Genomic DNA, 72,089 nt, shown 5'->3' on the forward strand with positions numbered 1-72,089 from the left:
TTAGAATCCAAGTCGATCGACTTGGACATTTTTGACCAGACATTTTTGTTCACAAATCCAGCCCCTCCGGTTAGAATCCTGATTTTTTTAGGGTTGCAGTGCATGTGTGAAAGGGGCTTATGTTAAGTGTATAACCTTTGACTAATTTTGTCATGTGATTATAGGACAGTATGATGGTATCCCCCTTGGGGACAGAGGCTACCCCTGCCTGCCCTCTCTGATGACCCCCCACCCAGACCCTGAGCCTGGAGCGCAGGGCCGCTACAACCTGGCCCACTGCAGGACAAGAGCCAGGGTGGAGATGACCATCAGCATCAAGGCCCGGTTCCAGTGTCTGCGTGGGCTCAGACTCAGTCCAGAGAGGGCATGTGACATCATTGTGGCAAGTGTGGTGTAACCCAGGCTTAAAATCTAGTAACCTGTAAAAAATAGACAAATAAATTAATTAAAAATATAAATAACACTAAAAAAAAGAGGATATTAAGAAATGAATATGAATAATAGATTTAAATAATATATGAATAATACATGAAACACTATGATAGAAAAGCTGCCAAAGTATAACCAATCAGGTGTCAAGAAAAAAAGAATGACCAGTTGTATTCCGAGAATTAACCTTTTAGCTCCGCCTACTGGGTAAGTGGAAATGGAACTAGAGGGATTAATGAGAGAATTTACCAGAATGAGTGAAAAGATCGACACGAACGGGACTTACATCCAGATTTGATTCCTAGAAGGGAAAAAAGAGAGAGAAAACAAACAGATTAAATGCTTTGTTTGAAGATTTTGACCCAACTTAGTTGTGATTTAGCGACACGAAAGGATTGGTCATTTAAAATCAGCTGATGGACTTGGAATTTTGTTATGAATGTGATGTGTTGGAATTTGAATGTGTAGATGAGGTTGTAAGGTTTAACTTACTTAAGTTGTTTTAATTGGGTTTAAAACTTCATAGTACTTACCAGGAACACAAAAACTGCAGCAAACTAAGACACCTAAAAGTAGAAGAAACAAACATAGGTATTAAACAAGTATAATTAGACAAAAATCGTTCCCAAAATAACATTCCGTTACGTTGCTGAGCAAATAGGACTTTATAAAAGATTAGAGAGAATTTAACTGAAACTTAAATTAGTGAATACATTTAGAATTAATAAGTAGAACAAGGGATTCTGGTAACTGGGACCAGTTTAACCAGACTGATTTCAATTTGTTTGTTTTTTTGCACTTGGGTAAATCCTAAGTCCTAAATTCTTCTACCCGTTTCTATAAAATAAAAAGCCTATAGGAGGTCTTTGGTATAGTCCTTATAGCGCCTCTTTTGTCCGCCAGCAACCCGTTTTGCATTGCTGATGTAGGTACAATAGGTTTAATAAATTAGTCTCAATTTTAATCATTAACAATTGGTGTTTATTATAAATAACCACTAACCTTAATGAAACAAAACAGTTATATCACTCTGTTACAGCCTTAGCGGGTACTGCACTATTTATATATTACAACTACTGCTAAGTATGTAATACTCATGAAATAACTAAATTGCTGAAGGCAATGGGAGTACTTGGTTGTCAGAGGAAGGCATTCAGTGGTTATTGTGACAAACAGACAAGGCACAGTCAATTTCAAAGATACAATTTATTAAAATAATCAGCACTACTTAGCCAATTAACACTGATAGGATATAAGCGATAATCAGCAGCAGTATAATCATCAAGGCACAAATGAATAGGAGGTAGTGAGACTGTGTGTGGGTTTACTGTGTAGAATTGGATGAATATGTGAGTAGATACTGTTAGAGTGGGGGCAAGTGTGTGTGTGTGTGTGTGTGTGTGAGAACATGCGTGAGAGTGTGGGTGTGCGTGCAGCTGTGCACTACAGGCAAAAAGAGAAGTGAGGGAGAGAGTCTGTACGCAGGCGCACAGAAAAGGAGGGAGAGGAGAAAGGGAGAGTTCGTACGCAGGCGCACAGAAAAGGAAGGAGGAGCGAGGGAGAGAGACGGCGCGCAGGTGCACAGCTAGAGGTAGGTGTGGTGTATGAGTGTAATGTGTGAGTGTGAGTGCCAGGCACCAACAAGGATGGGGAATGGTTAGCAAGAGCGCGTGTAAGATAGAGGGACTAAGGATCCGTGATTCAAGAACTAGTCTTGACTAGGCTCTAAACCCAAACCTCTATTCAACCCTTAGCTATTCCTGAAATCCCGATGTTGAGGTGTGTGGTGCGACAAAGAGAGTTAGAGAGAAAACAAAGAACACATGCACAGTCTAACTAACACAGATAATAAACAGAAAAACAAAACACCCAGTCTAAGACCGAATCTAAGTGAATCACAGCGTATATATTCAAACCACAAATGAATTCAAATAAAAACACTTTCCTCACTTTAGCTAAATACAAATGAAACTAACTTTTGCCCAGATGCCAGCCTTACTTGAGATAGCTCTTGCTTGGCGATCGGAGGTGCGTCTCCTGTTATCCAATGAACAGCGCGTAGCACAGGTCCAGGGGAAACAGTCCTTTTTGTCCCAGCTCGTCAGCTGAAAATCTTCGGATTCTGCCGGTTGTCCGAGGATTTGGAAAAGGTTTTGCTTGTAGTTCGTCGACGTCTTGGAGAAATGAAAAGGGATCCGGTTGCCTTTCCTTTCTATAAAACTGCGTGGGCTGCATTATAATTACTGGTTTTAATCTAAGAGTTACAACTACGAGACAAAGGTACGTTCCAACTTTGGCCAGAAGTTTTGTACAGATGACTCACGTGGTTGCTCTTTGATTGTCCTTGCAAGATAACAGTATCACTTTAACCAGTGGTGTCCACTGCTAGAGAGAAAGAAATTTCGTTCTAGGTGTGGGTTTTAAGGGTGCAGCTGGGTCATCGCTTTTACAGCTCTGCTCTATCCAATACTGTTACACTGAAAGGCGAGGAGCTGGGTGGAGACAGTTCATGACCTTTTCCAGGTCCTTCCCCTTTAGGGATGAGCAGTGTGGGGCTGCTCAGACACAACGGAAGCTGCCGAGGAGACACACTGCTCCATCCTGCGATTTCAACGATCATCACTCCATTGCCGCCTGTGTGCATGGTTTGGCTAGGCACTCCCAGCCACATCCTTGACCTGTGCCTGCCGCCATTCCACATCGCCACAGGACCTAATGGGGTGGGGGATGGAGCAAGGGGCGTGCGCAGGGAAAGGATTAGGGTGAGGGTGAGGGTGTGGGTGCGCAGACCTCACTCGCACCATCTTGACTCTGCCAGACAGACTTCCAGCGGCATGAGCGGCTCCAGTAGGATTGTAACGACTTCGTCTCCTCCCGCATCAACTCCAACCATTCAGCGATCGGGATTGCCAGTTTACTAATCATCGGCCTGTCCTTTCATCATTCTCCACACCTGTGTTCACTTTGTTTTCTCTGATTCCCCACTCTTTATAAACCTCAGTGTTTCCCAAAATCGTCGCGAAGTCTACACTTTACCATGTGTATTCTGAGTGCTCTGTATTTACCTAGTATTTGTAGTCTTGTTCCAAGTGTGATTCTGAGTCTTAGTCCTGATTTATATTCCAGTTTAAGTTTGCCGTTTGCTTTTCTGTTTGTTTTCTACGTATTTTTGGAAATTGTTGGAATCAGTTGTGTGTTTCAGTTTTGTATTCGCCTGGTTCTAATTAAAATACAAACTCTGCACTTGTGTCCGGTTTTCTGGTGACTTTGTGACAAGGTGTCGGGCGTGGAGGTGGACCCAAGCGCAAGACACGGTGATGGTGGTGACAAAAAAGGAGGACTTTACTTACAAAATGTAGATAAATAAACAGGAACAAAGACCAGTAACAAAAAGGTGCAGCCTAACAGAGTGTAACCAAACACAAACATCAATAGACAAAGGACAGGTCAAACACAAGAGCTTAAATACAAGAGGAGAACTAAACAGGGGAAACATGATTGGTAGAAATTAACTAGGCTGAAATGAGGTTAATAAATAGAATAAACAGAATCAGGTGAAAGGCGGAGACACACACGGAACAGGGGTACAAGACAATTCAAAACAAAAGTCCAAAATGAGGTGCAGGCTGTGACACAAGGATGAACATTTACATGCAAGTTCCATTATTTTAGTTTAAGGTTAAAAAAGATGGAGATAAAAGAAATATCAAATCACCCAACTAAAACTTCACTGCCTAATTTCAGACCGAAGGATGATGTCTTACATGTCTGCAAGACTTCAGTCATTTTTATTACATTATCAGCCATGTGTTTTAACTGTATTATGTTATTCAAGATTGTACATCATTCAGTTTTATTATGTTTTAAGAAAAAGTGTATGCACTTTTGCAGTTTACTGCATTATCAGTTGTTCTTATTATTGATACCAATTGTGCAACCTGTAAAATGGCACAGCATATCGTAACATTGTTGCTGACCCCTCATAGCTAGCATAGTTTACCCATGTGGATACTTCCAGAAGGGTAATACAACACAGTGGAAAGCATGTGCTCTGTCACAGAGTTTAAAATGTTCCTGGCATCCACGGCACAACAACCAAATAGGTTGGTACAGCTTCAGGACCCTGATGCTGTGCAACAAAATGGTGTGCATGTTACGCTACTAAAAATGGAAAAAAAAAACAAACAAAAAAAAAAAACAGCAAAAAAGACAGAACATACTATGGCTCTCAATTCAAAAGTGTAATAAATGAGATGCAGGCAGTGCACTCCCCCTACATGAAGACTTCGTCTGACCAACATAATTAATCACCCATTTTACAATTAGACCAAAATAATAGATAAACAAAATCCCTATCAGAAACCAAGCAAAAATATGATGATATATCCACATATGATTTGAAATGTATATTTTCACACAAACCATTTTTTATTCCATTACGTGATCTAACAGAATGGTTTAAGGATAATGAGAATGAGCTGACTTGGGCGCCCTGTGCAGTGACCAGTTGCTGACCTTTAGACGAAGAGAAAAATATCGTTCTCTTCATCCAACCCACACCAATTTTGTGATGCATCAGCAAGGATCTTGGAATCTTTCCAACACCTTGCCCCAATATTTCCATGTGCCCAAAAATGAAGGGTTCTCTGGATGTAGGGGGTAACTGTGTACAAGACAACTGTAAATAATAAACTGGTCATTGTGTCTGTAAAGAGGCTCTGGTGAGATGACGAATGTCTTATTAAACTGACAAGACAGGCTAAAATACCTCTACACTTTTTCAATATGGTGAAAATTGAAACTCTGACAAGGTGTCTAGAGGCCTGTACTCTTGTGAGATATGTTGTTCCTTATAACCACAGGATATTGCTTGTTACTACAGCATATTTCAATGAAGAGCTGCAATTTAATTGTTTAATTGACTGACAATTTGCCAAACAAAGTGTTTTGCTTTTTTTTTTTTTTTTGTGATGAATTTTATCTGGTAATCACTAACGAAATTATTATCTAGATTTATTCTCAATGACTTAAGGTATGTTATGTGAACTGTCTGATATGGAACTAAATGCAATGCTCTGCATACAAATAAACTACACTTTGTCACCTCTGAACTTTAACTCGAACCTGTTCACTTTTTTAAACCTCGCAGCAGAAATAGTATGGCCCTGTAAAAGTAAAGTGTTTTTAGAATTGAGCTGGTCAGAACTCCTGCCTCTGTAGTAGGTGAAGTGGAGGCCTTTAGAATTAAGGCAACCAGAATTCTTCTTAGGCTTAAGTAAATGTATATGAGAGGAGCTGGGCGTAAGGAAGGAGGAGCAATCAGATTCATCTTCACCCTGAGTAATTGGAGGATTGAGGAGGATAGTGTAAGGAGGAGGTTGTCCTAGCTGTGTCCTTTTTCATCTAAAATGGGCCGTGTCATAAACACCACTAGCCATACACGCCCAGACAGGACTTTCTTCTTCTCTGGGTGACTTAAATTCCCAAATCCACTGTATACCTGAGACAGACACAGTGTTTTAATCACTGTAGCATAAATGGAGTTCACAATGGAAAAAGAATATCAGACAATCAACTACTGTTTTCCAATGCTGAACACTTCTTGCAAAAAGGAATTTCGATCAAAATCTGAACATATTTTCCTGTACATCTTTTTTTCATTATTGTCAATGTTCACAGTATTTGTGAACCTTCTAGTGATTCTCTCCATCTGTCACTTCAAGCAACTCCAAACTCCAACAAACTATTTCATCCTTTCTCTTGCTGTGGCAGATCTTTTTGTTGGGATTTTTGTGATTCCGGTTGAAAGCATAAAGTTTGTGGAGTCATGCTGGTATTTTGGGCCAGTTTTTTGTTTTATGTTTCAGCTAATTGTTTACACTGTTATCTCAGCCTCTCTTAGCATTTTGGTGTTTATTGCCGTGGATCGTTATGTTGCTGTATGTTACCCATTGCTTTACTCCTCAGTGGTAACTGTTGGCAAAAGTACGTTTTGCATTTGTCTAAGCTGGTCATGCTCTCTCATATATAATCTGATACTTCTTTATAGCAATAACCACAGCAAGCATGAACAGGAGACAGTTTGCAAAGGACAGTGTGTACTTTTCATTAGTTTTACATGGGGAGTTATTGATGTATTTTTTTCCTTTGTTTGTCCTTGTTCCGTTATGATAACTCTATATTTGAAAATATGTCAAGTGGTGAGATACCAGGTCCAAGTCATTAACTCTGTAAACACAGACAACAGATCTGGCATTGTGGTCAAAACTTCAAAGAGATCTGAACGAAAAGCAGCTAAAACATTGGGTGTTGTGGTTGCAGTTTACCTGCTTTGCTGGATACCTTATTACATTAGTCTACTAACTGAAGATAGCATTTCATCTTCATCTATCATTACATCTTTTTTTCATGGGTTCTGTATACAAATTCCTTTGTAAACCCTCTCATCTATGCTATATATTATCCTTGGTTTAAAACATCAGTGAAACTCATACTACAATTAAAAGTCTTTGAAAAATCATCTGCATTTTTAAATCTGCACTCAGAAAATGTTTAATGCAGCAATTAGGTCAATATCCTAATAGAATGCACTCTTAGTTAAATGGCCAAGTTTGTACTGGGAAAACACACTTCCAAAAATATATGCAAATTGAAAAACCAAAGTAGCAATATTAGTAAAATTGAGATGCAGTACATTCATAAATTCTATAAAGCTTTCTTGACAAGTCACTGTTCAAATTATAACAACCAAACAAGTGCTAAATGGAAGGTGATTTCTGGACCTGTAATACACATCTCAGTTGAAGTATATGCCTTCACCTTTACTGAAGAGGATCTCAATGATCAGAAATAAGGTCAGTTTTACACCATTAGTCGCTTTGCTCATGTCCATAACTTAAGTTAGAAAATACAGAAATTCAGAGAGTAATACACAACAATACAGTGAAAAGCACTTATCAACAAGTTCTGTTATAAAAAAAAACCAAAAAATCCTTGCTTGACAGTTTCAATTTCTTTAGAACTATGTACATTAATTGTGATGACAATAAATAAATATTGCTGATTTGTTGTTACAAATGGACGGTCTTATCTCTTTGAAATGTGAGTTTTACGAGACAAATAATCTAAAATTACACAATAATACTCAGTCATAAATTATTATGTCACTTCACATTGATATAAATATTTCTAATTAACCAGATGATATCTAGGCCTACTACATGAAACATGGCATGACATAGGCATGTCTTATTATCCCTGTGCAAAAAAAAAAACAGACTGTGGTCATGCCACTCTTATAGTGCTAGTTTATGTTAAATTTAATAGAGTTTTTCATTTTTCATTGTTCTGATTATCCATAATGATCTGAATATTTTCAAAACTGCCACAAGAATGTTTTCTCTTCTGTGACTTATGAAATGTTGATGCACTGTAAGGGTGAATTCCGTGATTTAAGCAATACAATTATGCATAATCATATTGGAAACTTTTTATGAGTTCATGAGTTCATTTTCCTGTGCCTAGTTCACAATATTTTTCCACTGCTGAGGCTTTTACATATGTTGAACTCTCAACTAACGATCAAAAACCTTGATGGTGTAAAACATGGTACTCAGCCTGAACACTAGGTGAATTTGTGATTCCCTGTCCTCAAGTCAACAGACTGAAATTCATTATATTATATTTATTCATACCAAATAGCAGCTGGAGGATATTTAAAACCTGCAGAGCACTAGAACATTCTAACATCTTAATAATAATAATAATAATAATAATAATAATAATAGTAATAATAATAATAATAATAATAATAATAATAATAATAATAATATTGTTGTTCTTGTTGTTGTTATTATTATTATTATTATTATTACTAGTAGTAGTAGTAGTAGTAGTAGTATTACACTGTGAGTGAGAATCTGAGATAGATAATAAGAATATAATAAATAATTTAGCAAAGTTCCCAATGCTTCTCAGTACAACAGAAAACATGCAATTCAAACTTCTAATGTGAAGTCTTCTGTAAGCAAGACACATTTTTCTAAAATGTAACTAAAAAATGCAAATTTCCTTATGATTAAACAATGCCAATAAATACTGCTTGTATGTGACTGAGAAAAAAGACATGAATTATGTGTAATGTGTTTCGTTCTTTCTTTTTTTTTTTCTTTTTTTTTTTGCATGACCCTACTTTTTTCTCCATCTTATGATTTCAAAACATGATTTGAAGTTATCATGACTGAGATAGAATGACTTATTACTGCATTCAGGTATTACTTCATTTTACTGAAATGTTTTTTTTCTTTTTTTTTTCTTTTGTGATTAATTAAATTTACATTGTAAATAAATTGCTGTATGATGATGATGAATCAAATATTCTTAGTGTTATAATATGTTTGGCTGATATTTTGAACCAGGGATAAAATAATGCGTAAATAAGTGGATTCATACATGAATATGATTGAATAAAATAGCCACAGAATAAATAAGAGAATATAACCATATAACAAAAATATAGATTATCACCCTTTTGATGATCACTTTCGTGGAATACAGTAAAGGAACACTCACAGCAATATATCGGTCTATAGATGTCTATGTGATACCCACACATCTATTAAGAAGATGCCGGTAATAGGCCATTGGCTCACTGGCACACTGTCACAGATACATCAGTGCTTGATGTTTAGCTGACATCCTGCTGCTGTAGAAGATGTACTTCCCTGACAACACACACATATGTGTGAGATGTCATTGTGATGCTTGCAAAACCCATTGGAAAAGCACTTATGTTATGCTGTTGGTTCACTGGAAGAATGTCACTGAGACATTCCATCCCTGCTGTTTATTTGTTGTTTGCGCAACACAGCTATGGTATTTATTCTACATTTTGTTAACATGTCAAGTAATTGTGTTCAAAAGAATTCTTTATGTTTTATTTGTTTTATTCAGTAAACTAAAATGATGTGTCTTTTACAACATTCAATTAGCATTAATGAACCTACAAATAGTGGTGGTTTCTATTGTTGGCTTTTCTTGTGATTTTACAAGTAAACGAACCGGACCAAAAGCGCGCTTGGAGAAAAGCTTTATTTGGTGGTGATGGAATCTGGCAGCAGGTATGCCTGCAAAACTTAGCTCAGAGAACTGTTACCATGATCAGCCTTTTACATCGTGAAACAAATGGCAACAGACAATAAGTTTACAATGTTGCTTAAGGAATATCAGAATCTTGGTGTTAATGCCAAAGGCCCCTCTTGTCTGTGGTGGTTGCCATTTGCCCATTACTAGTTATATTTTGCCTTAATCAATTGCTCTTGGCTCCAACTATAACGTGACACCAGAGGTGTGAAGCTTTCTTTGTAACTATGATAATAAGACCGTCAGGTTCAGCAGTTCTCTTATTCTGAACCATGTCTGTTCAGATGTTACTCTAATCTTACACTATACGAACATTTCATTCAAAAACATTTATACTTGCGACTGTGTAGCTTATGCTCCTGAACTCCCCTCCATCCACAGCTTGATTTGTAATGATAAATAAAGACAAGGGCAAATAATTATTTTGGAAAAATTGTATCTAAAAAACTACTTAATAGAAATGTACACTGCTTCATTTATGGCTACTGCAATGAATGAACAAGATATGGCCAATTCCCTTATACTTCTATGCCCTCTAGCTTCCACAACCATGTCATACCATAGGGTATTTCCCGACTTAACAAAGCAAAACTCTACTGTCACATCAGAGTTTGAAAAAAAAAATCAGCTGTATAATCCCAACATAGTATTGCATTTTATTGAACAACAGGATTAAATATGCTTGGTCAGTGCAGCAGAAAAGAGAAAACACACACACACACACACAAGCCCACCACTGCAGAGACTCAGTTTAATTCCCTTTTCAACGATGTGCTGCTGTTTGACGATGCAGGGGAGACTCACTCTGAACACAGGTGATCATTCCACCATGGTTAAAACATGTGTGTTTCAGTCTTCATGCTGTTTCAAAGATTCGCAGTGGGCAAAATAGGGTGGAAGTTCCTAAAGGAGACATCCATGAGTGAGAATCTGAGATAAATAATAATAATAATATAATAAAACGTAACTAAATAATGCAAATTTCATTATGAGATCATTAAACAATGCCAATAAATACTGGTTGTTAGTGACTGAGAAAAAAGACATGAATTATGTGTAGTGTGTTTTTCTTTTTTTTCCTTTTTTTTTTTTTGCATGACCCTACTTTTTTCTCCATCTTATGATTTCAAAACATCATTTGATGTCATCGTGAGTGAAACAGAATGACTTATTACTGCATTCAGGTATTACTTCATTTTACTGAAAAATTTTCTTTTACTGAAAAGTTTTTTTTTTTTTTTTTAATTTTTTGATTAATTAAATTTACATTGTAAATAAACTGCAGTATGATGATGATGAATCAAATATTCTTAGTGTTATAATATGTTTGGTTGAGATTTTGAACCAGGGGTAAAATAATGCATAAATAAGTGGATTCATACATGAATTCATGTACATCAACCACAGCAGAAATGTCATGACAACCGACTCAGATGTGACACTGCCCATAGAAAGACCATTTATGTAATATGGTATCCAACAAAGTAGATAAACAAAAACGACAATACCTAATGTTTTTGCTGCTTTTCTTTCAGACTTCAGTAGGGTTAAACCTTTCCCCCCTACAGAGACCCCAGTTGTTATGGAGTTAATTACCTGGGCCTGATATTTTGCTACACAGTATATTCTCAAATATAAAGATATTACAACTGTACAGGGGGAAATTAATGAAAGGATAAGGTCAACAATAGCCCAAGTGAAGTTTGAGACAAACAGACACTCTCCATAACAGGTATTACGTGTCTCTGGGTAAAACATATGATTGGATAAAACAGCCACAGAATAAATAAGAGAATATAACCATATAACAGAAATACAGATTATCACCCTTTTAATGGTCACTTTTGTGGAATACAGTAAAGGATCACTCACAGCAATATATCGGTCTATAGATATAAAGATCAAATTTCCAAGAGAGCCTGACACCACCGTAGTTACAACAAGTGGAAAAATGGAACAAAATATCTCTCCAAAATACCAGCAGGTTTCAATTAGTCTGATGCCCTCTACTGGCATAACGAACAATCCAACGATCATATCTGCCACAGCCAGGGAGAGGACAAGCATATTGGTTGGAGTGTGGAGCTGCTTAAAGTGAGAGACAGATATTATCACAAGCAGATTCAAAAAAACTGTCAGAGCCGACAATGAAAAGAAAATAATGTACATAAAAATATATTCAGATCCGGATCTCACATCCTTAGTGCATGATGTATTATGCGATGGATAACAATATGCCACGTCCTGAGATTCCATTTTAATTCAATGGGGAGGAAAGTCTGTTTTGAGAATCCCTGTATACTCTTAAGAATCCTGTTTCTGTGGCTCACCACTGTTGCTGTTTTCATTAACCTGTCTGCAGGAAATTCACTGAATAACATCTCCTTATAAGTACACTGAGAGACTCAAGTCCTCCACCGTCATCATGACGTGGTAAATGTATCCATTGAGAGCAGATCTCACAATTCAGCACGGCACTGTAATAGAGGAAGGCAGGTATTGTTTGTTAAGGACAACAGATTTGGCTGTTGTGTGGTACAGCCGCTTTGCTACAGGGATGACTTGGGCCTTCACATCCCAGATGTTTTGAACTTCAAGTTGCAGAGCTTGGATTTTTATTATTTCTATTATTACTAGTAGCAGCAGTAGTAGTAGTAATGCACAAACATCAAACATGTGATTTTAAACGGGAACAGTGAGACCTCGCTGTAACCCCACCACAACATCTAAACAGTATTAGAGAAATAGCAGGAGAATGTTGTTGAAGATCAAATTTTAGTTCTGGAAATCAACCCAAAATCTCACAATACCATATACCCAGACAGCACATATATGCCTTTGAGATGTCTATGTGATACCTACACATCTGTTAAGAAGATGCCTGTAATAGGCTGTTGGTTCACTGACACACTGTTACAGAGACATCAGTGCCTGATGTTTAGCTGACATCCTGCTGCTGTAGAAGATGTACTTCCCTGACAACACACACATATGTGTGAGATGTCATTGTGATGCTTGCAAAACCCATTGGAAAAGCACTTATGTTATGCTGTTGGTTCACTGGAAGAATGTCACTGAGGCATTCCATCCCTGCTGTTTATTTGTTGTTCGCGCAACACAGATATGGTATTTATTCTACATTTTGTTAACATGTCTAGTAGTTGTGTTCACAATAATTCTTTGTTCTATTTGTTTTATTCAGTAAACTAAAATGATGTGTCTTTTACTACATGCAATTAGCATTAATGAACCTACAAATAGTGACGGTTTCTATTGTTGGCTTTTCTTGTGATTTTACAAGTAAACGAACCGGACCAAAAGCGTGCTTGTAGAAAAGCTTTATTTGGTACGTGATGGAATCTGCCAGCAGGTCTGCCTGTGAAACTTAGCTCAGAGAACTGTTACCATGATCAGCCTTTTATGCCGTGAAACAAATGGCAATATTTGGTGGTGGAACCCGGCAGCAAGTCTGCTTGCGCCGAAGCTTAACTCAGCGAACTGTTACCGTGATCGGCCTTTTATACCATGAGACAGACAATAGGTTTACAATGTTGCTTAAGGAAAAACAGAATCTTGGTGTTAATGCTAAAGGCCCCTTTTGTCTGTGGTGGTTGCCATTTGCCCATTACTAGTTATATTTTGCCTTAATCAATTGCTCTTGGCACCAACTGTAACGTGACACCAGAGGTGTGAAGCTTTCTTTGTAACTATGATAATAAGACCATCAGGTTCAACAGTTCTCTTATTCTGAACCATGTCTGTTCAGATGTAACTATTGCTAAAAAGGGCCGTTTGTGACTGTACTTTTTCCTTGTAGTGGCCTCTTTACATTTAGCCTGCCCACTCATTTGCCCTTGGCCAATCAGAACATCGCACATTATGTGCTGTTTTGTAAGATAATTAGTCTGATTGTTTTGCTGGGGAGTGGTATTGTGAAAAGGAATATACGAGTTGCCAAAGTTTGCCGATCGTTTGGCCGTGGGATTTGCCCCTTTTTCAGTGTTGTGTGCGTCCATTTAAATGTAAGTATGTGAATTTACTCTGTACATTTCAAGTTTAGCATTGTCCATCACCTTTATTTGCTCGATAGGCACAGTTTGCTACGATGTCTGCTAGTCATCAACATGTGTTCATTTCAGTACGTAATGTTAACTTGTTCTTAAATGTGCAGTTTCTGGATGTATGTTTGTGTGTACGATATTGGAAATGCATCACATTGCAGATTTAAATGTATGTTGCAATCTGCCGTGACTAGTTTGCCAACCAAAGTTTCAGCTATGAAGCAGCTAAAATTGTTTATATGGTAATAGGCGTATGTAAAGAGCATGCACTAAACTGAAGTGTCCGGTGATCACCTTAAATGGTGATCCTGCAGAATAATGCAATAATGCAGGACGAAGGCAGTCAAGAGCCAAAGTCAAACCGCCCAGTCCCTGTCCCATGGCCAAAGTTTCCATTGATCCCAGAGCGGAGATGTCTTCAGTCTTCACCTAAAGGCTATGAAGCAGGATTAGTGCACCAGCTGAGAGATACCGCTTTGTCAGCTGGGACAGTTCCAAGCATGCCTCATCAGCCAACATTTAGTAATCCTTCCCCTAGAAGGTATTCCACCTCCTATAGTGCTCCAGCTCACCATTTAGAGTCCTCAACCCCAGCCCGTGAGCGATATGATCATCACCGTAGAGTACCAAAGGCTTATCCCTCACCAGATCGCTACCACCCACCACACCAGAGGCCCCTCTCAGAGGCTCAAGAGAAAACATACCGAGGGCCCACTCCTACAATCCCCAGCTTGACTTCTTCAGACCTGAGGGAGTTAGCAAGGTTGAGGATTACCCTGGAGAATATTCTTCCAGAAGATGCCACAGAACGGTTCAAATTCCACATTCTCACTGACCATATGCACTTTGAGGAGGACCTGCTTGTGGCAGATTCCTACACTAGCTCCAGGTACCCCTACACAGACACCATGGCTGCTCTCACTAAAATGCATGGACAGCCCCACCAGCTTGTCCTGCAGCACATTACTGAGCTCATGAATGGCCAAGACATTATAAGTGGGGATATAAAAGCCTTCCACATGTTTGCATTACGAGTGCGCTCCCTTGTAAGCATGCTAGAACAGCTGGGAAGAAAGGGCAGTGTCGAGTTGGAGCGTGGGTCTCATGTAGCCAGATTACTTGGGAAGCAACCCCATGACCTCAAGTCCAGCTTCAAGAGGTACATCCATCCACTGAGAGTGCCAATCCCCACACTCCTTGATCTTGCCGACTGGTTGGAGTATGAGCTCCAGATTCAAGGGGACAGCACCGGGTTCTCTAGCCTCACCAGACGTGAACCATCAGCCCGAAGAAAGGAGAGCTGCAGAAGTTCTAAACCAGCTGGTTAAATGACCACTGTTCCTCTGGGCACAGAGAAGGGAGCCCAGGTGAAAACTCCTCCACCAGAGATGCCCCACAAACCCAGTGAGTGCAAGAGAGAGAAGGGAAAGACTTACTGTCCCGACTGTGATAACAACAACCACTTCTTAAATAGCTGTGCCAACTTCAAGCAGCTAAACAAGGAACAGAAGGAGAGGTGGATTAGAGACAACAATAGATGCTGGCGCTGTCGGCGTGGTCATCAGGCGGCCAGGTGCACCTTGAAAGCCCTCTGCCCCAATTGCAACCGGAAACAGCGCAGCAGCTGGGCCTCAAAGGGAAGCCAGAGGACTTACTCCTTCGTACTGTCAGAAAGACTTGCAGGTTCTTCATGGAGCAGTTGTGTCCCTCACCATATCCCCTGTTGCTGAACCAAAGAAAGCATTCTGAATCCACAGTGCCTTTACAGCTGAATCCCTGGGTTTAGCAGAACACATGCACCCAGTTAAGCTACTGCAACGGCAGTACAGACATCTCACTGGCCTGCCACTGCAGTACCTAGATAAAGTCCAACCCGTTCTGCTGATTGGTTCTGATTGCCCACATCTCATTACCCTCATAGAGCCTGTTCGACTGAGCCCCACCGGTGGCCCTGCAGCAGTGAGGACCCGCTTGGGTTGGACTCTTCAAGGGCCTGTGTGTGAACTCAGGGATAGGCTCACCCCCCAGCGCACTATTCACATGCTCCTCACCCCTGCTGACCTCCATGCCCACATGGAGAAGCTCTGGAAGATGGATGTGCTTCCCTACCGCAGCGAGAAAGTTGCGGTCAGGTCAAAGCAAGATCAGGAAGCTATCCAGCTTCTCCAAGAGAAGACAGTGAGAGTTAAGATAGATGAAGTGGAACGCTATGCCATTCCGCTCCTCAGAGCCAAGTACATGCCCCAGCTCTGGGCCCCAAAGGTGGCTGTACTACCACAACTGAGAGGGAATGAAAGAAGGCTAGAGAAGAGCCCAGAACAAGAAGCTGCTTGCCAAGTGGAGATCACCAAATTAGTGCAGTCTGGTTGTTGTGGAGCAGGACCCAGATGAGGCAGACCAATCAGATGAAGCATGGTATATACCACATCACATGGTTCAGCATAATGGAAAGAACAGTGTGGTGTTTAACTGCTCCTTTTCATTCAAAAGCCACATTCTGAATGATCTTCTGCAACCTGGTCCCACTCTAGGCCCCTCACTACTTGCAGTCCCTCTCCGCTTCAGGGAACATTCCACGGCCATCAGTAGCGAAATTCGTGGCATGTTCCATCAAGTACGACTGCTTCCAGAGGACAGACGTCTGCTTAAGTTCTTCTGGAGAGACCTAAAACGATATGCCCCACCCAATGTCTATGAGTGGCAAGTTCTACCCTTTGGAAGCACATGCAGCCCATGCTGTGCAACCTTTGCACTGCAAAGGCATGTATTTGATCGCAGTAAGCCAGGGGAGGGTGTCAGAGACTCTTTTGAGAGATCCTTTTACGTAGACAACTGTCTACAGAGTCTCACCTCCAGCGAGCTGGCAAAGAACTTGGTGGACAAGCCCTGCAGTCTGTTAGCTGCTAGTGGCTTTGAACTGCGACAGTGGGCCAGTAATGATCCTGCAGTGATTAGCCACCTTCCTCCACATACCAGATCAGACAGTAGCGAACTCTGGCTCAGCTATGGCGAGCAAAATGCTCAGGAATCCACCCTTGGGCTGCACTGGAACTGCCACTCTGACATTCTGTCATATAGGCATCGCCCCGTGGACAATGAAACAACAACTCTGCGCACCATTTACAAAGTTTTGGCCAGCCAATATGATCCCCTTGGCTATGTTATTCCATACACAACCAGAGCAAAGATCCTAGCACAGTGCTTATGGGATAAAAAGAGAGAGTGGGATGACCCTCATTTGCTGCAAGATCTGCTCATCGCCTGGCACGCATGGGAGAGCGAACTCAAGAACCTCCCGATGATCTCACTGTCCAGGTGTTATACCACCCCAGAGTTGGACCACCCTAGCAGTATGAGGGATATTCACATATTCTGCGATGCCTCTGTAGGGGTTGTCAGGCCCGTATACCATATTACCCAAAATTCCCTGCTTGACCGCATGGGTAATCTGTACCCATCTTCTCAGATTTCACTGTAACGGTATTGGATACAGCAATGGAGCCAGATACCAGATACAGTGATGACGCAATTTTCGCCATAAAACCGCGGAAAATTCCAAACTCTTTCTCTTTCCAGCTCTTCAATTCTACAACTCCCTAGCAGCAGCTCGCTTTAGCAGCAGCTTGCTAGCAGCGGGTGTCTCTAGCGGGTGTTCTTGCCTGCATACAGAGACTCCGTTATTCCCTGGTATTTGATCTCTCGGGCAAGTGATCCTATCGGGATAAAGAGACACCGTTTCTCTGCCGAAGAAAAGAACAAAGTAACAACGAAGTGAGATATTTGTACAGCCAAAGTTTAATGTACTTTCTCTCACGCAGTTGCAACTTTAACTTCTACCGGCTAGTTACACTGTAACGCACACAGTATTCGACCGAAGAAAAGGCGACCGGATCCCTTTTATTTCTTTAAACGTCGACGAACTAAATCAAAAACCCTTCAAGATCATCGGACGAGCCACCGAGCCCCGAAGATCTTCAAGTGACAAGGAAAGGAACTTCTCCCTGGAGCTGCAAATCGCCCTGCTCATCAGGCCACCAAAGAGCCTCTTCGGTCACCACGCAATGAGCTATTTAAAGTAAGGCTGGCATCTGGGCACACTTTAGTCCTGAGATTATATGCAGTTAACGTGAAGGAAGTGTTGCTATTTGAATTCTTTTATGATTTGAATGTACACACTGTATTTCATGTACGATGCGGTTTTTAGCCATTTCCTATTTTCTTTTGGTCACAACTAATGAAGGATAGATCTGGCATGTGTTCTCTCTCTCTCTAACTCCCTTTTCCTGATTGCACACCTCCAACATTGGGATTGCAGCATGACTTAAGGGTTGGTTAGAGTTGTTGAGTTTAGGGCCTACTTGCTTGAGACTAGCTCTCAAGTTAGAGATTCTTTGTTCTCTCGCACACATGCGCTTCTCGTTGGCCATCCCACTCTAGTTGGTGCCTAGCACACACGCGCGCGCACTACATCCTCATACCACACATACCTCTTGCCTGTGCATAGCCTCTCTCCCTCGCACCTCCTCCTCTTTTCTGTGCGCCTGCACACAGCCTCTCTCCAAAGAACTCCTTTCTCTCTCTTCAGTGCGCAGCTGGGCACACACCCAAATACACGCACGCGCTCTCTCTCTCTCTCTCTCTCTCTCTCTCTCACACACACACACACACACACACACACTCACTCATCTCTGGTCTAACACTCATTCAGTCCTACACTGAATGCCTGTACATAAACTCATCACCAGTTTATTACCATTTACGCCTTGATCATTCTATTTGCTGCTGATTATTGATTGTACCATATCAGTATTAGTTTGCCAAGTAGTATTGATTATGTTAATTAGTATCTATGAAATAAACTGTTGTCCTGTCTGTTTCTGCCACAGTATTCACTGAATGCCAACCTCTGCCATCAAAGCACTCCCAATTACCTTCATCAACCTGGTTGTTCATGAGTGTTATGGATTTAGTAGTGTAATTGTAATACATTAGTACTACAATACTCTCTAAGACTGTAGCACAGTGTTACAGCTAGCTTATCCCATTAATCTTAGTTGTTTAATTAATAAAATATTGAACACCCAAATTAATGGTTAATAAATTTTATGAGACTGATTTATTAATCCTATCACACCTACATCTTTTGGTGTCCCTGTGTTAGGACTGTAATTGTACCTACACCTCAGAACAAGCCCATGGTGCAGTCGCCTACTTAAGAAGTGAGAACTCCCAAGGCAAGGTAGAAATAGCTTTCTTGAATGCCAGGTCCCGTGTCGCCCCCAAGAAGCACCAGTCAGTGCCCCGCCTAGAATTGTGTGCAGCTCTCACTGGAGCTCAGTTGGCAAGGATAGTCAGAACAGAGTTAACCCTCCTCATCCGTTCTGTTGCTTTGTGGACTGATTCAACCACTGTACTCACTTGGCTGCTTTCAGATTCCTGCAGATTTAAAGTGTTTGTGGGAACACGGGTGGCGGAGATTCAGGACCTGACAGAACACTTGGACACTCTGACATTTGGAAGTATGTGCCATCAAGCCACACCCCCACAGATGATATTACACGAGGGAAGTGTCTCTGTAGCCTGGCAGGAAGAAACAGATGGAGTTAGGGGCCCCAATTCCTCAAGCTACCTCCAGCACAGTGGCCGGAACCGCCATGCCTAGCTCTGAATGAGCAAGACAATGAGGTGAGGAAACCTATCCTCTGTAATCTAGTGACCTCAGTCTCTCCCTTGCCTGATCTGCAGCAGTATCACTCTCTGAGTGCATACCTTGAGGCTACTGTGCAGCAGCTTCACAGGGCGGCGGAGCCCTCAGACCGCCCCACTGCAAGTGAATACGCAGAGACTGAGCTAGAGGTAATTCGTCAGGCACAGAAGGACTGAGGTGAGCCATCTAAAGGCAGGGAAGCCAGTGTCACCAACAGTCGTCTAATCTGTCTTGCCCCAGAATTTGACAGGACAACTCAGCTCATCAGAGTTAGTGGCCGTCTCCGATGGAGTGGTCTTCGGGAGCAAGACATCATCCACCTGATTGTCCTTGACCCTCAACACCCGCTCACTAAGATGATTATCAAGGATTATGATGACAAGTTGCATCATCCAGGTCCAGAGCAGGACTTTGGTGAGGTACGACGGAAGTACTGGGTGCTGCAAGGACATGAGGCCATTCGTCACCATCAACGAAAGCGTGTTGACCGCAGGAAATGGCGAGGACGTCCTAATCCACCACACATGCCTGACCTTCCCCCAGCTAGACCACAAGTCTACAAACCAGCCTTTTATTCTACCGGCGTCGACTGTTTTGGCCCCTATCTCATCAAAGTGGGGCGCCGAAATGAAAAGAGATGGGGAATCCTGTTCAAGTGCATGACTTCCAGAGCAGTTCACATTGACCTCCTCACTAGCCTAGACTCAGACTCTTTCTTAACGGCTCTGAGGCGCTTCATTGCTCGGTGTGGGAAGCCTCATGAGATCCTTTGTGACTAGGGCGCCAACTTCCGAGGGGGAGAGAAAGAGCTTCAGGAGGCCTTTGCTGCTCTTCAGCCTAATCTTCTAGCTCAACTTGCTAGTCAGCAAATCAGGTTCAGCTTCAACCCCCCAAAACAGCCCTTCGGGTCACATTGGGGGCTCAAACTGTCATGGAGGAAGTGCTGAGAACTGTCCTCATTGAGATCGAAGGTATTCTCAACTCTAAGCCCCTTGGCTACACCTCCTCAGACATAGCAGACCCTGACCCTGTCTGACGGATCAACCTTCTGTCACGCATGGACTGTTTGCAGGCACGAACTGTTCATACACATTCACCGTACAAACATACACATTCACCACAACGCGGACTGAGTTCAAGTTGAATATTTATTCATTGTTGTTATTGTGATTTTGTTGTGTGTGTGTGATGTCCAATGTCTTCATTTATTGATCTGTAAATAACAGAGAAGAAAGACTGATGTTAGCATTCTATAGCATTCTGTAACATTTCCGATTAAGTTGGCCAACGAATCCATTCGCATATTTCACTATCCTCAAAATTACCGTTAAAAATGCTACGTTAGGCTATGTTGTCTATGTGTAAATGTTGATTGATTGTTAATTGTAAGAGCTGTCGCTTTCCTGTGCGATGCTTCCCGGAGGTGAGGTTTGCTGCAGTGACGTCAAAGAAACCAGTACGTCACAGCCTCAGGTATTTTAAAAGAAAAGTCCCGTGAACTTCACAGGAGGTCCGCGTGCGTCACATCCTGTTTTTAACTATAAAAGCCCTCCATTTTGTTTTAGACAGGTTGGGATGTTGTTGGTTGGTTGTTGGGGTTGTAGGAGTGTATTTCGTGAGAGAAAATAGTTATTGAAGAATTTATGTCTTGTTTGTTTTCCGGTGTGAATAGTGTAAATAGTGTAAATACGTTCTTGTTCGGTTTGTTTGTTTTCTTTTTCTTTTTTTTCCCGTTTATTATTGGCACAAAAATAAATTCACCAGGTGTTTGACCACAAATCACAATCTTGACTCCTGCTGCCTCCTTGCCTAAGACGGTTCCGTAACACCCGGTCACACCTCATAGTCTTCTTATGGGGCGGCGGGATGTTTCCCTGCCGCAGGTGGTATATGAGGACTCTGAGCTGTTGAGTTGGAAGAGATGGAGGCACAGTCAGCTCCTGGCCGATCATCTCTGGAGGCACTTTATCAGGTACTACTTATTTAGCCTCCAGGCCCATCAGAAATGGTGGACCGAGACAGAGGGCATGAAAGTTGGAGAGACCGTCATGATTGTTGACCCTCAGTTACCACATGCTCTTTGGCCTGTTGGAAGGGTCATCAAAGTTTTTCCTGGTGCAGACAACCAGATAAGGTCAGCAGAGATTCAAGTGAAGAAGAAAACCTATATAAGGCCAGTGACCCGACTTATCAGCCTTCCCGCACTACCGGATGAAGATTGATCAACTTCTTCAAGCCCTTTTTATAGATGTTCAAATTTACATTGTGAATATGGGGGCGGCTGTTAAAATGGGCCATTTGTGACTTTACCTTTTCCCTGTGGTGGCCTCTTTACATTTAGCCTGCCCACTCATTTGCCCTCCTTAAACCTTTAAACCAATTGGTACAAAACGAGGTGCAGGCTGTGACAGGTACCTTTTAGTTGGGGAGGAAGAGAATGGTTACAGAAGAATGACTGGGACCGCACTCCTTTTGCATGTTTCATCTTCACCATGTTTTTCAAGGGTCATCTGGGTCCCTGCGACACTTTTTGACTTTCGTTTGTCAGAAAACATTTTAGGTCATATAATCTACTCATTACATCAATTAGATCTTTGACAAAGTTGGTCAAACTGCTATAGTCAGACGATCAAAGGGCATCAAGAAGAACTGAATCATTAGTCTCCCTCTCCTTGCTCAGACAATTGTGAGGGTGCCTCTTCTAGCGCTACTCCTCAGCTACCAGTGACTGAACGTTGTGTTTATATTGTTAGAGAGAGGAACTGTCGAAGGATTTATGGTTAATGTTTTCTATTTGAAGGTGCAGCACCTGTTGAGAATCAGGTGGAAGCGGTACCTAGGCCCCCAGCTGTGTATCTGCAGACTGGAGGAATAGGCTGTTTTTGTGTGACTTCCTTGATTGGGAAACTAAATGTGAGGTCAGGTGTCACCCTGTAGCTGAAAGAAATGAACCAGAAAAGATCTTTTCAATTATATTTGGCATTTATGGGTCCTCTCATTGATTTGCAAAAGCAGTTCTTCCAATACCAGCAATATGAGGGGGGATCACTTTTTAAGTATTCATGAGCCCTGCCATACAACATCTGCAAGTAGCCATTGATAACAAGGGGAGTCAGTGAGCTTTTTTTATTATTATTATTGAAAAGCTTGTGGACAGAATTTGAGTTGAGCTGTAAAACGGACACTTTCAGACTTTATTTCAGTATCTAGTGAATCACCCTCATTCTAAGTTTACAATGCACAAGTGTTTTGTTTTTGCTTCTGTTGATGTTTGCTTGTTTGTTTGTTTGTTTGTTTGTTTGTTTGTTCATGTGCATGTAAGTTATTTGCTTTTGTTCACTACTGTAATGATCATTTCTAACTGTGAGGTGAAAAATTTCTTTTAAGAACGTAATGAGGGTTGGTGGTAATAATGATCCCATACTACAATGTTATGTGATGTCCAAAAGGTTTAAGAGACCAGAGTTTTTGCTGACACTAAAGAATTGTATAGTTCATGTGTTAATAGTTTCTCTTCATTGGAAACTCCCATACAGTGAAGAGATGTTATGTTCTAATGACTATTCTGATTTGTTTACTTTCTTTCTTTAATTATTTACATGTGAATAAACCAGTCTATTTGTTGTTACAAAAAGATAAGTCTGAACATTGGTCCTTGAGGGGGCGTCTCATCTTTGCAATTGGAATCTGTTGAGGTGGGATAACAATTTCAGAAAACTATAGTTTCACCCACCTAGAACCCTGGGGTTGTCAAAGTGTCTTGTCCATATACATGGGGCCTAGCACTCATCAGTTTAGCCATCCACAGCTTAGTTTAGGAAGAGAGATGAACTGAGTTGGAGGAAGATCCCCTAAGATCCTCCTTTGAGGCTGTGACCTTTCAAGGCTACAGAGTGCTATACTGAACCCCTATCAAGGTATGCTTGCTTTTTACCCATTTGTAACTGATTTACATGATGCAGCTGGTGTACCTGTCTGTAACTGCAGATTACATCAACAGATCTATTTATAAACTTGGTAAACTGAATCCCAGTGTCTTACTTACTTCGCTTCAGTTATGGCTTAAGAGAGGACATGTCTGCCCACTTTATGTGGTGGTGTTCACAACTAGTGTAAAGAATATGTTCAATGATGACCAAATTTCTGAAATTTTGTAATAACAAACAATATTTGTTTTTAATCCTCCAAATTGCACACAGCTGGAAAATCTATTAGCAAAGTTAACCATATAATGTACTTATATTTAGCCATATTATGGATTTACATTTATTTTCTGAGTTTCCTGGATATTCCTAATTTTGCACCTTTAAATACTCAGTCTTCTTACTCAGCAGTTCATGTGATGAAATGAATGTGCCATTATCTAGTCATTGACGCTCGTCCATACGTGTGAAGAAATGCTGAGGTTCTTATCAGTATTGAGCTGTCCTAAATAATTGCCATTGAAGTAAATATCCTCACCATAACACACACACACACACAGTCACCCTGTGTCACAGCCTGCGCCTCATCTTTTGGACTCTTGTTTTGTTCTGTCTTTGTGCTCTTGTTCTGTCTGTCTCCGCCCCTCACCTGTTCCTGTTTGTCTCATTATTAACCTCGTTAATTTGTACCAATCCTGTTTTGCCCTGTTTAGTTCTCCCTCTGTATTTAAGCCCTTGTGTTTGCCTTGTCCTTTGTCTATTGTTGTTTGTGTTTCGAGCACTCTGTTATGCTGTACCTTTTTATTATCGGTTTTGTTCCAGTCTGCACTTGTATTTTGATCTTCCGTTTGTTAGTAAAGTCCTCCGTTTTGTCACCTCCATCTTCGTGTCTTGCACTTGGGTCCTGCACCACTCCACCAGGGTGACACCCTGATAATGCTGTACTCTGGCATTCTAATACTATTGCACTCAAACCAAAATCTCTTTATAACCTGTTTTTGCAGGTTAAGCAAATAAAAAGCAGAAAATTATGGAACTTGTGGGTTAAATCATAGTGTAGGTTACATTTCATCTGTAAATAAATTTAAGTATGATGATGACTTCTCAAATATTTTAATACTTAAAATGAGTTTGGCTGATATTTTAAACTATGGATAATTCAGAGCATAAATCTCCAGAAGAGATAAAGATGTGATCTTTTCCAGTGAAAGAGTCAAAATGTAATACAGTATCCAACAAGGAGGATAAATGACAACAGTAATACCTAAGGTTTTTGCTGCTTTCCTTTCAGACTTTTTAAGAGTGTGAGCATTACCTCCAAGTTTGGTGCTAACTGTTACAGAGTTAATCACCTTGACCTGATACTTTGCTACACAGTAAATTCTCAAGTATAATACTATAACAATGAGACAAGGGGCAAGCAATGAAACAAAGACGTCAATGACCTCCCAAATGAAACTGATGACAAGACGACACTCGCCATGGCATGTGCTTCTTCTCTCTGCATAAAATATGATTGTGTAGCATACACACAGAATAAATGGAAGAGCATAACCAGGTAATAGAGATACAAAATGTAGCCTTATGAAGAGTCACTTTAAAGGTGTAATGCAAATGATTACTGTTACGTGCGGCGCATTTGTGTGTGTGTTTTTGCGTCTTGTTGCATCCTGTGTCTTGTTTTTTCTCTCTCTCTCTCTCCTCTCCCCGTCACCTGACGCAGGGATCCAGTAGTGGCGCGAAACAGCTGCCACTCCCCACCTGGCCTGGTGTTGCGTCCCACCTCCGTGTTCCCAGCCAGCCAACCAAAGATGGAGTGCCCCTTGTCTGATGGCCAACCGGAGATGGGGCGCGGAAATTTAAAGATGCCGGTTTTAACTGTTGGTAGATTTTCGGTCTCGTTGCGTTCGCTCTTGTGCTCTCTTGTGTTGTAACTACTCACTGTGTATCATGTTTGACTTTTGTTATTGTTTGACTACGGTTTTGGATTACGGATTGGCTTTGGTTGTTTTCGACTGGCGTGGGGAGAGGAACAGGTAAGAGGGGGATCCCCGCGTTAGGAGTTAACTGTGTATAGGGGTTAGGTTAGAGGTGGGTGCCACTATTGTATGTGTTGTTTTGGTAGTCAGTGAGTGTAGTTAGGTTCATTTTGGCTCTGCCACCTTTTTGTTTTCGTAGTTAAGTGTGTGTTTCCGGTAGGCATTTAGGCTGGTTTTTGTTCTATTTCGTTCATTCCTTTGGCACCGTCTATCGTTCTCTCCCCTCTCCGTGTTCGTTTGTAAATATTCCTGTGTGTATATATATATATATATATATATATATATATATATATATATATATATATATTCTTGTAAATATCCCTTTGTTCACTTTGTAAATATCTTTAATACGTTGCACTTTTTTTGTTGTACATTGCTCCCGTGTCCGTGTGTTTTTTCCTCCTCGCACCGTCCCAACCCGACACCGGTGGTGGGTTTCTTTATGCTACGTCCCTGCATCATACCCCTAGACCCAACTCACTATCTGGGACGTAACAATCACTCACTGCAATATATCGGTCAACAGATATAAAGACTATATTACCAAGAGAAGCAGAAACAACCACAAACAGAACGACTGGAAATAATACACAAAACACATCTCCAAAATACCAGCATGTTTCAATTAATCGAATGCCCTCCAATGGCATAACAAACAATCCAACAATCATATCTGCCACAGCCGTAGAAAGGATGAGCAAGTTGGTTGGAGTATGCAGCTGTTTGAAGTGGCTGGTTTTCATTTCATCACCAACAGGTTCAGAATCACAGTGCAAACTGACACTGATAAAAAGAAGAGGTACATAATAATATATTCAAACTTAGGTTGCAAATTTATTGCATGATGAGTTGTCCAGTGGATAACAGTATTGCATATCCATGACGTTCAAGTTTATCAAAATATCTTATGTCTTCAGAAGCCTATCTGAGTGTGAGAGTCATTACGAGCTTTCAGTATATTTTTAGTTTTCTTGTCCTTAACACTATGCATGTGGATACTGCAAAAACTCCATCAAATCAGTTTTTATATGTTTGAGGGGAACTTACTCCTCCCTTATTATGACGTGATAAAATTAGCCATTGAAAATACCTCCCCATATTCTTCTGGCAAGCTCCCAGCTGACAGTAACGCTAAAAAATCTATAAAATAATAATATATGCCATAAAGGGTTTAAAAATAATCAATAAAGTGATTTGGCTATATGCATGAATGTAGATTATGGAAACCTGCATAACCAATTGTTTTAATATCTTTGAGGTTTAATGCATTATTACTGACTTGTGGCTGAGGTTCATGACCAGACTCAGACATCTTCAGGTGAATGCTATCTAGTCATATACCTGTCCCAAAACTATTTTGCAGATGTGGTGAGGAATGCTGTCATAACCTCACATGTAAAAGAAGTGTACTGCATATTTATCTCTTGGTTTGGTTAATGGCAGTAGATCCATGAAAGGGATATGTTCTATCTGGTAATGCTGCCTGGAAGAACAAAGCTGCAGCAAGCCCCCCTGGCAGTTCTACAAGAAGAGGACCTTCCTGGCCTCCATTACAACCTTGGCTCACAAGGCACAGACAGGACCACAAATTTGATATTTCAAAGGTGCTATTGGCCCAATATGTGTTGTTACATTGACCAGTGGTGCAGAAAATGGGAGTAGTGTTTGGTGACCAAGGTAGTCAGACCCTCAGGTCTGGACTTTTCAGAGCCAGTTTCTTGCCTCCAAGCCTTTAGAAATTTTGTCTATTGACTTCATCATTCTAAACTGAGTACATAATAGCTGCAAGAATTTGTTAGTAGTCACTGATGTGTTCTCCAAGTTCACACAGTCCCACCTCAGTGCTGACCAAAAGGCCAGCACAGTTGCCTATGTCCTTACAGAATGCTGGCCATACATACAGCATAGCAAAGCAAATGCATTTGGACCAGGGCTGCAGTTTTGAGGGTGAACTGTATGGAGTGGACAAAAGCACCATGATCCTGTGCATCCCAGAGGGCAATGGACAGTATGAGTGGTTTAACTGGAGCCTCCATGACTTGCTCCATACCTTTCCCCAAAATAAGAGGAGAGTCTGGCCCAAACCACTCCCACGGGTGTTATCTGCTTACAATACAACAGTGTATCAGGTTACTCACCATACAAGCTTATGTTCAGCCTAAAACCAAGGCTCCCTGTGGGCTCCCAGATGTGGAGGGAAAGAGTTGGTTGGGGAGACAGCTAAGGACTGGGTCTCCATGAATCAAGGCCATCTGGCAAAAAACATAGGCCATTGTACATCCAAAATAAATAAATAAATAAATAAATAAATAAATAAATAAATAAATAAATAAATAAATATATATATATATATATATATATGCGCATATGCATGCATGATGTCTTGCGCAGTGGGTAACAGTAGGCTCGATGTTTCACTAACACAATTCGATGTGTAGATGCATCTATAAAGGGTGATTATGAATATAAGCACAATGATACTCTACAGCCAGTCAAAGTGTATCAATAATATAATAACTAAAGGGCACTTACCTCACTCTGTTTGACCATTTTTCCACTTAAGTTTGAAAATTCACTTAATCTTGGTATTTTAGTGAGATTCGGTGCACTTATTATGAGGATTCAGACTGGAGCCTTGTTCAGTCAAGGTTGAAATGAGTTGAAGTAAAAGAACTGGGGACGTTTATTCATCATATGTGTTTGGAACACAGCACTAAAAATAAAAGCATGTCATGTTTAATTGAACATTGTTGAATGGAATTGTCCAAGCCAAGATTCAAACAGCTTCTCATGATAAATACTGTAAGATTATAGTGACATCTGAACAGACATGGTTCATGATAGGAGAACTGTTTAACCTGATGGTCTTATTACCATAGATACAAAGAAAGCTTCACACCTTTGGCACCGCGTTACTGCTGGAGCCAAGAGCAATTGATTAAAGCAAAATACAACCGGTAATGAGCGAATGGCAGCCATCACAGACAAAAGGGGAATTTAGCAATAACAGCTAGATTCTGATTTGCATCAAGCAACGTTGTACACCTATTGTCTGTTTGCTTCATGGTATAAAAGGCCGATCGCGGTAACAGTTCGCTGAGTTAAGCTTCGACGCAGGCAGACTTGCTACCGGGTTCCACCACCAAATAAAGCTTTTCTCCAAGCGCACTTTCGCTCCGGTTCGTTTACTTGTAAAATCACAAGAAAATCCAACAATACTATCCAGTCACAAGCGCTTTTCCTGAAAGTGCTATTATGCAGGCATCATAGTGAAGGGGGGCAGTCACTAATTTTAATATGAAGGGAATTTGACGTGTTTATTAGGCCCTGCTTTATGTCATGGCAGTTTTATGAAGGTTACTAGTATGCTATATAGAGGCATATGAAAATGGACCGGAGAAAAAGAATATTAAATAAGAGTTGTGAAGATCAGTGGATATTCAATCTGACCTCATCATGCAAACTCCATGCAGTAAGGACCTGTACTAGGACTTCAACCAAGAACCTTTTTCTTTCAACTAATGTGTGCTCATCGCTCATGCGCCATGTTTCCTAGATGTGCAATCATAGCATAATTTTAACGTAGCTGTAATCTGAGTTGTGCAAAAGCAGGTAAAGATGAAAATAAATAAATATCAAGTGTAATTACCAATAAATAAGAAGAGTGAAGTAATTAGCTGGCTATTTTCTCCTGCCAGGACCTTTGGATGTGGTATGTAAGCACATTATTGTTAGAAGTGCTGCTGTCCCACTCAACTGTTTAGTGTGGTTCTGAAGTAGCAGAAGATGTGGCTGGCTCACAAAGTCTCTTTATATATGTGTTAATGGCAAAATTTTACTACTATTAAAAGGTAATAAACCTGCTGCAGTGAGGAGAAAATCAGATGGATAAAATTTACGAGCTTACTTCATATGTTTCAGGAAACAGTTTGTTGTTCCTCTAAAATGAAATGTGGAATTAAGGACAGTTTTCTGATTGGTACTTGAAATGAGTCATGCAGTGTAATACTTCACAGCAATTGTTTTACATGGTTATTTTTAGAGGTTTATTTGTTTATTTGAATTACTATTGTTTTCTCATATTCTCAGCACAAAAAAACCCTCTGAAACAGGATGCACATTATTATTTTACAACGGATATGTTTATGAAAAAATGATGAAAATCCCTCTGTTCTCACACATATTTCAGATCAATTGAAAATATTGTTTGGTCAAAAGAATATAAACATCTTTTATTGTTATTTGAAATATCCTAGTGTAGCAAAGATATATATGAAGATGATGGCTCAAATATTTTGAGTGTTAAAGTGTGTTTCACTGATACCCTGAACCAAGGATAAAACAATGCATATATTATTGGGTTCATGCATGAGTTCATGTTCATAACCCCGGAGAAAAAACTGCTGTAAAATGATGCAGAACTAATGCTACCCTCAGCCAGAATGGAAATGTAATATGGTACCCAACAAAGCATATAAATTGCAACAACTATTCCTAGAGTTTTTGCTGCTTTCCTCTCAGACTTAGAAGCCACGACCTCATCCTCGGATTTTAAATTTACTTTAACAGACTTAATCACATTAGCCTGACGTCTTGCAATGCAAAATATCCTCATATACAGGGAGCACACAACAGAACATGGTGCAATTAAGGAAACAAAAAGGTCAATGACAACCCAAGTGAAGCTGATGATGAGCACACACTCTCCGTAGCATGTGCCGTGTGTCTCTGGATAAAATAAATGATTAAACAATATGCTTACAGAATAAAAAAGAGAACAAGACCAGCAAATGAATATACAAATCAAAGTTTTACCATTGGTTACAAAAGACGTATAGTGTAATGGATTACTCACAGCAATATAGCGGTCAATAGATATAAAAACAAGGTTGCCAAGAGATGCTGAAACAACAACATACAGAATTAATGGATAAATGGAGCAAAACACATCCCCAAAGTACCAGCAATTTTCAATTAGTCGTATGCTCTCCAAGGGCATGACAAAAAATCCAACAATCAGATCTGACACAGCCAGCGAGAGAATGAGCAAGTTGGTTGGAGTGTGGAGCTGCTTAAAGTGGGAAATAGAGATTATCACTAGTAGGTTCAAGAACACTGTTAACACTGACACAGAAGCAAAAAATATGTACATCATGATGTTTTCTCCATTAGTCCACACTGCCCTCAAACAAGAAAAGTTGTAAAATGGAAAGCAATACTGAGTTTCATAGTTTTCGTTCACTGCAAGGGTGTTATCCATCCTGTTCAAGTAACAGATTAGTATCAGAGGATGAGTTCTCGTGCTGTAGCCAGAGAACCTTCAAGATGTGTCGGTTCTGCATTTCAGCATCCTACTGATTTCCAAATTCACACTTTGTTTTATTCATTTTTATAATACTCTCCTCCCACTTATTATGATGAGTTCATTGGTCATTTTTAAGACCTCCCATTCAGACAGATTCTTACCTAGTAAAGGGGCTCCCACTTGGACAGATTCGTACCTAGAAAGGCCATATATCTCACATGTGCCAGCTCGTACATATGCAGATGTAACAAAACCAAAACTTGTTGATCACAGATGTAATTTATTAAAGTATATGTTGTGCTTTTTTCACTCCCCGAATGCAGGGAGGCAAGCCCCATCACTACGTAGGCTCCTTGTGACAGAGGGCTCTGTCTCAGGCCGCGAGCGGCATCCTTTCTCCCACCTTACCCCATAGTTCCACAGAATTCATTCATTCATCCATTCATCCATTCATTCATTTGTGTTTGTGTCCCATTGCCTGTACGTGTTTACATACATATCGCTAATGCACATTTCACTAAAATATGGCGCTAGCCTCGAGGGTGCACACTCGAAGCAAGCAGCAGATTACCCGGTTTCATTCACACAAACGTTTCCAATTCACGTTCACAATCGTACGGTTTAAAACATACTACAAACACACTCAACTACACCTAAATGTTAGTTATCATCTCGACTGTCGTTCTCTTTACAGTTACCGTCTTTATCATGTTACACACACACACACACAATTACACATTTAAATGTTTGTAGTATGGGAAGGTACCACAAAACCAGCGAAGGAGTTGGATGTGAAAATGTGACGATCTATTGAAATTATGGGGATAGGTGAAATTGGGATTGTATAAATATGTGTATAAAAGCAGTGGTGATTTTGTCTGTACAATGAAATGATTATGATGGGCAATATTATTTTTAAATTAACAGAACGAATGTGGTATGTTCTGGGGGAGGGGCTTATGAGCGAAAAGAGGGTTTCAATCATTGTATGTTGAGAGAGTCAGGAGAACAGAAAGTAGCTGTGTGCTGAATTGAATTTGAGAAACTGAGAGTAGCGATTTGTTCATTTATTTGTTAATCTATCTATATATTTTTTGTTCTTTGTTTTGTTTTTCATATATATATATATATATATATATATATATATATATTTTTTTTTTTTTTTTTTTTTCTCTTTTTCCTCCCCACTGTACATATTTGCCATTTTGGACATTTTTTTTTTCACTTTTCTTCACTTTGGTTGGGACTTTTTTTTGTTTTCTTTTCTTTTTGTGCACTGTAAATAAAACATCTTGCACTTACATGCTATTTGCGGCGGAGCCATTTTGTGTTTGTTTGTTTGTTTTTGGTGTGTTTTGAGTAACCCAAACCCCTGTTCGGCTTTACCCTGCCACACTCCGCCTCCAGCTCCTGGTCCTGGCACCATTGGCTCGGAGGATCTTGGTCCTGGCCCCGTCTCCTTGGAGGCTCCTCCTCCAGCTCTGGTCACCGTCACTGCCCTGGCTCCTGTTCCTGGACCTGACCGTCCAAAGCCTCTGGACCCTCTGCTGCCATCACCTGCTCTGCCTCTGGACCGCCTAGTCCCGTCTTCTGGCTTGCCTCCAGACCGCCCAGTCCCATCTCCCAGAGCCACCAGACCTTCAAGCCTCGTTGCCTATTCCACCTCTGGACCACCCAGCCCTGCCTCCTGCCCAGCCATCAGGAAATTACTGTCACACCCTGGTTCTCTTTCCCCCCCTTCTGGTCATTGTAAGATTTACATATGTACTTCCTGATCCCTTAGTTAACCATGGTAACTGAATCATCAGTTGCACCTGTTTTTGGTTAGTCTCATCCTGTTCTGCTGTGCATAAATACTCCAAGTCTTACCTTGTTTTGAGTGTGGAATTGTGTTGTCAATGTGTTGTGTGAACAAGAAATTTGAATCCTTTAAGTTCCCAGAAGTCTTTTGTTTCGTAATGTTTATTTCTAATAAAACAGAAATCTTAACATGCATCCAGAATCGCCTTTAGTCTGTGACACACACCACTTTAACAGGGCTGCTTTTCAATACCCAGGAGGTCAAGGCTTTACTCTTAAATGATACTTTAAACCTGATGTACTATGGTAAAAACAAAATTCAGACTCAGTTCAGGCCCATTTTCTACAAACTCCATGATGTTACTAGATATTGCAGAGAGTTCTATGCCATGAAGAAGCTTCTGAAGCCCAAAATTAAGGCATCTTAGTCAGAGATTTTCAGTCAATGACATGTTTGTATGTAATGCATTTGCAACATGATACTATACAACTTATTATGTGACGTATATCCAGGAGAAGAGTGTACTCATTTTCTGTGGTCCACTACAATGGATTTCAGAGGTTAGTAAATACAAGCTAAAGCATACCATTCCATCATAGTCATACTGTAGTAACGCAGTGCTATCTACTCGGTACCAGCTCCGTAGTAACCTAGGGGGTACTAAAAAATGCTGATGTTCCACTGTGAATGTGACTTGTTTTGTTCAAAAGATCCAGGTGCTGCAATAATATGTTATCTTCTTTTATTATTATAACTTTATTTTATAAAAGGACTGCTACTGACTGCTTTATTGTTTTTGTTTTGGAATTGTACATACATAGTTCAATCATTTATTGCCAAACACAACTCATGCCATTTTTTGCACATGAGTAGGTCATGGCTAGCTACTTTTATCTTATTTTATTAAAGAGGGAAAGCAGAAGCACTTTAAGTCAAAAGGAAAAAACAAATTTTATACAAATAAAATGCTGATTTATTATTTAATGCCATTTTTTCAAGTCATATTATTTCTTTGTTTTTTAATATCATTGTAAATATCGTATCGTGGGCTTTTTTACCATGGCATTGTTGTACCATGAGTTCTAGACCTTCCAGGTCTAGAAACCAGAGAGTCAGTAGATTACAGATCGATAACTGGAAGCAGGGCATTCATGTAGAACTGCGGCAGGGACTGTCAGACATGGAGTTGGTCCTAAACCAATTCTTTTCCTATTGTAGCAGCTACTGGAAGCTCTGGTTAATCAGCTGTGGCTGTGAGACCACTAAGTTCTCTATGAAAAGATCCACATCATGGCTTTTGTAACCATCAGTAGAATAAATGGTGACAGTTTGCCTGGATTGAAGTAGGTCAGAATCCAAAGCCCAGATGGCTTTGAATGCAAAGCAGACAACCTGTCTTCTTAACACTGGTTCTTAGGTGACTGTCTTCAGCCAAACAAACTGACAAAAGCTCATGCAGTATATATGTACAGTATCTAGTGCAGGCTTTCTGTTAACCAGTAATTACTGGTTTTTCCCTGTTAAAATTCATTAAAAAAAAAAAAAAAAAAACCAATCAATCAAAAACTTGTCTAGTAATGTCTAGTAATAATGCTCACACAAAATGTTGCTATAACGAAGGCTACCCCTAAACAGGACATTTGTGTTTTGACAGTGAAACAGCCTATTAACAGCCTACAGTACTTTTTTCCCCAAAAGGGTGCACTCTTTTATTGTGCGATACTTGCTACTAAGCCCACTACTGTTCAGCTTTGAAGTAATTTATCAGTTGCCTTGGCCTATTCATAGCACACAGCTAGCTATGGCAATACAACCTTGAAAAGTTTTTCTTCAAAGATAGCAGTAAACCTACCAACACCTCTGACTCTGTGCCTGATGAGGAAATCCCACATACTTCAGAAACTGTGGGTCCAGCGGCAAAGAAGGTGAGAGCACACTTTAAACCGAAGTGGCAGAAAAAATTGTGGCGTGGTTTGAGCACAAAATTGTGATATGACTTTAACGCAAAACAATCGACGGAGTGGTCAAAATGTTTTGCTCCAGCTCAGGGAGGAAAAATGGCTTCACAAGTCATCCAATATGAGAGCGTCAGCCCTCACAGATCACAGCTAGTGCCAAGGTCACATTCTCACTCAACACGGCACAACAACAAATGCCTATGAAAAGTTATATCGACAGCGCCAAAGCACAGATCAGCCATGAGCTGCATGCCCAATTACAAGTTGTTTCACATGGCCAAAAATGACATTCCAGGTCACCAGTTCAGAGGAATGGTTGGTTTACTGAGGGCAGTAAGGGTACTGATTTTGAGACAGATGACAGCATCTACAAGCATAGCGAGTCCTTGTGTGATATGGAGAAGGCACTGAAGAGTATTATTATGAGGCAGCTTGATGAAAATCTGAAGGACAGTGAATTCACTGGAATTATCACTGATGAGACTGTCAGTATTGCCGTGGAAAATAAATTAATTGTATATGTGTAACCCTTTTCTTCCCTGGCGCCGGAAGGTACTCACGAGTCACACTCCTATTGATATAACAAAACAGAATCCTGGGTTCCCTACCGAGAATGGTGAGCTGGCTGGATCTCCTGTCTACCACTAAAATTGGGACTGGCAAGTCTAGGGCTAGAAAAGGTGAGGATTGCAAATACTTATGGGCGACAACAAAAAGAAGAACCTAAGCAAGATGAGAATAAACTAAATAGCGCGGTGCCTCCACTGAATAAGTACAATACCAGTGCTACCTGGCAGAAAAGCTGTAGATCTTCAGATATAGTTAACACAAAAGCAATAAGTAAAATGAATGATCCCTAATATCAGTATTTCAGTTAAACAACAGTGATGAAATGCCACGTTGATGAAATTTAACAAATTGGTGACATTTATTTTACCCTTTTTAACTCCCCGTGAAATAAAAATAAAAATGAGTGTGGATATGTTCTTGCGTGCATGTATGCGTGTGTGTGAGAATGTGCATGCGTCTGCGAATGTGTCTGTGGGTCTAATATGAATTAAAACATTAAATAACAAATATTCTTCCAAATCAGTTTTGTCACCATACCCACTTACGTGGAAACCTGACAAATAATAAATCTTGGCAACAGAAAACAATTGCAACACGAATGTTCTCCCCGCACTCGCTACACTAGGCAATTAACTTCACAAAATGGCGGCGAAGCAATACAACTGTAACACAGCGGTTTTACAATGGATACTGATCACAAAACAAAATACAATGAACACACAAGCAAAATTTAGAGTCTTCACTACACCCTTTGCAAGCTTGCAAAATAAACGTTGGGGCCCGTTGTGTTGGTGCACATTGAGACAACTCACAGTTCGTGAAACTCCGAATAGCGAATGACATCAGACATAGACGGCATCAAAGTTCACTCACTTGGTTTTGCAGTCGCGCTTACCCCACGGGACGAAAAACAGTCTGGCCTCACGAATTAAACACTATAGGCTCCTCTCGAGCAGCAGTTCCTCAGCAGGTCAGCTACAATGTAGCTTCACAGGCTGGCAAAGTCCGCTTTCACTCGATCTAGTCCCCGGTTTTTCCGACAGCAAACTTCGTGTCACCAAATCCAACTTCTCTCTCTGCACTAGTAGCTTCTAGATCCTCGCTTAATGTCTCACAGTCTCTGATTGGCTCAACACACATCACAACTTTAAACTTGTACAGGATTGGTTACATCATTAAAGCTTTTTCACAACTTTGCGCGGGCAAACACACAGTATTACCAAATAAGGAAAACAAAGGATTATGGTAGATGTAGTTATTTTCAATATACAATGTATGAAGCATTGTTATCAACTAAAATATAATTAACATTAGAAAGGCATTAACAAAGTAAAATGTTTTATAAGGGCCTTACATATGCCAAGATTGAAAACAAGGGCAAGATTGAGACGTCTTTGCTTGGCAATTACAACGTGCAATCCCGGAATTGCGCAGTGCATGTCTGAGAAAGGGGTGGAGGTGCTGAGGGGAAGAGGAGCGGAGTTATCCTCGGATGGAGCCAGTGTGATGATTGGGAAGCATATTTGAGTTTTTGCTCTCTTGAAGAGAAATAATCCCTTCTTGATTCAGTTGCACTGTATCGCACACTGAGCTGCACTGGCAGCTGGAGATGCAGCAAATGCTGTGAGTCAGGTAAGCACATACAAACGCACTGTGAACACAGTCCATTCATTCTACAAGCACACCGCAAGTAGGACAAATTGCCTTAATGAGCTGACAGCGACACTAACCGACGAAGACACAACCAGTTTGAAATGGCCAGGTGCTGTCCGTTGGCTGTCCTTGCATTATGCAGTGCAATGCATTAAAAGCGATTGGCCTGCTCTGGTAATGAAGTTGAGTAATGAAAAAGTGAACGGAAATACAAAAGTCCAAGGTATTGTAAATCAGATTCAGCAGTACTCTTTCATTGCCCTCACCCACACACTGGCTGATGTACTTCCAGTGATAAGCAATTTGAGTTTGGTTTTTCAAAAGGAGGATGCCAATCTTGGCAACATCAGTCCAGTCATGCAAGCATGTATCACAGGTCTTATACAGTTGAAAGATGAATTTGGCCCAGAGGAGATGGAATTCCAAAATGATCTCCAAGATGGAAGGTACAAATATTTGGGAGTGACACATCTAAATGAAAGGTCCATTCACGCTCACAAAGATATTCAGCATATATTCTGTCCCCCACTCCCTAACCTCCCTCTCTTTACATATATATGTAGGGGTTTCCAGGCCTGTAGACCATGCTACCCATAATTCCTTGCTTGACCCCATCGGTAATCTGAACCCATCTTCTCAGCTTTCACTGTAAAACAGCATTGGATACAGCAATGGAGCCAGATACCACACACAGTGATGACGCAATTTTCGCCATAAAACCGCGGAAAATTCCAAACTCTCACTCTCCAGCTCTCTTCAATTCTCCAACTCTCTAGCAGCGGCTCGCTCTAGCAGCAGCTTGCTAGCAGCAGGTGTCTCTAGCGGGTGTTCCTGCCTGCATACAGAGACTCCGTTAATCCCTGGCACCTGATCTCTCAGATGAGTGATCCTACCTGGAGAAAGAGACACTGTTTCTCTGCCGAAGAAAAGAACAAGGAAACAACGAAGCGAGACATCTGTACAGTCAAAGTTTTAATGTACTTTCTCTCGCGCAGTTGTGATTTTAACTGCAACCAGCTAATTACACTGTAACGCACATAGTATTCGACGGAAGAAAAGACGACCGGACCTTTTTTGATTTTCTTTAAACGTCGACGAATTAAATCAAGAACCCTTCAAGATCATCGGACGAGCAGCGGAGCCCCGAAGATCTTCAAGCGACAAGGAAAAGAACTTCTCCCTGGACCTGCGAATCGCACTGCTCATCAGGCCACCAAAGAGGCATCTTCGGTCGCCTCGCAATGAGCTATTCAAAGTAAGGCTGGCATCTGGGCACACTTTAGTCTTAAGATTATATGCTGTTAACGTGAGGGAAGTGTTGATATTGGAATTCTTTTAAGATTTAAATGTACACACTGTATATCATGTACAATGCGATTTTTAGCCGCTTGTTATTTATTTATTTTATTTTTTTTTTGGTTACAACTTATGAAGGATACATCTGGCATGCATTCTCTCTCTCTCTCTAACTCCCTTTTTCTGATTGCACACCTCCGACATTGGGATCGCAGTGTGACTTAAGGGTTGGTTAGAGTTGTTGAGTTTAGGCCTACTTGCTTGAGACTAGCTCTCAAGTTAGAGATTCTTTGTTCTCTCACACACATGCACTTCTCGTTGCCCATCCCTACTTGGTGCCTAGCACACACGCTTGCGCACTACATCCTCATACCACACATACCTCTTGCCTGTGCGCCTGCGCACAGCCTCTCTCCCTCGCTCCTCCTCCTCTTTTCTGTGCGCAGCTGGGCACACGCGCACATACACGCACGCTCTCTCTCTCTCTCTCTCTCTCTCTCTCTCTCTCTCTCTCTCTCTCACTCACTCACACACACACACACACACACACACACACACACACACACACACACACACACATCTCTACTCTAACACTCATTCAGTCCTACACTGAATACTTGTACATAGACTCATCACCATTGTATTACCATTTACGCTTTGATCATTCTATTTGCTGCTGATTATTGATTGTACCATATCAGTATTAGTTTGCCAAGTAGTATTGATTATGTTAATAAATAGCATCTTTGAAATAAACTGTTGTCCTGTCTGTTTCTGCTGCAGTATTCACTGAATGCCAACCTCTGCCATCAAAGTACTCCCAATTACCTTCATCAACCTGGCTGTGTATGAGTGTTATGGATTTAGTAGTGTAATTGTAATACATTAGTACTGCAATACTCTCTAAGACTGTAGCACAGTGTTACAGCTAGCTTATCCCATTAATCTTGGTTGTTTAATTAACAAAATATTGAACACCCAAATTAATGGTTAATAAATTATATTAGACTGATTTTTATGAGACTGATTTATTAATCCTGTCACACCTACATCTTTTGGTGTCCCTGTGTTAGGATTGCAATTATACCTGCACATAAATGGAGTTCACAATGGAAAAAGAATATCAGACAATCCACTACTGTTTTCCGATGCTGAACACATCTTGCAAAAAGGAATTTAGATCAAAATCTGAACATATTTTCCTGTACATCTTTTTTTCATTATTGTCAGTGTTCACTGTATTTGTGAACCTTCGAGTGATTCTCTCCATCTGTCACTTCAAGCAACTCCAAACTCCAACAAACTTTTTCATCCTTTCTCTTGCTGTGGCAGATCTTTTTGTTGGGATTTTTGTGATTCCGGTTGAAAGCATAAAGTTTGTGGAGTCATGCTGGTATTTTGGGCCAGTTTTTTGTTTTATGTTTCAGCTAATTGTTTACACTGTTATCTCAGCCTCTCTTAGCATTTTGGTGTTTATTGCCACGGATCGTTAAGTTGCTGTATGTTACCCATTGCTTTACTCCTCATTGGTAACCGTTGGCAAAAGTACGTTTTGCATTTGTCTAAGCTGGTCATGCTCTCTCATATATAATCTGATACTTCTTTATAGCAATAACCACAGCAAGCATGAACAGGTGAAAGTTTGTAAAGGAAAGTGTGTACTTTTCATTAGGTTTACATGGGGAGTTACTGATGTATCTTTTTCCTTTGTTTGTCCTTGTTCCGTTATGATAACTCTATATTTGAAAATATGTCAAGTGGTGAGATACCAGGTCCAAGGCATTAACTCTGTAAACACAGACAACAGATCTGGCATTGTGGTCAAAACTTCAAAGAGATCTGAACGAAAAGCAGCTAAAACATTGGGTGTTGTGGTTGCAGTTTACCTGCTTTACTGGATGCCTTATTACATTAGTCTACTAACTGAAGATAGCATTTCATCTTCATCTATCATTACATCTTTTTTTTCATGGGTTCTGTATACAAATTCCTTTGTAAACCCTCTCATCTATGCTATATTTTATCCTTGGTTTAAAACATCAGTGAAACTCATACTACAATTAAAAGTCTTTGAAAAATCATCTGCATTTTTAAATCTGCACTCAGAAAATGTTTAATGCAGCAATTAGGTCAATATCCTAATAAAATGCACTCTTAGTTAAATGGCCAAGTTTGTACTGGGAAAACACACTTCCAAAACTATATGCAAATTGAAAAACCAATATTAGTGAAATTGAGATGCAGTACATTCATAAATTCTATAAAGCTTTCTTGACAAGTCACTGTTCAAATTATAACAAACAAGTGCTGAATGGAAGGTGATTTCTGGACCTGTAATGTACATGTCAGTTGAAGTACATGCCTTTACTGAAGAGGATCTCAATGATCAGAAATAAGGTCAGTTTTACACCATTAGTTGCTTTGCTCATGTCCATAAATTAAGTTAGAAAACACAGAAATTCAGAAAGTAAAAAATAACAATACAGTGAAAAGCACTCCAGTTATCAACAAGTTCTGTTATAAAAAAAAATAAAATCCTTGCTTGACAGAGTTTCAACTTCTCTAGAATTATGTACATTAATTGTGCTGACAATAAATAAATATTGCTGACATGTTGTTACAAATAGACGGTCTTATTTCTGTGGAATGTGAGTAATCTAAAATTAGACAGTAATACTCAGTCATAAATTATTATGTCATATATATATATATATATATATATATATATAGAGAGAGAGAGAGAGAGAGAGAGAGAGAGAGAGAGAGAGAGAGAGAGAGACATATATATATATATATATATATATATATATATATATATATATATATATATATATATATATATATAAAATCATTTGGAAAACAATATTTTTAGGTATATTTGTAAAATACTTTCACATTGATATAAATATTTCTAATGGCTTACTACATGAAAAGACCGTAAACATGGCATGACATAGGCATGTCTTATTATCCCTGTGCAAAAACAAATCACAGACTGTAATCATGCCACTCTTATAGTGCTAGGTTATGTTAAATTTAATAGAGTTTTTCATTGTTCTGATTATCCATAATGACCTGAATATTTTCAAAACTGCAACAAGAGTGTTTCATCTTCTGTGAAATTCTGTGATTTAATCAATACAGTTATGCATAATCATATTGTAAACTTTTTATGAGTTCATTTCTATGTGCCTAGTTCACAATATTTTTCCACTGCTGAGGCCTTTACATATGTTGAACTCTCAACTAATGATCAAAAACCTTGATGGTGTAAAACATGGTACTCAGCCTGAACACTAGGTGAATTTGTGATTCCCTGTCCTCAAGTCAACAGACTGACATTCATTATATTATATTTATTCATACCAAATAGCAGCTGGAGGATATTTAAAATCTATAGAGCACTAGAACATTCTCACATCTTAATAATAATAATAATAATAATAATAATAATAATAATAATAATAATAATAATATTACTCTGTGAGTGAGAATCTGACATAAATAATCATAATTTAATAAATAATATAGAAAATGTCCCCATGCTTCTCAGTACAACAGAAAACTTCTAAGCTTCTGTAAGCAAGACACATTTTTCTAAAATGTAACTTAAAAAATGCAAATTTCATTATGAGATCATTAAACAATGCTAATAAATACTTCCTGTAAGTGACTGAGAAAAGAAAAGACATGAATTATGTGTAATGTGTTTCTTTCTCTTTTTTTTTTTTTGCATGACCCTACTTTTTTCTCCATCTTATGATTTCAAAACATCATTTGAAGTTATCATGACTGAGATAGAATGACTTATTACTGCATTCAGATATTACTTCATTTTACTGAAAAATCTTTTCTTTTTCTTTTTTTATTTTGTGATTAATTATTTATTACACTGTAAATAAACTGCAGTATGCTGATGATGAATCAAATACTCTTAGTGTTTGGTTGATATTTTGAACCAGGGATAAAATAATGCGTAAATAAGTGGATTCATACATGAATTCACGTACATCAACCACAGTAGAAATGTCATGACAAGCGATTCAGATGTGACACTGCCCAGAGAAAGACCATTTATGTAATATGGTATCCAACAAAGTAGATAAACAAAAACGACAATACCTAATGTTTTTGCGGCTTTTCTTTCAGACTTCAGTAGGGTTAAACCTTTCCCCCCTACAGAGACCCCAGTTGTTATGGAGTTAATTACCTGGGCCTGATATTTTGCTACACAGTATATTCTCAAATATAAAGATATTACAACTGAACAGGGGGAAATTAATGAAAGGATAAGGTCAACAATAGCCCAAGTGAAGTTCAAGATAAACAGACACTCTCCGTAACAGATATTACGTGTCTCTGGATAAAACATATAATTAAATAAAATAGCCACAGAATAAATAAGAGAATATAACCATATAACGGAAATACAGATTATCACCCTTTTAATGGTCACTTTCATGGAATACAGTAAAGGAACACTCACAGCAATATATTGGTCTATAGATGTCTATGTGATACCTACACATCTGTTAAGAAGATGACTGCAATAGGCCATTGGCTCACTGGCACACTGTCACAGAGACATCAGTGCCTGATGTCTAGCTGAAATCCTGCTGCTGTAGAAGATGTTCTTCCCTGACAACACACACATATGTGTGAGATGTCATTGTGATGCTTGCAAAACCCATTGGAAAAGCACTTATGTTATGCCGTTTGTTCACTGGAAGAATGTCACTGAGACATTCCATCCCAGCTGTTTATTTGTTGTTTGCGCAACACAGCTGTGGTATTTCTTCTACATTTTAACATGTCTAGCAGTTGTGTTCAAAAGAATTCTTTGTTCTATTTGTTTTATTCAGTAAACTAAAACGATGTGTCTTTTTCCACATGCAATTAGCATTAATGAATCTACAAATAGTGGTGGTTTCTGTTGTTGGCTTTTCTTGTGATCTTACAAGTAAACAAACCGGACCAAAAATGTGCTTAGAGAAAAGCTTTATTTGGTGGTGATGGAATCAGGTAGCTGGACTGCCTGTGAAGCTTAGCTCAGAGAACTGTTACCGTGATCGGCCTTTTATGCCACGAAACAAATGGCAACAGACAATAAGTTTACAATGTTGCTTAAGGAAGATCAGAATCTTGATGTTAATGCTAAAGGCCCCTTTTGTCTGTGGTGGTTGCCATTTGCCCATTATTGGTTGTATTTTGCCTTAATCAGTTGCTATTGGCTCCAACTGTAATGTGGCACCAGAGGTGTGAAGCTTTCTTTGTAGCTATGATAATAAGACCGTCAGGTTCAACAGTTCTCTTATTCTGAACCATGTCTGTTCAGATGTTACTATAATCTTACACTATACGAACATTTCATTCAAAAAGATTTATACTTGCTAATGTGTAGCTTATGCTCCTGAACTCCCCTCCATCCACAGCTTGATTTTTAATGATAAATAAAGACAAGGACAAATAATTATTTTGGAAAAATTGTATCTAAAAAACTACTTAATAAAAATGTACACTGTTTCATTTATGGCTACTGCAATGAACAAACAAGATATGGCCAATTCCCTTATACTTCTATGCCCTCTAGCTTGCACAACCATGTCATACCATAGGGTATTTCCCGACTTAACAAAACAAAACTCTATTGTCACATCAGAGTTTGAAAAAAAAGATTAGCCGTATAATCCCAACATAGTATTGAATTTATTGAACAACAGGATTAAATATGCTTGGTCAGTGCAGCAGAAAAGAGAAAACACACACACACACACACACACACACACACACACACACAAGCCCACCACTGCAGAGACTCAGTTTAATTCCCTTTTTAACGATGTGCTGCTGTTTGACGATGCAGGGGAGACTCACTCTGAACACAGGTGATCATTCCATCATGGTTAAAACGTGCGTTTCAGTCTTCATCCTGTTTAAATGATTAGTAGTGGGCAAAATAGGGTGGAAGTTCCTAAAGGAGAAATCCATGAGTAAGACTATGAGATAATAAATAATATAGCAAATGTCCCTGTGCTTCTCAGTACAACAGAAAACATGCAATTCAAACTTCTAATGTGAAGTCTTCTGTAAGCAAGACACATTTTTCTAAAATGTAACTGAAAAATGCAAATTTCCTTATGAGATCATTAAACAATGCCAATAAATACTGCTTGTAAGTGACTGAGAAAAAAGACATGAATTATGTGTAGTGTTTTTCGTTCTTTCTTTCTTTTTTTTTTGCATGACCCTACTCTTTTCTCCATCTTATGATTTCAAAATATTATTTGAAGTTATCATGAGTGAGACAGAATGACTTATTACTGCATTCAGATATTACTTCATTTTACTGAAAATTCTTTTTTTTTCATTTTGTGAGTAATTAAATTTACATTGTAAATAAATTGCAGTATGATGATGATGAATCAAATATTCTTAGTGTTATAATATGTTTGATTGATATTTTGAACCAGGGATAGAATAATGCATAAATAAGTGGATTCATACATGAATTCACGAACATCACCCACATTAGAAATGTCATGACAACCGATTCAGATGTGACACTGCCCATAAAAAGACCATTTATGTAATATGGTATCCAACAAAGTAGATAAACAAAAACGACAATACCTAATGTTTTTGCTGCTTTTCTTTCAGACTTCAGTAGGGTTAAACCTTTCTCCCCTAAAGTGACCCCAGTTGTTATAGAGTTAATTACCTGGGCCTGATATTTTGCTACACAGTATATTCTCAAATATAAAGATATTACAACTGAACAGGGGGAAATTAATGAAAGGATAAGGTCAACAATAGCCCAACTGAAGTTCAAGACATACAAACACTCTCCGTAACATGTATTACGTGTCTCTGGGTAAAACATATGATTGGATAAAAAAGCCACAGAATAAATAAGAGAATATAACCATATAACAGAAATACAGATTATCATCCTGTTAATGGTCACTTTTGTGGAATACAGTAAAGGATCACTCACAGCAATATATCGGTCTATAGATATAAAGACCAAATTTCCAAGAGAGCCTGACACCACCGTAGTTACAACAAGTGGAAAAATGGAACAAAATGTCTCTCCAAAATACCAGCAGGTTTCAATTAGTCTGATGCCCTCTACTGGCATAACGAACAATCCAACAATCATATCTGCCACAGCCAGGGAGAGGACAAGCAGATTGGTTGGAGTGTGGAGCTGCTTAAAGTGAGAGACAGATATTATCACAAGCAGATTCAAAAAAACAGTCAGAGCCGACAATGACAAGAAAATAATGTACATAAAAATATATTCAGATCTGGATCTCACATCCTTAGTGCATGATGTATTATGTGATGGATAACAATATGCCTCGTCCTGAGATTCCATTTTAATTCAATGGGGAGGAAAATCTGTTTTGAGAATCCTTGTATACTCTGAAGAATCCTGTTTCTGTGGCTCACCACTCTCTGTAGGAAATTCACTGAATGACAACTCCTTATAAGTATGTCGAGAGACTCAATTCCTCCACCGTCATCATGACGTGGTAAATGTATCCATTGAGATCAGATCTCACAATTCAGCACGGCACTGTAATAGAGGAAGGCAGGTATTGTTTGTTAAGCACAACAGATTTGGCTGTTGTGTGGCACAACCACTTAGTTAAGTAATATTATTGTGTTTTGTGGTTGGCATAGGAGTTTGAACAGTGCCACAGAGATGCAGAAGTTAGAGAGCAGAGCACCATTGTATTTCCTGGGTTGAAGTTGTATTGAATGGTATGCGTTTTGACTGATTCTTTGTTCATTTCTCCCTATTTTATTCCTTATTTTCCCTGTTCCCTATTTTATTGATTCAACCCATGCCATTCCCTTTCCATTACCTCCTCAGACAACCATAGGCCTCAGTTGAAGCCCCCAACCTCTTTTTGTGAGTGTCTTTTCCCCTATTTGCTGTGTAAGGGCCTCATGCTACACATGGAGTGGTTTCTCACAATCCAAATTGTTAACCTGACATGAAACCTCACCCCATTTAACACCTTGGTACTGCGATGCTTACTGGTGTTGGATTTTCTTGTGATTTTACAAGTAAACGAACCGGAACAAAAGCGCGCTTGGAGAAAAGCTTTATTTGATGGTGGTGGAACCCGGCAGCAAGTCCGCTTGCGCCGCAGCTTAACTCAGAGAACTGTTACCATGATCGGCCTTTTATACCATGGAGCAAACAGACAATAGGTGTACAACATTGCTTGATGCAAATCAGAATCTAGGTGTTAATGCTAAATTCCCCTTTTGTCTGTGATGGCTGCCATTTGCCCATTACCAGTTGTATTTTGCCTTAATCAATTGCTATTGGCTCCAACAGTAATGCGGCGCCAAAGGTGTGAAGCTTTCTTTGTATCTATGGTAATAAGACCATCAGGTTAAACAGTTCTCCTATCATGAACCATGTCTGTTCAGATGTCACTATAATCTTACAATCCCCCCTTTGATCATAACAAAACATGATCACAAAAAGAAATAATTGTAAGAAAATACATGAACAGAAAGAGAAACCAAGATATGTTGATAGTAATCACGTACACAGCCTAATACTGAGTACAGGCATCTCTGCTTACAGTATAAAATAAAATATCTTTTTATGATGATGCATAGATATTGAAAGGATGTACAGCATTATAAAAAATGACATTGTTGGCATGGTGGATGATTGTATTTAACAGTTATGGTGCTGGATTGTATTGGTGGATGAGATCTCCTGAAGCAGGCTGTGCTATACTGTGTGTTTGACCGATGCAGATGTGTCCCGTGTCCTGTGATTCTTCAGCAGATGTCAGTCAGGTGTCAGGTACAGTCCAGTGTAGATGTCTGATGTCAGCCAGGGCACCCTTCTCTAGAGGGTTGTTTAGGATCCTCCTTTTCACTAGAATACCTGCAATGACACACAGGAGAGGAAACGGAAATGCACCTGGCCGAAGTTCATTGACATCAAAATGAACTGTCATTTGTATAGACACCTAAAATATCCCTATTTAGCTTCGGCTGGAAGCTACAGTATTTATCAGTGGTGGTATGATGGCCTCTTCATCCTCAGGCGACAAGCTAGAGCCTAGACAACTCTAGTCCCGCCATTTCTGGACTCTGATAAATACTACCGCCATTCTGTCCCTAATTTTTAGGTGGATTTACTAATTTACAATGGCACCAGTTGTCTTTTCCCTGCACCTTAACTGCTGCATTAGTGACTAAAAGAACCTGATATGGACCTTCGTACTTGGCCTCTAATGCTACCCTTTGAGGTTTGACCAGGCAAATGACTGTGTGCCCCCTCTGGAGGTAGTTGCCAAGCACTGTAAACCTGTTTCTCAGCATCCTGTACTGCAAGACTGAGTTGTTCACAGTACTGCATCAGGCTGTCAAGCAAGATGCGCATCGGCTTTGCACAGATCCATTGTTCCGGGTAGGGGCATGGGCCGGCCTGCGATGACTTCAAAAGTGCTTGGTCGATTTTCCTTGTTGTGTGTTGTGCAGCTCTGAGCCTTTTGCATTCCCTCCTCCAGTGTCCTGGCTTGTGGCAGTAATGACAATGTCCATTTCTTGTTTTGTTCAGGTCATGTCTCCTGCCCTTCAAATCTCTGTGTTCAGGTCCTCTTTTGTTGTACCTCAGGGCATTAGATTGCAAGGCTCTGAGTTTGGCATCCTGTGTCCTCTCAATTCTTGCTGACCAATCTACAACTTGATTGAAAGCTGTCCCGACACCATCCCAGTCATCATAACGGACTTTAAGGGCTTTGGATATCTCTGCTTTTAGTCCATTCATGAATGTCGTTTTCAAGGGCATGCCAGTGTCCTTGCTCAGATCATCACCGTTGTTTAAGCCAGCATGTTCCTGCCAAATCTGTGTGAAGCGTTCTTCATACTCTGCAACACTTTCTCCCACTTTCTGCGTGCATGCAGTAATTTTTGCCCAGTTGATTTCTGCAGGTTTCAGTTCATATAAAAAGGTTCGTACAGCCTCCCATCCAGCATCAATATTATCTTGTGACTCGCCTACCATTGTCTCCACGTTTTTAGTGAGCTTCTTTTGATCGCTGTCTCTTAAGTTCAAATTCAGGATCATAGCAGCGTCTAAGGGGTGTAGAGTGTAAATTTTTCGTAAGCGTTCAAGAACTTGCCATGCCTTGCGTCGTTGTTTATATGCATCTGGTAAATCCTTGGACCACTTATCAATTTGTTTCGGTGTGGCTGGTTGATAAGTCTTACATGGGAGGTATCTTTTGACCTTCTTTGTCACAGCGTGAGTCCGTCTCTGGCCGTCCTCCTCAAACTCCTCCTCACTTTGAGCTTCCACTTCAGTTCTCCGGTGTGTGATTACTACAGGAGTAAGCCTAACCTTTGATGAATTGTTAGACCTTGTCATGGAGATAGATTTGGCCTGTGAACAGCTGTCCTTTGTCACAGATGAAGGAGCGGGTGTGTCATTGGACAGTTCCTCACTGTCTGAGCCATCTGAGCTGCTGTCATAGTCATGTGGCAGTTCTCTCAGCAAATGGCGATGTTGTTGCTCAGTGACATTCAGCTCTTTGAATGGATAGAGCGGTTCTGGCTTCCCTTGCTTGGCGTCTTTTGATTGTAGCTGGTTGGAAATTAAGTTTAGCCATTTTTGATTTTCAGCTAAAAGTCTCTCTTTTTCCTTCTTCTCCTCTTGTAATAGAGAAGATAATGATTTGACCTTTGTTTGTTCTGCGATGATTTCACGTTTCAGTCTTTGGATTTCACAGTTATGCAGATGTTGTCTAATTTGCTTGCACAAAATAACAGTCCATCCGTCTCGTCTGCTGCTTGCAGACATCCGCTGTGTCTTTCCCCAGGCCTTTTTCATGTCGAGCAAGGTCCAGAGTCTGTCCTCGGAAGGTTTAATGTTGTATTTCCGCTGGATGTCATCATCGCATTTCCTTAGTCCAAGCCTTTTTTCCATATATGAATTTAGGCTGTCCATCATCTGAGCGATTCTTACGTCTGGAGGAGCTTTTCCGTGACGTTCTGTCGTAGGTTTCAATGGCCCAGCCCCATGAACACGGATCTGCGCAGCCAACGACAACTCAGCAGCCATGACAACAGATTCCCTCTTTAAAATAGGTTATTTAATCTTTCCGCCGTTAGAAGCCTACTGCATACAGTTTAACACGAAAACAAAACAAAAACAAACAAAACAAATAGGCTGCTTTCTTTCCAAACTCAAGTTGGAAGGCTAGATTGCTTATTATTTTTTTTTTTTAGCAACTTAAAAACAAATACAAATTCTTACCACATATAACCTTAAGAAAAGTACAAATTTTCAAGCATGCTTTTAGGACAAGGTAACTCCGTTCTCGTGATCTTTCACCATTGGAGTTCCACCTCACAACACAACCACACTAATTTGGGCATTAACCCCTAACGTTGCTAACATTTTAATTTCCAAACTTACAATCGGAACGCGAAGCTCAATACTTCTATACTTCTCAACTTTCCCACAAAGAATAATTATACAGTATTGAATTCGGTGTAGCTTCAACACCCTTTCATACTACAGAAAGGTGTCTAGCAACCAGTTGCAGCGTTTCTAACTTTACTTAGAACGTTTCCAGAATTATAGTCGAACACGAAGCTCACTTAACAATTTACAGTACCAGTATAATGCGCTACTTCTTAATTCTCTCACAATCAAGAAAAGCACCAAAAAAATCTAATTCTCTCACAGCGAAGAATAATTAAACAGTATTGCCTTCTGTTCCCGAGCTTTACAACGACACCCTTTCCTACCATAGGAAGGTGCCTAGCAACCCAGTTACTTATAGTCTCTCCATCGACCTCCGATTAGAGGTCTGATAACCGGCTCGATGCGAGATGACTAACAACACTATAGTACACCGTTACAAAAGAACTCTCGGAATCTTTCACAGTTAGACTTCCACGTCGCAACACAACCACAATAACTTACAATACCAGTATAATGCACTCTTAACTTTCTCATAGAGAACAATTATACAGTATTGAATTCTGTGTCGCTCACACCAACACCCTTTCCTAACCATAGAAAGGTGTCCAGCAACTAGTTGCAGCGTTTCTAATTTTACTTAGAACATTTCCTGACTTGTAGTCGGAACACGAAGCTCACTTAACAACTTACAATACCAGTATAATGCGCTACTTCTTAACTCTCTCACAATCAAGAAAAGCACCAATTTTAACTCTCTCAGAGCGAAAAATAATTATACAGTACTGAATTCTGTTTCAGAGCTTACGACACCCTTTCCTAAGCATAGGAAGGTGTCTAGCAACCTAGTCACTTAGTCTCTCCATCGACCTCCGATTAGAAGTCTGATAACCGGCTCGATTGGAGATGACTAACACTATAGTACACACTCCGTCAGTCTCAGGTCTAATCGAAACATATAACTGTGACAGTAGCCAGGTCACAACTAAGTATTTATGGGGAGACGACATCAATTAGATCTTTCATTACATCAATTAGATCTTTGACAAAGTTGGTCAAACTGCTATAGTCAGACGATCAAAGGGCATCAAGAAGAACTAAATCATTAGTCTCCCTCTCCTTGCTCAGACAATTGTGAGGGTGCCTCTTCTAGCGCTACTCCTCAGCTACCAGTGACTGAACGTTGTGTTTATATTGTTAGAGAGAGGAACTGTCGAAGGATTTATGGTTAATGTTTTCTATTTGAAGGTGCAGCACCTGTTGAGAATCAGGTGGAAGCGGTACCTAGGCCCCCAGCTGTGTATCTGCAGACTGGAGGAATAGGCTGTTTTTGTGTGACTTCCTTGATTGGGAAACTAAATGTGAGGTCAGGTGTCACCCTGTAGCTGAAAGAAATGAACCAGAAAAGATCTTTTCAATTATATTTGGCATTTATGGGTCCTCTCATTGATTTGCAAAAGCAGTTCTTCCAATACCAGCAATATGAGGGGGGATCACTTTTTAAGTATTCATGAGCCCTGCCATACAACATCTGCAAGTAGCCATTGATAACAAGGGGAGTAAGTGAGCTTATTTTATTATTAATATTGAAAAGCTTGAAGACAGAATTTGATTTGAGCTGTAAAAGGGACACTTTCAGACTTTATTTCAGTATCTAGTGAATCACCCTCATTCTAAGTTTAACTCTACACAAGTGTTTTGTTTTTCTTTCTGATGATGTTTGCTTGTTTGTCTTTGTTTATGTGCATGTAAGTTATTTGCTTTTGTCCACTACTGTAATGATAATTTTTATCTGTGAGGTGAAAAAATAATTTTAAGAACCTAATGAGGGTTGCTGGTAATAATGTCACTTAGCTCAAAAGTTCAAATGCTTCAATGAAGGTCTACAGTGGGCTGTTTGCACCGACCAGAGCCGTTGAGAGAGTTTTTTTCTACCGCTCTGGCTACGACTACGTTCTTGTAACATGTAAACAACAACACATGTCGATATAGACACAAATGGTTGCCCATGCATCTTTTAATCATATACACATTTTCATGCTACATGTAGCCTGGTTAAACTTTTTTTTGTTACTCCCGCCTCTCTAGAAAACGTCACGTACCAAACGCATCACACGCTGATCTGATTGGTTCTCGTGTGGTTCTGCATAGTCATAGTCACATAGTCACGTCAGTGGTTCCAACTTTTGGGACCAGCAATTCTGCAGTGGCACTCCTTTTTGGCACCGGCACCAGTATTTTTTCAGTGGTCCTAGATTGGGCACCAGCACCAGCACCAGCACCACGACAGTGGAAAAGGGGTAAATGTAACCTGTGTTGTATAGACAGACACACATTCCCGTACTGGACTCAATCACGCAACATTATGGGAATCGGGCGCGCTAGCAAGGAGGCTAAAACCCATGGATAATAGACAGTCATTAGCACACATCTTGTGCATGCATCTGTACCCGCTGCTACCGCTACATGTAGCCCTCTGCACCGATCTTAGAAGCAAGAGCAAAATTAACTCATCTTTCTTTATTTGAACATTTCATTATTATTATTATTGTTGTTGTTGTTGTTTTCTGTGATATTATTTGGGGTTTTCCATTGGTTCATTTGAATTCTTCTCATTCAATTGATATTTCTTGTAATAAAACCCCTCCTGTCTCTGTGCCCTTCTTTTGGCCCGTCCAGTACAGTCCTTTACAAAGTGACTATACAGTATTAAAAAAAAAAAAAAGTGCTGTTTGTCTAAACAAGTGGAAACATATCTGATCTGTACTCAAAATATCCTAGGATAACAAAGTAAGATATGAAGATGATGGCTCAAATATTTTGAGTGTTAATACATGCTTAACTGATACTCTGAACCAAGGGTAAAACAGCGCATATATTATTGGGTTCACGCATGAGTTCATATTCATAACCCAAGCAAAAAAATTGGTTAAAGATGATGCAGAATTCATACCACCCTCAACTAGAATGGTGATGTAATATGGTACCCAACAGAGCATATAAATTGCAACAACTATACCTAAAGTTTTTGCTGCTTTCCTCTCAGATTTGGAAGCCACACCATCATCATTAGATTTTAAATTTACTTTAACAGACTTAATCATAATAGCCTGACGTCTTACAATGCAAAATATCCTCATATACAAGGAGCACACAACAAAGCATGGTGCAATTAAGGAACAAAAAAGGTCAATAAAAAGCCAAGCAAAGCTGTTGACGAGCACACACTCTCCGTAGCATGTGCCATGTGTCTCTGGATAAAATAAATGATTAAATAATATGCTCACAGAATACATAAAAGAACAAAACCAGCTAATTAATATGCAAATCAAAGTTTTACCTGTGGTTACTAAAGAAGTATAGCGAAATGGATCACTCACAGCGATATAGCGGTCAATGGATATGAAAACCATATTGCCTAGAGATGCTGATATAACAATATAGCAAATCAACGGGTAAACAGAGCAAAACACATCCCCAAAGTACCAGCAATTTTCAGTTAGTCTCATGCCCTCGAAGGGCATGACAAAAAATCCTACAATCAGATCTGACACAGCCAGAGAGAGGATGAGGAAGTTGGTTGGAGTGTGGAGCTGCTTGAAGTGAGAAATAGAGATGATCACCAGCAGATTCAAGAACACTGTTAACACTGACAAAGAGGCAAAAAATATGTACATCATGATGTATTCTCCTCTAGTCCGCAAAGCCTTCATACAGGAGAGGTTTTGAAGTGGAAAGCAATACTGAATTTGTTGGTTTTCTTCCATTGTAAGTCTGTTATCCATCCTGTTCAAGTAACAGATTACCATTTGAGGATGAATTCTTATGGTGTAGCCCAAGGATGATTATGAGATTTTTAAACATATGTCAGCTCTCCACTCCAGCTCCTCGATGCTCTCTAGCCATTGGCAGCTGGTTTTATATGTTTTATGAAACTCCCCTCCTATTTTTTTATGACATGTTCATTTATAATTTACGACCTCCCACTAATGTTAGGCAGATTCTTATCCAGCAAAAGGCCTTTTCAGAAGGCCGTCTACCACATAGTGCTGTGCCAACCCATAATATATGTAGATACATTGAATATTAAAGATAGTGCATCAAACTTGACGGCCCAAGAAACATTATGCAGTATAATGAAGCATAAAAGATATGCGCTGACATCACTTTCCCACCAGAATACTGTGGACTGAGTGGTAAAACATGCTGCAACATGTCATGCTGACTGTCTTTAGTTACAGAAACTGCGAAACGGGGAGTAAAACAAGCCATTATCTGCTTCAAATAAAGGCAGTTGGATTCTACAGTTAACCTTACAACTCACCAAAGAACCAGTGGGTCATGGACATTGACAAGTGGCCAGAAATCAAGTTTCCTGACATTTATATGTACCTGATTTCAATGTCAGAGAAACGGACATTCTAATACGCTTAACGTGAAAAGGCTTAATGTCCCAAAACAGCGATCAAGCATCGCCAAATTGCTCTCACACATCTCTTGTTATGGGCTCTCTCCCATCTTAAAAATTCTAATTGAAATACATAAGGATTTCCTATATCTTCTAATATTAGGAAAATATGTGTAGTGCAGGAGGAAGCATGCTAGGGGTAAGCTACGTTACGCTTTTTCCCTATAATGGATGTCAATGGAGAGGAAAACGCTTAATGTGAAATAACGACCATACTCCTAGGATTTCGGTTTTGACATTTTGGCAGGAGGAGGTGTTTCTGACAAGAGATGTCCAAGAGAAATTTGGTGATCATTGATTGCAGTTTTGGAACATCAAGGCACGTTAAGGTTTTTTACGTTAAGCATTTCAATACAAAGAAAGGCACAAAAATTGAATTGCCAGTGAATATTGGGTTGGATATTACACCAAAACCCAACATGGACACTCACATTGAAACAACTAGTAGCTCAATGTTCCAGTATCCGCAAGAAGCAACTGCTCTCACAACTAGAGGTGGATAAGATACAACACGAGTGCTATGGCATGGGGGAGCCAGGACGACACACACACACACACACACACACATTATATATATATATATATATATATATATATATATATATATATATATATATATATATATGGAACATTTAGATGTCTTTCAAAAAATGTAAAAATGAGACACAATACTGTGCTAATTCTTATTGACCGTTGGAGGACTCCAGCACCACAGAGCAGAGGTGGACAAAGTACACAACTCCGTTACTTGAGTCAAAGTATAGATACTCCTGGTCAAATATTACTCCAATACAAGTGAAAGTTGTTCAGTCAAATTTTTACTTGAGTTAAAGTACTGGAGTACTTGCTTTTAAAAATATGTAATATTCAAAAGTCCATTTTCCTTTTAATGTCAGTGCATTGTATTGTTGCCACAATGCATTTACAAAACCTAATGAGTCTGGAACAACCTACTGTACTGACCTGTTGAACCAGTAGAATAAATAGTTTGTGGCATATGCTATAAAGCCTATAGAAACACAATTGAATTGACAAAAGGACAGCCATTGTCATTTTCATCTTTTTATTTAACACCCCCCACCCCATCTCCACAAAACAGCATGGCAGTGTTCTGACACAGTTCTGGCAGTGTGTGTGCATGTGTGTTTTCTGTGAATCAGAAACAATTATACTGTTTTACTATTATCCTTTTCATCATAATCATCATGATTAAGCAAGTACACGAGTCCAGTGTTTAAAAAAGCAGAAATGAAGAACTGAACATGGAACAGTTAGTTTTACACATGTAGCCCTATGGGAAGTATGGCTGTAATTTAAGTTGATGTATTTGTACACATAGTAAGTTCATAAATAGTATAAATAGAATTAAAGGGTTAAAAAACATTCAGGTAATTTCATGGTTAAGTTCCTACATTGTATTATGTACATGCTGTGAAATATACATTTTTTTGTTCAATACTAAATTTATAGTGATGGCAATGCTGTACTATTGCTTTATATGGTACACAGAGAATGTTTAATTAATTGTGTAATTTTGTGGTAATTTTAATTAATGAACCAATCAGAAGTGAGTTGGAGGTCATGGGGTTAGCAGGAAGTGGATGTGAGTGGGAGAGGACAAGAGCGCGTGGCGCGTTGCTGTGTCCGAAATGGCATACTAGCATACTGCATACTAGCCTAGTATACACTGCGTACTGCACACTACTCCACACGCTAGTATACAGTATGGTACGCAATTATGAGAACTTTCGTGTAGTGTACTACAGTCACTTAACCAGAACATTCTACAAGCTTTTACCTCAGACTTGCTGTCGGGGGAGAGCGCTCTTGGTATTCAAAGGAACGAACGAATTTATTTCTCGGTGTTGTGTGAATATGTCTTACCTTTCGGTAATTAAATTTAACAGTGAGGCAAGGATGCGCAGGAGAAATACTGCGCTGATGAGAAGGACAGTAATTACTTTACTTGTACAGCAGGAGCTTGGTGTAAGTACAATACAGAAATTTTAGCAGCACAATAAGCAGTTGCTTTTGTTGTTAGGAGCCAACGTTATGCTGTAGCGGTTCTAGCTTGTACTGCGCTCTGGGCAAATATAAACCCCACCCAAGCCGTCCCCCAACAAAAATTGTGCGTCTATTGAAAGCCCCAACAGAAAAAAGGAAACACTCTGTACTAACTTTAACCGTAATTTTTAGTCATGTTATACACTAAACACATTTCAACACATTGTGACATACTTGTTAAAGATTAAAGTAGTTTCCTGTTTCTACAGGGTAACACCAGGGGGCCATACTGCCAGTTGAATGGCAATACTCCTGTTGTTCGTCTCTTTTCTGGTGATGGAGACCTAAAGAAAGATTTCCGCCTCTCCAGGCAAACTGTTAATGCCCTAGAGGCCCTAGAAGAGGGGCATTATCATGGTTGGGGGAGAGCACTGGAGGTGGGAATTGTTCTGTATTTGCTGGCTAGTGCCACCTCCTACCGGGTAGTGTGTGAGGCGTTTGATGTCCCACGCTCAACAGTGAGCGATATTGTCCATGGCACTGCAGAGGGAATACTCTACATTTACAGCAGGGCAGTACATCTTCCATCGCAGACTGAGCTGGAGGCCATTGGAGCAGGGTTCGCCCACCTTGCAGGTAGTCCTGCCTTGAACCGTGTGGCTGGGAGTATTGACTGCAGCCACATAAGGATCAAGCCTCCTGCAAAATACAAAGATGACTACTTCAGCTGGAAGCTGTTCCACTCGATCCAGCTTCAGGCCATTTGTGACCACAAGGGCCGCTTCTTAAACATCTTTAGCGGCCTGCCTGGTTCTGTTCATGATGCCCGGGTCCTCAGGTGGAGCTCAGTTTATGTACAGCAGCTGTATCTCCCACCTGGCTGGTACATCACAGGTGATTGAGGCTGTCCTTGCCTTGCTGCCCCAATCTGTTTGATGACCCCGTACCGTGAGCCAATCCAGGATGCTGTGCAGGCCAGGTACAACAGGCACCTGGCAAAAGCCAGGGGTGTGGTAGAGAGGGCCTTTGGGATGATGAAGACCCGGTGGAGATCAATCTTCTTTAAGGCCCTTGAGGTAAAGAAAATATGACATATGTATGTCTGACAAGGTGCATATACTTATGATAATTAAATATGCATAAAATGTCAGTGTGCTACCCATGAGACCTGTGGTGATTACTGAGCAGGTATGCTGAACAGTAAGTACCATCAAGCATGATTGTGTCTGTACACATAGGTAAAGCCAACCTTCGCCCCAGTGGTCGTGACCTGCTCTGCCTTCCTGCACAACCTCTGTTTTTTAAATGGAGGTTTTGTGGAGCCAGCAGACGTTCCGGGGGATGACCCTGCGGAAAATGATGGGGAGGTGCATCAGTCTGTTGCTGAACCTGGGGATAACCTCAGAAACAGACTGGCTGCCTCTTTGTCTGCACCCTCTGCAAATATTGAGGCACTAAGACACAATGACTACTGACCTAACATAGTCTGTACCCTGGAGAGGCGTGGACAATGGGCATCATTGCCCCTCTTCTTTGTCTATAGTTGGCATATATAGTTCAATTGTTGTTTCCAAGACTTGCTTTTTGTCTGTGTATGATGTTCTATACTTACTGCGATTTGTCTGTTATGTGTCACTAACCTTGTCCTGTCTTGCTAACACCCCACTCGTGGCCTGTACCTTGACGTGGTGAGTGGGCTTTCAACTAAACAGGCCTTGCTTTCTCAACAAAACTTTGTTTTCTCTGATGTATCTATGATACACATCTTTTCAACAAATGTTTTTTTTTTTTTTTAATATGCTGGAAATAATGTGATACACATCTACAGAACAGACATACATCTACTTTCCATGTCTTCCTAACTAATATGTAATCAAGTCTAATTGTTATGTATGTTGTTTTCATTTGTAACAAAAAATGTACAGGATGTAAATTTGATCTACAATATATTTCAATTGGTCCATCTGGAAGCACAAAAAAAACTATATTGCACTACTGCATCTTAAATAGATGGATACAATCTCTCACTACATCCTATTAAATTCACAACTTGTGAAAATGCCCTATAGCAGTTATTAGCTATTAATGTTATTGTCTAAATCATATGAATGAGCAGAAATGAAATGATTTTACTGTTTTTTTATTTTCCAGTAAAACTTTGAGCACATCAAGTAACTTGTCCTCCCTAGCCCTGCTCTCCCTCTCCCATCTGTCTTCCCACTCCCTCATCTCACGAAACAGCCTCTCCTTCCTCTCTTGGTTCTCCTTCTCTCTTCGTTCTTCTCTGTCTTTCCGCTCTCTCTCTACCCTCTCTCTTTCTCTCCTTTCTTCCCTATTTATCCGCTCTCTCTCCTTCCGCTCCTCTCTGTCAAGTACTTCTTTCTCTTTCCTTTCTTCTCTCTCTATATGTAATCGTTCCCTCCCTTCCTGCCTGTCCTGCATACTGCGCAATATGTCCACCCACTCCATACCCCTTTTTCTTTTTGGCAGGGTTAGGGAGTGCATTGGTTGCACAGGAGGGGTAGAGACCACTTTCACATCCTGGGCAGATGAGTCCACTAGGACAGGAGGATGTATTGCTGGCCTCTGCCCTAGTGCCTCATCCATGGGCCCATACCACTTCCAGGATGCAGCAGTGGTCTCTCCACCCTCCATGCTCACCCCAGTCCTGGGGCCCTTCAACTCCTACAGAACAACAGAAGCAAGTGGACCACTGAAAAAATCATACCGTTACATTCATATATAACTGCACGCAAATACATTCATGGTCTTGTGATGTGGACACCAGAGATGTAATGATCTAAGAGTTCCTGGGTTTCTGTTTTTCATAAAGACATATGGACATTTGTGTGACATGAGCTTACCTTATACTTTTGTTTTAAATTCTACCATTTTTTTGTTTTTGTTTTTTTTGGTTGGGTCCACCCTCCCCACAAGGCCATGGACCTTAATAAATTCTCTGCAAGACAAAGGATGACAACAAACAGTTCTCTGACTACATGTCGTAGATGTAATGCTTTACTGAACCAACATCAAATGGCTAAAACGTACTCAAACCCTCTCTGAGCTGCATGCCTGCATCCTGTAAATTGATCTTAATTGCAACTACGCCAGCTGATGAGGGCTGCTGTATCTTCATCTGTCCCTACAAAGAATAAGTCCAAAATGAAATTTTCTTAACATAGTCCATGCCAAAGCCACAATTTCAGAGATTTCTTTGGCTAACGTGACTTCACTACACCACCGCTAACACCTCAGTGCTACGTGTTCGAAAGCACGGTTGGCAACCAAAACCAAGCTATGGCAACTACATGATCATAGGAACATTTATCTTACATGAATTCTCAAGAGCTCAGTGTGATGTAGAAGTCGCTTTGAAAGTTAACTCAATGGCGATAACTGACAGCAAACTCCACTATTATTAACTACCTTTACAGTCATGAAAGAATAACTAGTTTACTAGCATTTGCTATCGGTTAAGCTATTTGTTCTGATAAAAACAAACACACGACTACAGCAAATATCTATCAAAGTATCCCCATAAGAAAACATATGACTTGTTAGACCAAGATATGCAAATGATATTTACATTTATATTCGGAGCTGGACTTGCCACTGCCATTGTCCGCCACGTTTTTTGAAAATTTTCGGAAAGTTAGAGGTTACCGCGTTGCATCATGGGATGCAGTAGTCGGCGAAGTGAGCTCGGGATGTATACTAGAAATTTTCGCCAGAGTAGTACATTATCCGGGTAACTGTCATGTACTGCAAAATTTTTCATGTACTGCATACTACTTTTACGTCAAAAATAGTATGCGAGTAGTATGTAGTATACCATTTCAGACACAGCCACTGTGTGTGAGTCAAGAGTTATCAGTGTAAATACGTTACCTACGTATTTAATTGTGTTTGAGTATTATAATAACGAAGGTGCACAACCCGTGGACTTTACAAGTTATAATATGAGACTGTCGGACTGTGTTGTACAATTCTTCGGCGAGGAGTCATCCTCCTGCCAGTCTGGCAAATGAGGGAGATAGCTAACTTTTCCTCCTGCTTGCAACATGGGACAGAGGAGAAAGGACTCGCCTGCGCTGCTGCGTATTGGAACTTGTGAGTGAGTGTTTTTCCTTTTGCTCAGTGGAGTGAAGGAGTCGCTATACTGTAGGATACTACACACACGAGCCACATACCAGGCCTGCAACGAACTTGACTGGGGTACTTTATTTAGACGGCTTTTTCTTTTTCCAGAAGGTTTTTGGTCCCATTATTTAAGTTATTGATATTTGCACGTATGTTTCATTTGAAGTGTATTTCATTTGATTTAAGCACTTGTGGAATGAAGGTAACGTAAAAGATAATTGGGTTTGTTTAAAAGCTATAAGGTAAAGCATTGAAATACTTTCTGTTTGTATTGCCACGCTGGTAAATAAGTAAATAGTTCATATAAATTTAAAATCACTTTATTGTATTTGAATGTTTATTCATATCTAAGTTTTATAATATTAACATAGCTCTTTCCCAGAGAGGTAAGAGTGCAGTTCATTATAATGTGAGTTCAATATGCTTGGGGATCCAACACCTTAAAAGAAGAAGATAATTAAAGGAGACAATAATATATCATTTGATAAAAGAACTCAGAGTAGCTCCCTCAGTTAATGCCAATACATCAAGGGGGCGCTACACACATATTTCTGAAAGGACTTTAGTCAGTTAACTTGGCATTTTCGCTAGCTATTAGTATGCATCAGCAGTGGATTCACACAGGACCCGGGGTTATGTCCCAAATGGTTTCCAAGCTAACTGGTTTCTGTACGTGTCCACATGCTCTCTTAACAGTAGCAGTTGTGGTCTGCCTCTGTCACCAGATTCGTCACACATATTACTCATGATTATCAAGTTGCATCTCATATCTACTGCGGCGAACATGACTGTATAAGTGAGCAGTGAGCACTACATCACAGCCACCTATGAAAAAAGTTAGGCTAACACAGCGTGTGAAGGTGTACAGAACCAGTTAGCCTGAAAACCAGTTGAGACAGAACCTCGGTCCCAACGCCACAATTTGGTTGGCAAATCAATATAAATCCAATGCAGCGCGCACTTTGAACTCGACTGACATTGTAGGAGTAGATTATTGTGACTGGTTTTTCTCCTGTGATAAACACAATATGCCCTATCGCATTTTAGAAAAGAAAATTCGTCTGCTGACTTCAAAGCTGTGCTTCAAGGTAATGAGTAATGAGAACCTTCACAGAAATGTAGCGGAGTCAAAAGTACAATATTTGTCTTTCAAATGTAGTTGAGTAAATGTCATAAGTTGATAAAAATTCATAAACTGACAAAGTAAAGTACACATAATCAAAAAATGTACTTAAGTACAGTACTCAAGTAAATGTACTTTGTTACTGTCGACCCCTGCCACAGAGTGAGCAGACTATTGTATGCCTACAGAGACCCTTAAAATGCAGGACTGGGTATGAAATCATCCTACATCAAGAGAAAGAGAAATTTTTGGTAAGAAAACTAACGCTGTTCATTCACCACAGGTAATTATTGGTACATTCAACTGAAATTGGAAGAAACTCTGAGAGGAGCCAAGACACAAAATGGGAAGCCCATCCTCCTCTGATTCAATTCAACTTCATGTCATTTAAATTTTATTTGTGTAGCACTTTTCACAGTAGACACTGTCACAAAGCAGCTTTACAGGATGCTGAACCTGATAGCCCTAGTACTCAAGTCTAGGGCAACAGTTGCAAGGAAGAACCCCCTTAGACTGCAACCAGTACAATGTCCAGGAGCCTCAAAGGAGGCAAATGCTAAAAGTGACAAGGTTCTGATCTGAGAATCAGGTTCTGAGGAAAGATGGTCACATTTCCCTCACAAATACCATGGCTTAAAATCAAATCTGGAGTATGACTATAGCAATGTGTGGGTCATAGGACATTCTGAGTGAAACCAAAAGTCAAGAAGAGAAGCAAAATCTATCTTCAGAGTACCATCGTCATCTTCATCATCATCATCATCATCATCATAATAATAATAATAATATTTATTTAGAGCCCAATATCTCTATTTATAGTCTCAAAGGGCTTTACATGTCTATAACAAAGTCAAGAAGTCAAAATTATATCATGCATAAATTTGAGAAAATAGATAAGTCTTTAGTTTTGTATAAAGGTATTAAGAGACTTTGCCTCTCTAACTTCTTTAGGCAAACCATTCCAGAGGAAGGGAGAGCGGTAGGAAAAGGCTCGGTTGCCAGCGGACTTCTTTTTAACTCTTGGAATGACTAATAATCCAGAATCTTGAGAGCGCAGGGTGCGAGATGGGTTATAGGGTGTAATTACGTCAGACAGGTAGGAAGGCGCAAGCCCATGTAAAATTTTATATGTTAATAAGAGGACCTTAAATCTGCCCTTGCATGAATTGGGAGCCAATGAAGGGAAGCCAGGACAGGGCTAATGTGATCAAACTTCTTTGTTCGGGTCAGAATTCTAGCAGCAGCATTATGGACCAGCTGAAGACTATTGGTACTAGAGGCAGGCAGGCCAGAGTAAAGAACATTGCAGTAATCGAGGCGAGACGTGACGAATGCGTGAACAATGGTTTCTGCATCAGCCATACTTAGAAAGGGCCTAATTTTAGCAATGTTACGGAGGTGATAAAAGGCAGTTTTGGTTGTGTTCTTGATATGAGTGACTAGCGAGAGACTAGAGTCAAAAATCACACCAAGGTTCTTAGCTGAAGAGTTTTGAGAGATGATGCAGTTGTCAAACTTTAGGGTAAGATCACTAAAAAGATGGTTATGTGTAGGGGGACCAATGACCAACATTTCAGTCTTGCCTGTATTAAGCATCAGGAAATTTGAAGACATCCAACCCTTAATAGCACAAAGACATGCCTCAAGGTTAGCCAATTCAGAGCGGTCATTATGCTGGATAGGTAAGAAAATCTTAGTATCGTCAGCATAACAATGGAAGTTAATGTTGTAACTACGAATAATGTCACCCAAAAGGGAGCATGTAAATAGAGAATAGAAGAGGGCCAAGGACTTATCCCTGAGGAACACCATAGTTAAGCTTGTGGTATTCAGAGGTCACATTATTATTGGTTATTGGTTTTCCAGGCACTTTAACAATATAGTGTGATCGACCATGTCAAATGCTGCACTCAGATCAAGCAAAATAAGAACAGAAGTAGCACCAGCATCCATGGCTAATAAAAGATCATTAGTTACTCTAGTAAGCGCATTTTCAGTAGAGTGAAAACACCTGAAGCCTGACTGAAATATTTCAAACAGACTGTTAGAGGACATATGGGCTATCAGCTGAGCAGCTACAATTTTTTCAAGTATTTTTGAAAGAAACGGGAGATTAGAGATCGGTCTCTAATTATTTAAGGCTTCAGGGTCAAGGTTTGGTTTTTTAAGTAAAGGCTTGATCACGGCTGTTTTAAAAGAGTAGGGTACAATACCAGATTTAAGTGACATATTTTGAATGTTTAAGATTGTTGGGCCAAGAACCGAGAAAAGCTCCATGTAAAGTTTAGCAGGTAGGGGATCAAGGAGGCAAGAAGCTGGTTTAGCAGAGTGCACCAATTTGGACAGTGTGTCTAGAGAGATAGGGTTAGATTGAGTTAAAGGGTGCACATCCTGACTAATCTTAGGCGCAGTAACAGAGAGCGTGCAGGCAGTCTGATTTGATAAATTAATTTGAATATTATGACGAATTAAGTCTATTTTTTGCAAGAAAAATTCAACAAAATCGTTTGCGGTAAAAGGGCTAGATTGAGGGGAGTGATTCTGGGTAAGTTTAGATACTGTATCAAAAAGGAACCTGGGGTTATTTTTGTTAACATTAATTATTTTCGAGTCATACTCGGATTTGGCTGTGTAGAGAGCACGTTTATAATCTATCAGGCTGTCGTGCCATGCAAGGTGAAAAACCTCTAGTTTGGTTGCCCGCCAGTTTCATTCTAATTTCCTCCACACCTGCTTCAGCGCGCGGGTTTCATTATTAAACCAAGGTGTTAAGTGTTTACGTCTATTTTTTATAGTTAATGGTGCTACCATATCTGGAACATTATGAGGGGTAGAATTTATGCTGTCCGTCAAGTCGTTCAAAGATCTTTGCTGATCATTGAAAGAGTTGAGAGCAGTAGGAAGCAGATCAGCGAGCGCAGCAGTGGTGGAGGCATTAAAGCGACGGCAGCTACGAAAAGCGGTATCGACAATTGGTGTCAACGGAAGAGTTACTTGGAAAGTAATAAGAAAATGGTCTGAGAGGGCAGCGGAGTAAGGAGAGACGACAACGTCCATATGAATGTTACAGTCTTCAACAACCGCTGCCTTATCAGTGTTAACAACCAGGTTAGACACGAAGTCTGGATATAAGAATTAAGTATACAGTTCTTGAAGTCCACAAACATTTACGAGAGCAAAAGACTTAGAAGGTACTTTATTAGTAGCTGAGGCAGCAACAATGAGAACAAGCACTTCAAATCAGTTAAACTTGCAATCAGACTCCCTCTGGAAGTTAGTCAACTATTAATATAGCCCAGTTGTTTTCAGGGCACCAGTCAAAAGGCCAGTGATTTAGTAATGATAATCTGCTGTACATTTCATCACCTTGGTAAACTGGAATGAAACCGGAGTATATTACACATCCAAACATTTTTTTCCTGCCACTTTACTGTCACAAACTGGAAAGGAAGCTGGATGCATGTGCAATACCAAATTGTTTTTTTATTGAAATGTAGGTAGATCAGCATACAAGCAGACGCAGAGCACACCAGGAAACTCAAGGGATTTACATTGGCAAACTCACAAACACTGGACAGTGTACAGGATGCTCAAACAGAGCATTACCAACAAGGACAGAATCACGGGCTATCGCCACAAGGCTTTTCAAGAGCCCAAAGTGGCACAGCTTAATCTTAACAATGACTTACAGAACATGGTCTTGAACAGCATGGTCTTGAAAAAAGACTTTGCAAAGACTTTGTGGGTATTTATACCAACAGAAAACCAGCCTTGAAGAGCAGAACACAGGTGAAACTAGGCTTAACTGAACTGAAACAGGTGGAACCAGCAGTTGAATTATTAACTGACTGAACAAAAGGAAACAGAGCACTAACTAAAACTGAATGCTACATGGCCATCAGAGGGGGAAAGTAAGAACCCGGAGTAAGATACAAACCTCTACAAAACTACTTTGTGATCTCTGAGTGGCAACACCATACAAGATTAGTGTTGAGGTCAATGGCAATCTTAGAAAATGTATGATTATTTTTAGCCAGCTCCTTTAAATTTGCTTTGAAGTCAGTCACTCTGGTACCCTGATAACATTGGACTAAGGTCATTAGTGTCGCTACCCTCACATTTTCTTTAAAACATTACCAGAGCTCTTTCAACAGGGACCTCAGGTACCTTGAAATACAAGGATTCTTAATGGCTTATCCCCCTCCAGGGACGATAAACAGACATTTAATATGATTTGAGCACTGTTTTTTTTGGGGGGGGGGGGGGGGGTTGGCTGAATCTGGTAGGAAAGGTAAACTAACAGCAGAAGGAGACATTTCTTCTAAGAGTTTATTGTCCCAAACGCAGTTTGTGAAGAGTGGTATCACCGAAATGACTGACTCCGCAGTTGGTGCCAAAATGATACATGGACTTTAATAAATTGGTCTGTGATAATTAGCTATTTTTTGTTTGTTTGTTTTTGTTTTTTTGTTTTTTTCACTGAACTCACCAACTGACTTATTGGAAAATTTGAATGGACAAATGATAAAGGAATGTCCAGCAGAATTGCTCACAGTTTGAGAAGTACACCATCACCCTGTTAATGCTAGTACTTTTTCTTTCAAAACAAAATTTCTCTCTCTTTATAAACCGATTTTTGGTTTAATTGGTCTTATGACACTTTAATTAGGCCCCCAGTCATGTTGGCATATGTTAAAATGCAAATAAATCACAGAGTTCCATGTCAAATAATACTAAATTAAAACTCTGAAAATCAAATCACGATTCTGATATGATCTAATCAAATTGTCAGGATGATATAATAAATAATATTATTAGCTTTCAAATAGTTTCAGCCACAAAATCTTGTGCACGCAAACCATGATTAGACAAAAAATTGTGGGGTCAAACCTAGAGTTTTTCAGATGTTCCTGTCACGGCTGGTGGTGTGGTTCAGGACCCAAGTGCAAGACACGATGGTTGAAGGTGACAAACGGAAGGCTTTAATTAAAATGAAGACCATAATACAGTGCAAACTAATAACAAACGCCAATAACAAAACGGTGCAGCATGACAGCGCGCAAAATACACAAACAACGATAGACAAAGTACAAGGCAAACACTAGGACTTAAATAGAAGGAGAACTGAACAGGGCAAAACAGGATTGGGTGAAATTAACAAGGTAATAATGAGACAAACGGGAACAGGTGAGGGGCGGAGACAGACAGAGAACAGGAGCACAAAGACATGTCAAACAAAAGTCCAAAATGGCGGTGCAGGTTGTGACAGTTCCACAAAACTGCTAGCTAGAGTTAGGGACGGTTTTCTTTTTGGTGCCTTAAATGTCCTGCAGTGCAATACTTTGTCAATTACTTTTCATATGATTGAACATTTGTTGCGAAAGAGTGTACCACATCTAAATGCTATTCTGATCATTCAAGTGACTCTTTCTTAAAATGGTCTTGGTGCACCCTTTATTACTTATGCAGTCATTTTCTTAAATTCTCAGAACAAAGACATCTTCCGGGCATAGGATGAAAATTTCTCTTTTAAGGTTCAGAAAACAGATTAGTCTTCAAAATATTTGTTCAGAAAGGATAAAGCTGCTACTTTTGTGTGGTAACATATTGTTTCTTTTGGACCTTAATAATATTTTCACCTTGGAAAAATAGAGAAAATCCCTTTGTCCTTATTATGGGACTATAGTGAGCTGCTAGTGAGCTGCCCTACCTGTATAGATTTCACCCCGTTTATCATTTGAGTACATATATACACACCATTGTATTGTCACCTCTTTGTCTGTTTCTTGTCTGGTGCTGGCCATCAGAGTATATGTATGTGTGCTGGTGCTCCATGTCTTTTGATCCAGTCTACCGTTGATGTCTATGTGCCAGTGTGTTAGAGCACTGGAATGTTTGTTATATGTGTAGAGGTGAAGTTGTTGTTCTTCTGTTGGTTTAGATCTCTGCATTCAATTTAGAGGCAAGAGCAGACTTAACTCATCTTTCTTTATTTGAACATTTTATTATTATTATTATTATTATTATTATTATTATTATTATGTTGCTTTCTTTCGTAGTACTTTGGGTTTTCCATTGGTTCTTTTGAATTTTTCTCATTTAATGTATACTTCCTGTATATTAAAAAATGCACTAACACTCATGTCTCTGTGCTGTTCTTTTGGCCTGTCCGGTACAGTCATTTAATATGCAGCTATGAATTCTCTCAAGAAGAATTTGTTGTAGTCAAAACAAGTGGAAACATACATATATCTGATTTTATATCAAAATATCCTAGTGTACCAAAGTAAGATATGAAGATGATGGCTCAAATATTTTGAGTGTTAATATGTGCTTCACTGATACTCTGAACCAAGGATAAAACAGCGCATATATTATTGGGTTCACGCATGAGTTCATACTCATAAGCCAGGCAAAAAAATTGGTTAAGGATGATGTAGAATTCAAACCACCTGCAACCACAATGGAAATGTAATATGGTACCCAAGAGAGCATATAAATTGCAACAACTATACCTAAAGTTTTTGCTGCTTTCCTCTCAGACTTAGAAGCCACACCATTGTCCTCAAATGTGAGATTTACTTTAACAGACTTAATGACATTAGCCTGATGTCTTGCAATGCAAAATATCCTCATATACAGGGAGCACACAACAGAACATGGTGCAATTAAGGAAACAAAAAGGTCAATAATAACCCAAGTGAAGCTGATGATGAGCACACACTCTCCATAGCATGTGCCATGTGTCTCTGGATAAAATAAATGATTAAACAATATGCCCAAAGAGTAAAAAAGAGAACAAGACCAGCAAATTAATATGCAAATCAAAGTTTTACCTGTCGTTATTAAACAAGTATAGCGAAATGGATCACTCACAGCGATATAGCGGTCAATGGATATGAAAACCATATTGCCTAGAGATGCTGATATAACAATATAGCAAATCAACGGGTAAATGGAGCAAAACACATCCCCAAAGTACCAGCAATTTTCAATTAGTCGAATGGCCTCCAAGGGCATGACAAAAAATCCTACAATCAGATCTGATACAGCCAGAGAGAGGATGAGGAAGTTGGTTGGAGTGTGGAGCTGCTTGAAGTGAGAAATAGAGATGATCGCCAGCAGGTTCAAGAACACTGTTAACACTGACAAAGAGGCAAAATATATGTACATCATGATGTTTTCTCCATTAGTCCGCAAAGCCTTCATACAAGAAAGGTTTTGAAGTGGAAAGCAATACTGAATTTGTTGGTTTTCTTCCACTGTAAGGCTGTTATCCATCCTGTTCAAGTAACAGATTACCATTTGAGGATGAATTCTTATGGTGTAGCCCAAGAATGATTATGAGATTTTTAAACATATGTCAGTTCTCCAGCTCCTCAATGCTCTCTAGCAATTACCAGTTCCTTTTATGTGTTTTATGAAACTCCCCTCCTACTTCTTATGACAAGTTCATTTATAATTTTTAAGACCTCCCACTAATGTTAGGCAGATTCTTATTCAGGAAAAGGCCTTTTCGGAAGACTGTCTACCTCATAGCACTACACCAACACTTAATGTTTGGAGACGCATCAAACTTGACAGCCCAAGAAACATATAATAAAATATACTGATAGAAAACTACAGATACATTAGAATATATTATGAATACAAACATATATGTCAATATACATGCTCCAGTACGCTAATCAAGAATATAGTCATAGTGGCTAATATATGAGCGAGGAAGGAGGAAGGAAATTAGTAGAGAGATAGAAGAAGCCACAGGAAAGCTGCAACTAGAACCTGGCAATGGACATTGAGAGGGTTCTGGTAGCCAGCCAATATGTAAGCGATCAAATTCACAGTGACAACTATGCTGAAATGTAGAAAGATACGAATTGAGACTAATTAGATAAGTCTATAGATCTTTCTTTATGTGTTTAATAAATATGAGACTGATTGTATCCATGATTTTGTGTGTGTGTGTGTGTGTGTGTGTGTGTGTGTGTGTGTGTGTGTGTGTGTGTGTGTGCGTGTGTGTGGTTGAATGGCCTTCAGGGTCTATGCTGAAACAGATGATAATGTTTTGGTCCAGGAGGCTGCATCTCACTAGCCTTTGAGCACCAGATCAATTGCTCTTCAATAGTGCTACAATGCTGATGTACTGCTGTGAACATCACTTTTCAGAAATATAAGCTATAGCTTTGCTTGTATCAAAAACAACACCTGTCAGGTTTTAAGTGAAATTTACAACTTAAGTGAATTTTAAGTGAAACTCTTCCATTTAGGATCGCACTCCTATGCTAAATAGAATCAAAATGGTAAAATAAAATACAAAATATATTACTATTTAATCTGAGTTAGTTAACTTAGTGTAAGTAGTAAACCTCCGAATAGAAAAGCCCTATGGCTTCATTCTCCTAGCAAAACAAACCCATAGGACTCCTCTATTAGGAGGTTTTCTACTTGCTCTGATTTAACTAACTGTGAGTTTTAACTAAACCTGCTTTCTGGAATACCCCCAGGATACTCAGGAATATACAAGGGATTTACAACAGCACATGCAAGAACTGATCCACTGAACAGGGTACATATGCTGAGACAGAGCATTACTAACAAGGGACACAGAATCACAGGCTATCACCACTAGGCTTTCCTAGAACTCACCGTGACACGGCCCTGTCTTAACAATGACTCACAGAGTAACAGAGCGTGGTCTTGAACAGCAGGTCTTGAAAAAAGGCAGAAGAAATCCAGGGAGCCCACAGCCTCTGAGCCATATCCTACCTTCAAAGACTATCCTCCAATCACAGCCACTCTCCTCCCACTTGGATTCAAGTTACTTTCATGTGACACCCTTCTTATACTTGGGGTGGGGGATAAATTCCTGGGATGACTTAGTCTAAACTTAACCTACTGCAAATATGAATCACAAATGGACACCTTTTGGGTATTTTGTGCAAGAAAATATAACCTAAAGGAAACAAAAGTACACCGTTACTTCTTGGACAAGGTATACTTAGCTAGCTATATTTGGCTTCAGCAATTTACCACTGTAACATAGCTAACACTACTTACACAAGCAAATTCAAACCTGCTGCTAATATTGGCCATGCTTTGCCTTCTGTGTCGCTATTGACTTGATCACCACCAAATAGGCCAGGGCTATTATTATTGCCTATGTAAATTTAATTCTGCGCCATCAGGCCGCTCCAGCTCGTGCAGAACGCCGCTGCACGCCTGGTATTCAACCTCCCTTAGCACTCTCATGTCACTCCACTGCTTACTGCGCTCCACTGGCTACCGGTAGCTGCCCGCATCCAGTTCAAGACACTGGTGCTGGCCTACCAGGCAACAAGAGGCTCCGCCCCATCATACCTTCAGTCTCTTATAACTCCTTACACCCCAACTAGGACCTGCTAGGACCAACTAGGACCAAGACTGCGGAATCTCTTACCATCTTCCGCAGGAAACTGAAAACCCACCTCTTTAGAACCCACCTGTCCCCCAATGCCTAACCTCCCTTTCCTAGGAAAAAAAAAAAAAAAAAAAACTTTGTCTTGTATCTGTGTTTGTCAAAGTATTCCAGGGGCACAATACGAAGGGGCAATTCGACGCTCAGTCTTATTGTGATCTCTGCTCACGAGGTATTAGAAATCCGACTGATGCACTGATTGTAATTCGCTTTGGTAAAAAGTGTCTGCCAAATAACTAAAATGTAAATTGTAAATTGTAATCCAATTAAATTGGCCAGTTTAATCATTGATTTCTTTGTGCAACTAATTCATTCATAAACATTTATTGTTGAAGTTATATCTCACATATTTCATAATGTGATTTTGACTGACACAAAAGTTATCATAAGACTGCAAAACTGACCAAGTAGCCATAGCAAAGTTATTGCCAGGTATCACCTTTCCAATGGAAGCAGGTCAAAGCACCCCAACAGGAGTTAGTAGAGTTGGATATAGTGAGGCCAAGTTGTAGCCCCTACTCTTTGCTGATTGTCACTGTGCAGAAAAAGGCTGGCAGCATTAGTCTTTCTGTTGATTACAAGCAGCTAAATGCAAAAAAACAATGAATGATGCAGTTCAAAAGTGCTGTTTCTGCAGATGTCTTAAAACCATTTGTAATGGAGATTGATGCCATTCACCAGTGATTTGGTGCAGTCCTCTTGCAGGAGCATGATGGGGAACTAAAACCTGTTGCCTGTGTCAGTCGAGGTATGTATCCCGCTGAGAGGAATATATCCAGTGTAGTTCCAGGATGGTGGAGCTTTTGGCATTGACATGGTTCATGACAGAAATATCCAGAAAAGCTACTGTCTTTACCAGGATTGCTGTATTTACAGGCAGCAACGCTCTCAGTTATTCACAGCAGTGACGTCATTAGATCCGATCATTCGGGGCTATAGCCCCAAATATTTCAAGCCTAGCCCCAAATATTTTCACCCTGAAAAAGGAGGTGTTTATAGCAAAACAACAGACAGACTGTGTAAAGAGTGGAACTTGACTTGCAGTGTCTGAAGGAGGGGGGACTAATCAAGCGCTGCACAGTGCACACAAAGTTGTAAGATGCGCACATCCAGATGAAAAGCTCCGGTTGTCTTAGCCTTGGACTTAGCCCTTGATCTTTTCAATAGCTAGAAATGTCCCTGAATTTTACATACTGCTAGTTTGACTGCCATGGAATAACACTGAGATTCACAGCTGACAATCTTCAATTTTAGCTCAAATACAGACTAGGGACAGCAAACCACAATGTAGATGCTCATTCATGCTTGATGACCCTACCAGCCTCCCACTCTTCAGCTGATACTTCAATTGTCATCATACATGGATTCATGATGGGTTACCCCCTGAAACATTCTTAAATGGCATAATTCTCTTGTGGATGCTTTCCCCACCAATGAAATTACAGATCTAGGCTCTCCAGGCTGCCAACCCTCAGACTGGTGCATTTTTGCATACTGGAGGTGGGAGCAAAGGGAGTTCTTGGGCTTGTCCAACAATGGCAGTA

At 39.9% G+C, this 72,089-nt stretch overlaps 5 protein-coding genes and 3 pseudogenes across 5 annotated transcripts; 2 read left to right on the forward strand and 6 right to left on the reverse strand.

Moving 5' to 3' along the window:
* The first annotated feature begins 5,708 nt into the window (after window positions 1–5,708).
* On the forward strand, window positions 5,709–6,985 carry LOC115828224 (trace amine-associated receptor 13c-like; annotated as a pseudogene).
* Window positions 6,986–10,833: 3,848 nt separating this feature from the next.
* On the reverse strand, window positions 10,834–11,826 carry LOC115828226 (trace amine-associated receptor 8a-like). Its single transcript, XM_030792183.1, has one exon. It carries the CDS (start codon window positions 11,824–11,826, stop codon window positions 10,834–10,836), a length of 993 nt encoding a protein of 330 aa, XP_030648043.1.
* A 12,583-nt stretch (window positions 11,827–24,409) lies between these two features.
* On the reverse strand, window positions 24,410–26,043 carry LOC115828227 (trace amine-associated receptor 8a-like; annotated as a pseudogene).
* Window positions 26,044–29,552: 3,509 nt separating this feature from the next.
* LOC115828228 (trace amine-associated receptor 13c-like) lies at window positions 29,553–30,560 on the reverse strand. Its single transcript, XM_030792184.1, has one exon. The coding sequence runs from the start codon at window positions 30,558–30,560 to the stop codon at window positions 29,553–29,555; it is 1,008 nt and encodes a 335-aa protein (XP_030648044.1).
* Window positions 30,561–38,992: 8,432 nt separating this feature from the next.
* Window positions 38,993–40,000, forward strand: LOC115828230 (trace amine-associated receptor 13c-like; annotated as a pseudogene).
* Window positions 40,001–44,280: 4,280 nt separating this feature from the next.
* On the reverse strand, window positions 44,281–45,261 carry LOC115828662 (trace amine-associated receptor 8a-like; the record flags this gene model as incomplete). The annotated part of the gene is made up of 1 exon (XM_030792722.1): window positions 44,281–45,261. A coding segment is annotated over exon 1 (981 nt), but the record flags the coding sequence as incomplete, so codon positions are not given.
* A 6,866-nt stretch (window positions 45,262–52,127) lies between these two features.
* On the reverse strand, window positions 52,128–53,117 carry LOC115828231 (trace amine-associated receptor 13c-like). Its single transcript, XM_030792185.1, has one exon. The coding sequence runs from the start codon at window positions 53,115–53,117 to the stop codon at window positions 52,128–52,130; it is 990 nt and encodes a 329-aa protein (XP_030648045.1).
* A 14,244-nt stretch (window positions 53,118–67,361) lies between these two features.
* Window positions 67,362–68,369, reverse strand: LOC115828232 (trace amine-associated receptor 13c-like). Its single transcript, XM_030792186.1, has one exon. The coding sequence runs from the start codon at window positions 68,367–68,369 to the stop codon at window positions 67,362–67,364; it is 1,008 nt and encodes a 335-aa protein (XP_030648046.1).
* Between the last annotated feature and the right edge of the window lie 3,720 nt (window positions 68,370–72,089).

This window comes from Chanos chanos, chromosome 15, assembly GCF_902362185.1.
Source record: "Chanos chanos chromosome 15, fChaCha1.1, whole genome shotgun sequence".
Classification (NCBI taxonomy): domain Eukaryota; kingdom Metazoa; phylum Chordata; class Actinopteri; order Gonorynchiformes; family Chanidae; genus Chanos; species Chanos chanos.

Excerpts from the sequence above, each read along its gene's own strand:
- LOC115828226 (XM_030792183.1), bottom strand. The coding sequence starts at position 11,826 with ATGGAATCTCAGGACGTGGCATATTGTTATCCATCGCATAATACATCA.
- LOC115828228 (XM_030792184.1), bottom strand. The coding sequence starts at position 30,560 with ATGGATAACACCCTTGCAGTGAACGAAAACTATGAAACTCAGTATTGC.
- LOC115828231 (XM_030792185.1), bottom strand. The coding sequence starts at position 53,117 with ATGGAAGAAAACCAACAAATTCAGTATTGCTTTCCACTTCAAAACCTC.
- LOC115828232 (XM_030792186.1), bottom strand. The coding sequence starts at position 68,369 with ATGGATAACAGCCTTACAGTGGAAGAAAACCAACAAATTCAGTATTGC.